Below are 72,089 nucleotides of genomic sequence, written 5' to 3'. Positions count from 1 at the left end.
CATGATCTGATTATCCAATGTAGAAATTCATTTTTAAATGTGGTAGACTTACCCATCCTTTATTTTCTATAATACATTTCGAAGGCAGTTGTTATATTTTTCATGTATATGTATTACGGTGAAAGGTTAAAAAATTATCTTTGTAAGAGAACAACCAACAATGACTTGTATGAGCAGGAATGGCAACTAATAAAACTGACAGCTACAGAACAAGCGAAAGAACTACCACATATAAATGACATCAATGCCCAGTATGGCAATGTCTGTATGAGATGAATGTCTTCTGAAAGTCTTTAAAGCAATAATGTATAAACATGTTACTGTTCCATTTCAGTTAAGGCAAGCACAGTTTTGAATTCACTAAATCATTTTATAATCCCTGACTCCAAACATTTCCCAAGACCCCCTTGGGGTCTGATGGTGTTAGAGAGTGATGCTATGAGAGATTTACAAGTCTGTGATGCTGGCCTGTCAATGGGGAAGGCATCTCTAAGGAGTTTCCTAATGGTGGGAGAGTCTGGTTTGCAGTGTGAAATGCTGCAGTAATGCAGCGTCACCAGCCTCTCCCACAGGACAGTAAATTAATTATCTGGTTCTGCTGTTCTTGTATGTGATACAGATGGTTACTTTGAACATGTTATTGGGAGGTATTACATCTGCACAAGCAATGACTTTTCCTTTCTCAGAAATCTGGGAAATGTATTGATTGTTTTGTTGGGTGATTGTTTGCAAACTATGGCATTAGCCTTTACAAAGCATTTCCAAATGGTGTGGAAAATCCTGCTGCTTGCTTAATACATTGCAATGCTTACCCTTTGACCTTAAAAGAACAACTATGTGATATATTGTTCAAACTGTATAATTCTAGTTTTATATCATCTTGTTAGTGAGACTAGGTTTTTAATTTGGGGACTGAATAGAAGAAGTTCCCCTTGAACTTGGCAGGGTCATCTAAAATATAATCATTCAGAAGTACCTTTATTGTTAATGACTATATTCCTTGAATGGCGCAGTACACTGCAAAATTACATTTTTTGAACTACTCATAATGGGTAAACTTTTATAACTGCAACATTTGCACTTTTTTATTGTAGCAGCAATAGTTAAATGAAACAGCTTCATGATCCTTTTGTACAATATTTGTTGAAATGCAACCAGTTTGCAGAAAATGTTTCAGACCATTTCTAAATATATGCAGACTTTATTCAACTAAAGCTAAGGCTGATTATTTTTTTCTATGTCAAACGTCACTTAGAAAATGTATTCTGATTTAAAAAATTAATTACTTTCATACCATTTCTGTACTTCTGTTACTCAGATGGTATAGCATTGCTTTTTGTCATATCATGCACAATGGAAAAAATAAATAGCATGCAGGCCATGATTACTTTATTTCATTTTATGTTCAAAAATTTTAAAACTATGTTTATAGTGCTCTGATATAATATGCAAAATTAACAGAGTGAGAGTACTGCATATGTTTCTGGTTTCCACAGAGTGCTACTCACCTGTACATTAACAGTTTCCTTACTATTAAACTTCTTCATTTTGTACAAACTTCTACCTTTACTTCATAGATTTGTATATATTTTGTGTTGTTACATTTGTTTTATTTTTATGGCTTTCAATAGACAATCCCTTCCTGGAGTTAAACAACCATAAACATGTTTAACAATCATATGGATTCTTCTTATAAATAATAAGCAAACTGGTCCAATTGAACAATGTTTTCCTGTGACCCAGGCCATGTAGTCTGACAGTTAGTACACACCTCTAACGCTATGCGCTGTTAGCATGCTGCTTCCTGCGTTCTAGAGTTTGACTCCCTCAGTCTCCCTTTGCTTACTATGTGTGACACAGAGTAAGTCACTTAACCAGCCATTGCTTCTGGTACAGAGTGTCATAACATGGAAAATGAGCATAGGATCCAAACCTATAGATTTAGATCCTATGAATAGGGTGGCCCAGCAGGTTGTAACTTCCAGTTCACTCAGATTTCATACTTTAAAATCCCCAGCACCAATAAATACAATGTCACAACAGTCAGTGATGTTCTCTACTACAGATTCCCTCTCCACCTGCCTCTCCCCCTCTCTCTGTCCGTCCATTGTTGTGAAGCTTGGGCAGAATCATTCCTCCCTCCCAGGATCCCTAGGTGTTTAACCCTCTGATTTATCAGTCATTCATCATCTTTGGACAGGCTGAGAGGAAAAGACAGCAGGGACACCTTTCTCCTCTACTGAGTGCTGTTAATAGTAGCCTTGGTGTTAACATGGAAGGTGGGTCTGTCCCCACCAACAACAAAGTTATCTTTTAGAAGACCTTAGTATTGCCCTACAGTTCACAGTTTGAAGGTATTCAGAGCATTGTTAGTAAAAATTGAAGTATTTTTGGAGTTGATCAGGACCATCTGAGTAAGGTGTTGTCTACAAGAAAGACACTTGTTTCAAAACTCTTTTGGAGAAACCCTGGTTACTGATTCCAAAGGTGTGTTGGTTAAATGTGGCCAGTGCATCCAATGTAGTCATATAATGGAGGCATCCAAGGTTTTTATTCAAAGCATTAGGGGCAATTAAGCTCACACATAGGTATTATTATAACAGTAGGGGGGGATTATATATGTTGCAAAGTGCCAGGGATGTGAAAGTTTCTACATTATCAAAATGAAAAGGTTATTTAAAAACAGGATATATCAACACCTATTATCTTAAATGACATTCAATGGGGTGATGATAGGAATGCATTGGCCAAGCATAATAATAATTACCCCTCTTACAATTTTACATTTATTGCCATCAATCAGGTTAATATAGGACCTAGAAGTGGGCCATCAGACCTTTACCCTGAATACAAAGAAATGAGGTGGCAGTTGAAATGCAATGCTACCGTTTTTCCAGGGCTCAATGAAATGGTCTCTATAAGCAGTGTTATGAAATTAAAGGCTGAGTTTGCTTTATAGAGACTGTCCTTATAGTACTTTATGATGTGATATGAACTTGAGCTGTTCACCCAAATGTGTGATTTTATACTGTTGAAATATCGCTTAAATATTTATTGTATTTTTATGGTTGGTTGTGTTATATTAGCTGACTAAGAAGCCTATTTGAAAGTGATTGACACCACAACATTTTTATCGGTAGTGTTTTCTAAATTTAATTTCATTCTATTTAATTGGTAATTAATCGCGCTGGTCATGTGGTTTACTTATAAGGGTTTGATTTGAATTGCATGTTTATTCTGACATTGTCCTTGTTTAGTACAGTCGAAAGCGCTCAATTTTGTCATTAAAAAGGTGCTACAATCTCTGGTTCCTTCTATTTTATTTTTTCTTTGTTTTTTTTTTCTGGCTTGGAATAATAAGGTGATAAATGCAGCAGATTTCGTCACAGGACAGACACGTCATTAGAAGGTAAGTGTAAAACACAGTACAAGAACCTTGAACTTTGCAATTCATTTCTACCAGGAAACTTGAGATTAGTATTTTTAGATAGAAATTTTGTATTTTAGAACTTATAGCCCTTTTTTGGACCATTACCTTGTCATAATGAAAGGGCTTGCATATCTCACTAAAGCCATAAGCCATATGGAGTGGTCACCCAAAACAGGCAGGTCCTGGCAGCTAGATTAAACAAAGGATGGTACACTGGAGAAGGTAATGGACAGCCACTCCAGTAGTTTTGTTAAAAACAACAATGAAAAAAGCAATCAGAAACACGCTGAAATGACACCAGAAGACCCTCAAGTCTGAAGGAGTCCAGCATACTACTGTGGATGTGCAGAGAACATGTATAAGAAGTGCTAGAATTTATGGTTTGGATGAACTAAAGTTGGAAGTATGACCATCTGCTGATGTGCTCAGAGATGCATCACTGGAACTTAGAATGTTAGGATAATGAATCAGTGTAAACCTGATATAGTTAAGATGAAATAAGAATAAAAACTGACATCTTGAGAATTAGTGAACTAGGATAGACAGAAATGGGTCATTTTACATCAGATAATTATCATGTCTACTATGGTTAACAATCATGCAGAAGAAATGAAGTAACTTTCATACTTCATAGGTCCATAGGTCTGTACTAAGCTAATGACCACTAGAGCCTTTTTAAAAATGACCATGCATGCTGAATCTCTAACAAGTTCTAGTACCCGTGATAAGTATAAGCAGGGGCTATTACAAGCGGGGGACAGGGAGATGAACCATTTACCAGCTGCCTGTGTCCATTAAAGACATGGGTGCCAAACCAGATATGAATTTCCTGTTCCCCACCCAACTGTCCAAGTTACATTTGAAAGGGTTAGTGAGGTATTCTGTGTCACATGAATGGGGACCTGGTTCCAAAGAAGGGGTAGTTTCTGGTTTATATACCTGTCTCTTCAACAGGTCCTGTTTATATCTTAGACAAGGATTAAGTCTTTAGAATGGGAACTCCTGGTGCTGTTTGTTTTGCAGATATCAGGGTGGGGTCTGACAATGCCTTGTATGCCAGGCATAGATCTCCCCATAACAATCTGTAGGAGACAGAATGCAGGGATAGGGCTTTGAGGTGATCTGAATAGGTCATGTTAGTTACCCCCTGTATTCTTTTAATGAGTAACCTCTGTGGACAACAGTAATAAGGTTCATAAACTTTGACATAAACTTGGACGTCTCCTACCTCCAAACGTGATCTCCATAGTAATATTTTACTGAAAGTGATACATTATTTAATTCACTGTATTTAATATATTCTTACAGAAGTGCAATATCTTTCTTCTAAAAGTTCAATTGCAATAATTGCTTGTGTGCAATATTAACGAACTGCCTTTTCTTTTTCTGTATACAGTATTATTTGTTCATATGTTTAGGTTTATATGTATGGGTAGTTTTACCTGACTAGAAAAAGGTTATAAGGAGTATTTTATGTGTATTAGTCATTAGAATAGTTATGTATATGTCATGTCTTATTCTTTTTTTATACTTAAATTGCCTCTGTACTTTGTTGATGAGCTGATACCTCAAATTTTATTTAGGTTGTAGTTGTGTTTCCTTAATGACAATAAAGTTTTCTTTGAATTGCTGGATGTGCCTGATTAGGTACATACCAAAGGGGACAGGGTACTCAATGACAGGCATAATGAATGCTGAATACTGTGGAACAATGACCTGCTTAGACCTAAATACCATACTTTTGTTTATAAGTTGTGCAGCATAAAATTATTTCCTCACTACTGTAGACAAGTAATTGTGAAAGTCGAGATTTCTGGCTATGTGTGTCCTGAAGTCCCTGACTACTAGGTTGACTCTTAGAGTTGTCTTGTCAATATGATAGCTACTAAGGGTGGATGACTTCTTGAAGGATACAAGTTAATAAAAGGGTGTCAAAAATTAGTGTTTGTTTACAACCCAAAAATGATAGAATGGTTTCATTCAGACTCAAGGTAAACCATTCATCATTACAGTGATACAATTATAGGCTCCAACTACAGTTACTGAGGAAGAGGAAGTTTACTAGTTTTATGAAAATCAACAGAAACATTTGGAGATAACACACACATAAAGATATTACATTCATCATAGGTGACTGGAATGTTAAAGTTGTTAGTCAAAGTACAATTGGAATAACAGGCAGTGTCATCCTTGGAGTGTGAAATTAAGCACATCATAGACTTGTAAAATTCTGCCAAGATAATTAATAGGTCATAGCAAACACTCTTTTTCATCTGCTTAGCAGTGGCTTTATATGCTGATATACCAGATGGTCAATACCAACACCAGATTGACTATACACTTTGCAAGTTCGAGATGGAAGAGTTCTATTTAGTCTGCCAAAACAAGACCTGCAATTCACTGTGGCTCATACCATCAGCTCCTTATTGCAAAGTTTAAAATTAAATTATAGAAAGCAAGAAAAGCATCTAGGCCAATGAGATAAAAGCTCAATAATATTCCAAGTGAATAGGTGTAGTGGAGGTGAAAAGTAAATTTAAGCGACTAGACCTGGTAAACAAATAACCTGAAGCACTATGGACAGAGGTTTGTGATATTGTCTAAGAGGTGATATTAAAAAATGTCCAGACAGAAAAAGTATGCACTCTAATATTGATGCTTTTCAACTCTAATATTAGAGAAAACTTTTGGGAATTACATAGACCGCAAGGAGATTGAACCAGTCAATATTTAAGGAAATAAACCCAAACTGTTCACAGGAAGGCCTGATAGTAAAACTAAAACTCAGATATTTTGGCCATATTATATGAAGACAGAATTCAGTGGAGAAAACCATTAATGTTTGGAAAAGACCAAGTACAAAAGTAAAAAGGGGCAGCAGAAGTTAAGTTGGATAGACAGTATTTCTGAAGCAACACATATGAATTTGCAAGAACTCAAAGAAGCTTTTCTTAGTAGACAGTCCAGGAGTGCTAAAGTTCTTGAGGTAATGATAAGTCAGATTTGACTAAATAACTAAACAACAACAACAGTATTGTAAGTGGAATCAATGCCATTTAGAACTGAATATCATCAAAATGTGATAAATATATCTAATTTTAGTGAACAGTTCAACTTACAGTTTCAAGGCTACAGACGGTTAAAAGCTTCATCCTGTAGTCCATAGTTTGAGTTCCTCAATTTCCACTTGCAGACTTGCAAACTATATGACTCTGAGCAAGGCACTTAATCAAAATAAGGCCCATGTGCCACCTTGAATAGAAATGTATACATCTGTGTGTGTGTGTGTGTGTGTGTGTGTGTGTGTGTGTGTGTGTGTGTGTGTGTGTGTGTGTGTGTGTGTGTGTATATTATATAAATATTCTGCTCTCAGCAAGCTGCTGTTGAGTCAAAAGCTCAGACAGGGACTTCTTTAAAACTTGGGTTTGTCCAAGAAAATGATGTCATCACTTCTGTCTTCTAGTATTTTCTGTCAGTGGAGCATGTTGCAGTTTTTTGATTAAATACATTTTAGTTCTATATGGAAATGGTTTGCTGAATGGCAAATGCTAGTGGAAGTATAATAAATATAAAATGTGGAAGCCGCAAGAAACTTTAAACTTCAGGTTTGCTTGGTATCAGTTACCTTAAGCAATTTGCTATTAGCAAAATGCAAACATTCTTAAGAGTGAAAAAGGCAACTTGTTCAGCTAGCGTTATTCTGACTATAACAATATTTGGCCTTTGTACCCTTATATTATATTACAATGCATTACTATTAATAAAAACAACTTAATGCATAAATATTTTTTTTTAAGTTCCAGCGCACCTGTTAATAAATGCTTGTATTGTTTGCAGTAGCATTTGAAAAATAGATATACAGTTAGCCAAGCAGTCAGTGCATTCATTAGCTGATTAATAAATCAGGTTGCATTTTTTTTGCATTTTGCATAACTACACCCTTGTACTGCTATGCAGACCTAGTACTGAAAATGTAATCTTTCTTTTACCATGAGCAGTGATCTTAAAATAGATTACCCGCTGATCCCATGACAGAAAGCTGTAAACCTTGTTCTTGTAAGGCAACAATAAGTTGTTTATTTATTAATGCCCAGCTGCGTTATACTCTTGGGTTATTTGTCCTCAGCTCTTTAAGTAATTAATCTCACTTTGATAATGGGTAACATGACTGAGGTGTGATTATGTTGCTGCTTGGAAGCCTCTATGTCAATGTCGAGCATCAGATGGAATGAACGGACGGTTAGTTATCTTAACCTTCCCATTGGGGTTTAATGAGAAGAGACTGGACAGAAAGATTTGAGCTGTCTAATGGTGGGAGAATTCTGATTACAATGTGGGTCAAATCATTTGGCTTCAGCTTTAGTTCCCTGAAGGACTTGAATTAATTGCATCACATTTCCCCCCTTCATTACTTATTACTGGTTTCATCTGTCAGTATTATACCTCATTGCCACATGATTAAGTCACAACTTGAGATTAAAACATTTTTAGGAAATGATGTTACTTTTTCCACCTTATACAATTGTGAGACAATTTTAATGACTACTGTTGGTGCTAAAAGCTCATTAGTTTAATACCAGAGATTGTCAAATAATTAAGCATCACAATAAGGGAACATTTAAAAGTAGTTAACGTTAGAAATACTCCAGATATGGTTTGCTGCCACTCACTTTATTTGTTATGATCTTATAATCATCCCATTTCAAGTACTGTGGAAATCTCACATTTAAGCTAAGTTATTCTGATAATTCTGTATGTGAAAACAATATGCAATGTTGTACTGAATCTTACCTTTTCTGCTTTTTTATAAAGTTATATATTCACAGTTTTGCAGCATTTACATTTAAACACTTGCAGAAAAATGGTAAAGGCACAATAGCTGCTATTGTGACTCAATGACTGTGTCCTTCTTTGAGCCAGGAGGTCACGGGTTCTAGCAGTTTCAGGATTAATTCATGCTAGGTCTGTGGCCCATTGCAGCATGAACATTGCCTTTCTGTCCTTTGTATGCAAAGATAAAGTATTTTATGTACCTACTGTTATATACTTAAGTAAAACTGAAAATAGTAAATCACTTTTTATAACTGTGAGCCATTTGCCACAGCCTTCAAGTACAAGTGCACTTGAAAATAAGGGTCACTATAGAATGCACATTGTTTGCTACTCTCAGATAAGTAGCATTACACTTTAACTATATCCACTTTGTGGAATGTTCTGAGGCTATTTATAGTTGCTGATGTGCAAAAGGCACTCACCCTGTGTTATAGTACTGCCAATGTGCTGCTTGTGTTACTATAGTATTTATTTATTGTTTTTTAAGTTTGTTTGATATTCATACCCCATTGTGCCTGAAGGGGAGGATGAAGAACAAGCATAATAAATACAATACCTAAGTTAGTATTTGGGCTAGTTTTGTAATAAAGCTGTCCATATAGGCAGCAAGTACCATGGATCTGGATGTATAGAAATGGCAAAGGTTATACACTGAAGACTGGAGCAAACCATACCAAAATATTCTTGCATGTTATCCAATGCATGAAATTAACAAACTAGAATAAGGTAAGGAAACATGAGAGCCTCAAGTGTATATTAGAAATAAATAACTGGTTTACTTTGACTGTTTACAGGAAAGTCATGAAGAATACATGTAACTTCAGTAGCATTGTGGAATTAGTTATACTAAGAAACTACACAGCTGTATGAAACTGATAAACACATAGCAGCAAATAATCATTTATTCAGATTACGGTAGAATAACAATGTATACTGCAGAATATGCAGATATGAGGTCAAAAGATCGACAGTCTACAATGTTCATGCAATTATTGCAATTACTTCCTGTGAAATGTCCTGTTTCCTATACTTGCCTCATCTTTTCCTTGTCTTGAGTTGCTTTGAGCTTTTTGAAACAGTACCTCTGATAACATATTGCAGTCTGATACTACCCTCTCCGTAAAGCAGTGCTTCCTCCATTCTACCTTAAATCATTTCCCTTTGAGCTGACTCTCAGGACTAGTTCTCCTGCTGTATCTTTCATCAGCATCTCTATTACTCCTATTTGCCTACACAGAATTTGATATACTAAATCACCCTCCTTGCCTTCTCTTGTACATGGCACCTATACATGTATTTCTAATTCTCTCCTGAAACTGCAACCTCTCTTTTCTGCTTACTGTCTTGGTGACTCTAAACTGCATGCTTTTAATGACCATAATTTCTCTTCTTCTTCCGAAAGGCCTACAGAACAATAAACATTAGTCCCCATGTGGCCTTACTACTGGACAATCTGCAAGCATTTGTAGGATCCACTGTCAATTCTACATAAACCAGCTAACTGTGAGTTTTCATCAGTGCTTTATACAAAGCATGGTATGGTTTCAATTACAGAGTTACTACCCCAAAAACCTTTTCCTTGTCTTTCTTGAAAAGAGCTCCAAATCATGACTATGTTTTCTAAAGGTTTTCAGTTCAAAGTGAGTACCTTTACATATCTTTATCAATAAATCCTTGGTCCTTCATGAGTGACCACAATGCAAGCAGTTTCAGATCTTTCAGGACACCAACACCTCCCAATGCTACTACTGTATAAATCTTGATATCATCAGCATGCAAACCGATCTTGCTCTCCAAAATCCCACTGCACTAGCTGATACAATGCACACAGGTCTGACCCCAGCACACTAATTGATAAAATCTGAACATGTCTGTCCCTGGTACACTAACTGATCCAATTTGCATGGGTCTGACTCTGATACACTAAAAGATAAGACCTGCACAGGTCTGAACCCTAGATACAAGTTGACACAACTTGCAAATGTGTAACTCCACTACACTAGTTGATACAATTTGCACAGGTCTGGCCCTGATACAATAGCTGATACAATCTGCAAAGGTCTGATCCCAGTATATCTTCTGATACAATCTGCACAGTCCAACAGTTCACAGTACACTAATAGATGCAATCTGCAGAGGTCAGACCATGCTACATTAGCTGATACACTCTGCACAGATTTGACACAAGTACATTACCCAATATAATCTGCATAAGTATGAACCCATTATACGGAATGATACAATAAGCGCAGGTCTAGCCCCAGTACAGTAGCTGATAACATATACACAGACCTAACATCAGTTTACTGATTCAATGAGCAAAGATCTGATGATAATACACAAGTTGATACAATCTGTACAAGTCTGACCTGAGTACACTAACTACCGCAATCTGCAAGGGTCTGACAGCAGTACATCAACTGATATAGTTTGCACAGGTCTGACACCAGTGCAATAACTGATACAACCTGCACAGGTCTGATCCTAACACACTAGCTGATAAAAACTGCACAGGTTTGACCCAGCACTCTAACTAATGCAGTCTGAGCAGGTCTGACACCATTACAATACGTGATACAATCTGCAAAGGTCTGACTCCAATACATTAACAGATGTAAACTCAGTACACTAGATGATGCAATCTGCACTAGTTTGACAATGATACACAAACTAATACAGTCTAAATTGACCTGACTCCAGTACACTTGTGAATACAATGTGTGCAAGTCTGACCCTGCATACTAGCAGATACAGGGTACAGAGGTCTGACTCCAGTACACTGATTGATAGAATCTGCATGTCTGACCCCAATACTTCTGCCTAGTCTAACTCAATATTGATTTAATCTTCTTGATGTCATACTTGAATAAGTTAGATTGTTTTTTTTCTTTACTTTTATCATCTATTATTCACTAGATCTTTACTGTACTACGTAATTATGTAAATGTTCTTAGTAATCTTTTTGTATTGTAACATACAAATCTGACTATAAATATTGTAATCTTTACTTTAGGAGCTTTCCTCCCCGGGTCTCCACTGAAAACAGGCTTTGTTTTTTTGCCCAGTTGGACACTACCCAGTTACGAAATGCAAAATAAAATAAATAAATAAATAAATACTAAATACACAGCTGATACAGTCTGCACAGGTCCAACCCTAGCACACTGGTGATATAGTGTGCACAGGTCTGACTCCAGTACACTAACTGATACAATCTGCACAACTCTGACCCTAGTACACAGCTGATACAATCTATATAGATTTGACCCCAGCACACTAATTCATGCAGTCTGAACAGGTCTGACACCACTGCACTTAACTGACACAATTTGCACAGATGTGAATCCAGTATACCAGCTGATACAATCCTCACAGCTATGACCCCAGTACACTACTATTTTTATTTATTTTTTATTTTACATTTGTTGACCGGGCTAGTCTAACTGGATATATGTCCATTTTCAGTAGAGGCCCGGGGAGAAAAGCTCCAAACTAACCACAGTAATAACAAAGGTTAAAGATTACAATAAAAATAAACAAACAAAACGGTAAGTAACTAGGTAGTAGTTTACAATAAAATAGTAAATAGCAGTTATTTCAAATACATTGTATTGTACATAAAATGACAAAGAATAGAATTTAGGAGATGATCTTCAGAGGAATAAAATACTTAAATGTTACAGTAGTTGTACAGTTCACTCCTTCATTCATGCTAAACAATATTGTCTAGTTTTAAAGTAGAAACTGGGAAGTAGTAGAACAGGGTGAAATTCTAGTCAGGATTACTGCAAGGGCATAACCAGTGTGTTCTAAGGAATAATTTGAGTTTTTGTTTGAAGAGGGGTAGGGAATGAAGTAATGCAAGTTCACTAGGTAGAAGGTTCTAGTTTTTGCCAGCTGTGTTTGAAAAGAGAAAGTCACCTGCCATGTTGTTGGACTTGCTTATGCTAACTAATAGTTTATCTGACAAGTGTAAGGTATCGAGATTTTTATAGGGGATTATGAGGTTAGAGAGTATTGGAGTTTTGTTTTGTTCATTAAGGACCTTATGGGCAATGGTAAATTGGTTAAATTGAAGCTGATTCTAGTTCAAGCCATCCAAGTTGTTTTAGATTGTGACAGTGATAGGTTCTGAAGGGGTTTCCAGTGCCAAATCGGGCAATGTTATTATAGGAGCTAGCTAGTTTGAGCAGGTTGTTTTTAGTTAGGTTTGTGTAAATTGGTAAGCATAGAACAGTATAGAGTTTAGAAGTGAGTGGGCGATAGTTGTTCTAGTTGTAGAGGTAAGGAAGGGTCTAATCCTATATAGGGAGCCCATTCTTCTGTTAACTTTTTTTATAGTGTTGTTAATGTGCGAGTCGAAATTAAGGTTGTTATCTATTGTAATTCCAAGGAGTTTGGTGTTGGAGTCGGGAGAAATGAGGGTACCATTATTAGAGATGACTGAGAAGTCTAATGGTGTGGACTTACGGGTAGGAGTAAAGAGTAGGAGTTTTGTTTTTTTGGGATTCAAGAGGAGGCAACGCTTTAAAAACCAAGACTCAACTGTGTTAAACACCTTCTGAGTTATGGATTGTAGTTCAGAAGAAGAGTTGGCTGTGCAAATAAGTGTAGAATCGTCAGCATATTGTATGCAGGTAGCTTGTGGAATAGCTAAATGTAGATCATTTATAAATATTGAGAAAAGTAGAGGACTTAGAATTCAGCCCTGGGGGACACCCAAGGTGACTGGCAGGAGGGATGATAGATTATTCTCCCAGAGCACTGCTTGCTGCCTATTGCTGAGGTAGGAAGTGAACCATTGAACTGATAGTGAGTCAAAAGAAAGTGATTTTAGAATGTTAATAAGCAAAGGGTGGTTAACCATGTCGAAAGCTTTTGAAAGATCAATAAAGAGAGCTGAAGAGAGAATATTATTATTACGGTTTCTGTTGATAGAATCAGTGAAGGAAAGAAGGGCAGTAGTGGTGCTATGGAATGGCCTAAAACAATGCTGGGTATTGGCTAGTAAGTTATGCTGACTTAAATGGTTAAGTAGCTGGAGATGAATGCATCTTTCCATGGTTTTAGCTAAAGGAGATAGTAGAGCTATAGGTCGGTAGTTGGAGTATTCATTTGAGTTACCTCCTTTATGTAGGGGAATAATGTGAGAAATTTTCCATATGGCTGGGATGGTTCCTTCCTTTATGGTTCTGTTTATAAGAATAGATATGGGATAGGCTACGGATGTAGCTGCTTTTTGCAAATATTCAGCTGGGATCTGGTCAGCAGAAGGAGTACAAGGCTTCAGTTTTTGGATGAGTTTGTAAATAAAATTAGTAGAGATGGGTTGTAATTTGAAGTTGGGAATAGGGCTGTTATTGGGGACAGGAAATCTAGAGTTATCAAGGGATAGTTGGCTGGCCAGGGATTGTATGGTCTCAGTAAAGAAGGTATTAAAGGTGTTAGCGGTTTCGATTGGGGTCTTGAGATTAGTGTCTGTTGGGCTTGGTGTACTGGAGTGACCAGGGTTTAGAAGTCTATTGATACTTGCCCAGAATTTCTGTGGATTATTTTGTTGTATTTGCTGCATTTTACAGTAGAAGTTTTTTTTATCTCAGAGTATTGCTTTTTTTGTCAAATTTCTCAGTTGTTTAAATACTTGTTGATCTGCTGTAAGTTTAGTACTTCACCACCTATCCCAGGCTTTATTTCTGAGTAGGATTTTTTGCCTGGTTTCTTTAGAGAGCCAAGGAGCTGGTTTTGATCTAATTCTGATGGTACGCTTAGGTGCATGGTGGTCTAGGATAGTTAAGAATTTAGAGTTGAAGTATTTGACAGCCTCTTCAAGTGATAGGGCTTTTAGGGGAGACAAATTACAAGCAGTAATTTCACTTTGGAATAGCTGTATATTAAAATGCTTGTTCCTCCTAATTGTCCGAAATATTGTGGGTTGGGCAATATCAATCTTTTCCCTGATTATGTAGGTCAAGGAGTGGTCATTTACATCATCAGGGAAGGTCTCTATCTTATAAGTTTGTTGAAAGTTGTTTATAAGAATCCAGTCTAAGGTAGTCTCTTTTTTATTTGGTTTGTTAATTCTAGTGAGGGAGGTAATGGTTTGAGAGAAGCCATGAAGGTTAATATGGGAAGTAGGATGGTCAGTATTGATCCTATTCCAATCAATATTTAAGTCACCTAGGATTATAGTTCTTGAGGGAAGGATGATGCGACCCAGAAAAGTATATTCTCTAGTGCAGTGATGTTGTTCCCAGGAGGTAAATAGATACAGATAATATTTATGGATTTATTGGAGCTGATCTGTATTTTGCAGATGAGTATTTCAGCATAATTTTCCATAGGACGGTTGTAGGGTGAAGAGGTGACTATTAGGCCTTCTTTGAATAGAATTGCTACTCCCCAACCCTTTCTTTTATCATGATCATGTCTCAATATATTATAACCTGGAGGTGTGATTTCATTATCATGGGTTCCAGGTTTTAACCATGTTTCTGTCAAACAAAGGATGTCAAAGGAATATACATCTAGGAGAGCATGGAGGTGGGCCACTTTATTATTTAAGCTGTGGATATTGAGATGAGCTATTAGGAGTGAGTTGGGAAGTTTGGTAGGAGAGAGTAGGGTAGTAGGATTAGGAGTATGAAAATTAGTGATAAGGACATTGCTTGGGCCTGGGTTAGGATGGATATCTCCATCCTCTAAGGATAGTCTTTTCAGTCTAAGTAAAGGATTGTGTGTGTTACTGATTAGATATTGAACTTTCCTGGTTATTATGTTATTATATTTAATGTGGGACAGCCTGTGGTACTTTGATAGAAGATAGCTTGGTGTGGAAGTTATATGTATATGCTGGTGAGAGGTAGTGAGAGATTGTATGGTTGTTTGTTTATAAGGATAGTGAAGTTGAGAAAAATTTAGATGTGTAAATGAGGTTAAGAGATAAGATGAGGTGAGAACAATTATAAGTGTGGCAATGAGAAGTATTTTGGTAGGAGTATATTTAGCTAATGTGGGCATGATGCTTAGTCTGATTATGGGAGCTAACAAATAGGTAGGACTGATGTAAGTCAGGTAAAGATATAAGAGTAGGTTATGTTACTTTAAGTAGAGGGAGCTTATGATTGGATATGTGGAGGAAGGGTGTGGTGTAAAAGGTTAGGTTAGTAGATCAATTTGATTTGTTGGTTTGGAAAGATGGTGTGGCTAAGAGGTATAGGTCTAGGGCCTTTGGGGTGGGTGGAATTGGGTATAGGGTAGCGGGTAGAGACAAGAGAAGGAAGAAGCATAAGAAGAAGAATCAATCAGTGAAAGAAGCTTTTAAGAAAGGTCAGTAATGTTGTAGGTAAGAGGAGAGATTGGGCACAGTGGGAGGATGGATAGTATGAGGATAGGTGGGTTCTGAGTGTAGAGGATTAGAGGATAAAATTGGGATAATAAGTAACACTATTAGGACAGGAAGATCTTAGAATATACTATGGGTGGAGAAGGAGGATAAATGCTGACTCAAGGCTGAAGATGGAAGTAAGAAAATATGAATGAGCTTTATAGCTGGCTAAAAAGCTGAAGGTAGTAAGAAGATAAAAGTGAGTTAAGATAGTAGCAAGACTAGGGAAAAATCAAGGAAATGTTGTCATGTTATGGTATGGGACAGTGGGATAGATAGAGGGAGGTAGAACCGGGTAAGGGTGCCACCTAGTGGACAAAACCAATGTTGCAGTAGAAGATAGTAAGAGGAAGAGGTCTGTTCCAGGGTTAAAAAGGTAAGACTAGAATTAGAATGAGCTTTAAAAAGGTTCGAGAAGGGTGTACAGGCTATTGAGTAAGCTGCTGACTGTCCTGTCTTAGAAGCGACCTTTCAACTACCTACCAAATATAACACCTCTTTAGTTAACTGTTAGGTTTAAGAAAACCACATACGTTCTTGCTTCTTTAAACTTTTGGGAACAAGGATGGGAGACCCTGAGATGTAACAGCAGGTTGGAATGGGTGCCTTGTCATCAGATGTGAGGAGTCAGTTTCCTGAACAGGATATGGGCAAAGAGATAAAATCCACACAAGGTCTGACCCCAGTAAACTAACTGATACAATCTATTCAAGTCTGACCAAGTAAACTAGCTGATACAACCTGCACAGGTCCAACTCCAGCACAATAACTGATACAATCTGCACAGGAACAACCCCAGAACACAGCTGATACAAGCTGCACAGGTCTAACCTCAGTAGACTAGCTGACACAATCTGCACAGATACAATCCCAGTACACAGCTGATACAAGTTGCACAGGTCTGACCCCAGTATACAGCTGATACAAACGCACAGGTCTGACCCCAGTACACTAGCTGATCTGCACAGGTACAACTCTAGTACAGAGCTGATACAAGCTGCACAGGTCTGACCCCAGTACACACCTGATACAAGCTGCACAGGTCTGACCTCATTACACAGCTGATACCAGCTACACAGGTCTGACCCCAGTACACAGCTGATACCAGCTGCACAGGTCTGACCCCAGTGCACAGCTGATACAAGCAGCACAGGTACAATCCCAATACAAAGCTGATACAAGCTACATAGGAACAAACCCAGTACACAGCTGGTACAGGCTGCACAGGTCTGACCCCAGTACACATCTGATAAAAGCTGCACAGGTCTGACCCTAGTACACAGCTGACACAATCTTCACAGGTCCAACCCCCAATACACATCTGATACAAGCTGCACAGGTCTGACCTCAGTACACAGTTGACACAATCTTCACAGGTCCAACCCCAATACACAGCTGATACAATCTGCACAGGTCTGACCCCAATACACAGCTGATGCAATCCACATATAAAATAAACATCACACTACTTTTACATAGGTGGAATAACCTTATGCAACCTCTGCAAAAGGTAGAACCATAGACCAGTGCATGTCATAAAAGTGAGATAATTAATATGTTTAGCTGCATAAATGTGGAAAGAATACAACAGTTTGAAATTATAACTATTATGGGCTAAGTGGTACTTGATTAGACAATATTAATTCTGCAGATGTAGGTTTTTAGAAATGAATAATGTGGGTGAGAATATAGTTTGGCTGCCAGAGGCGTGGCAAAGCAATTTGGTGCCAGATGCAACACACCTATTATGCTCCCAATGCAGGTATCCCCCCCATAGATGACCATGTCTACAGTCCCATACCAGCCAGGTAAAGATAGCAGAGTGAAAAAATGAAAGCTTTCAGTCTTTAATGTCCTATCGCACACATTTAATCTTCTGCTTAACACTAGCAAAAATAAGGCTACAGTCCTAAGGAAAAATGCTTCTGCAAATTAGGAATAGCCTTTATTCATTGGATTTGAAAAGTATGTGCTCCAAATTATTCTGCCCCTAATATATCAGTTTTGATCATGATGTGACTTTTGATGCCTGTGTCACAAAAGTTGTCACTGAAGCTGTCCAAATTATGGGGTGAGCACTACTATATTAACATTGTACCCCCTGAAACCAGAACTTGCTATTGCTTAAATGGTGCAGACCCCAAAATGCTGATTGGCTCCACTTTAATCTTGAAACTCATTGCTTGGTACAATATAATATAAACAGGCTAAATGCATCTGTAAGAACACAGCAAGATTTGTAACTGACTGTAATCCTTTGCCCTTAATCTGAATAAAATTGTTTATCCATTGAAAGCAGAAATCAGAAAGTAGAAGCCAGAATCAAGAATCAGCTTCCAACGGAAAATAAAAATCATGGAAGCACTTCAAACCTTAACAAAAAAATAAAACAAAAACTTCATTTGCAAAATTAATCAAAGTGCAACTGCTTTCATGGGACTACATAATTTTTGTCAGCTTTATTGCACATACGCAAATGGCTTGAGAATATCAGTACATAATGAACTTATTGTAGTGCATCTCGTTAGAGTGTATATAATCAGTATTGCATTATTTAAACTGATACTTTGTATACAAAAAATTATTAATGTAATCTCATCATCACTGTAAACCTGTACATGGATTATGGATCTGAAACAGGCTTGTACCTCAAGTGTCTTCCTCTCACTCATCCTGAAGAACAAGAGTCAGCTCCAGATGAAAGTCACTAAGAATTAATCTGAATTATAAAACTGTTGTCCAACTAAACCTAGTAGTGCAATGATGTGCTCATGTCACTTGCAAGTCAATACACCATCTCACACTTGCATCAGACTTGACAGGTGTGAATAGACACTCCCCCCCCAACACTGCTGCACCCAATGCGCCAGCATAAGGCAGCCTACTGTTTATGGTGCTGCCTCAAGTGCTTTCCTTATACTAGGTGTAAGAATGTGCAGACTTTATTTTTGTCTACAGAAATTGAATGGCTGCGCAGCCAGGACCCAGTGATGGAAATGTTGGTAAAGTACAGGTGCATTTATATTTTAATATTTACTTTGACTAATTTGTATTTTATTTAAAAAAATAAATAAATTAGCAGTTTTGGACCTTCTACAAGGTAATGTCTGGGATGTTGCCCCATTCACTCCACCTTTCCTGTGCAATCAACAATATTTTATTTTTATGTAACAAAGTTGGATTTGAGGTGATAATGAAGGAACCCTATTATCTGATAAGAAAATTTCTATTACTACAGTAAATTAAAATAAAGCCATAACCGTATCTATTTTAATTCGGTATTACTTTATATTATAAATACTTGTTTACTTACAGCATGACATATTGGTTAAGACAATTGCTTGTGAATAACTTATAACCTTTTCATTCATGTATGGACTCCATGCTGTCACTTGTTTATTGAAATGCTGAGTAAGTTGGTTACTCTCATCTTTTGAGTTACTTTTGAAAAAAGGAGTTATGCCTATTGCATTTATTCTGTGTAACAAAGAACAAAGAAATAAAATGATAACTGGCTTGTGAAGTGTAAGTAAAACAAAATACTAAATCATCACCAAGCCAATGCTCAAAATGACTGGACCGCAATCCTAGAATTACATATTACCAACTGTAGCATTTTTTTCTCATTGCAGAAAGAAAGCCTTCCTTTAGGTAAATTCAAGAAGTGTATGACTGAAGATGTTTCTGCCCTGTAGACTCAAATCACACATGCAGTGATCCAACAGAGTTAATCTTTTTGAGGTATATGGCAGAAATCATTTTGGCTTTTCATTCCAGATTTAATTGTAGGCTGGATCATTATAGACTTTATTCTAACAAGTTAGAAATCATTTATCCATTTATTCTGAAAGGTCAGATGGGTCTTTCGATTCATTTCAGTTACATAACAGTTACAGTACCCTTAGCAACTATGTACCCTGAGGTTGTAACTCCGTCATTAATAGGCATGGGATGTACTTTCACATCTAGTCATTAAATTCTCTGAAAATCAACAGTCATCCCATAACCTGCTTCTGCCCTGTAAATTTTGTTGGAATGTAAATTAAGTAGCTGTGTAACTCAAGGCACAGTACACATATGTCTGTCATGAAAAAAAGTCAAAGTCATAAACTGAGTTTTCATTGCTGTCCCAGAAGCAATCAACCACACCTGCTCTGCTTTCATATAAATAAAGAGTTAATGAAAGAACTGTACCCAAGATGGACACTAACATGAACATTTTGTTTATCTATTTATTTATTTATTGGGTGGAGAGGTAAAATGGAACATTATGGACCCATTTTTATTCATAACTAGCTAGTAACAATGGACAAACTGCAAATCAAATACACTAGCATAAGAAATAGTCTTAACTAGATGGATGGCATAAATATGTACAGTTAAGGCAAAAAAAGACACACGACTATTGCCAGGATAGTTTGTTTGTTTTTGTCTTTTGGCTTTTCCTGGTTAGGGGTCGCCACAGCGGAACTCCGGTCCACTAATGATTGGCAGTAGAGTTTTACGTGCTGGCTTGCCGGGCCTAATGCACAACCTTCAACGAAGGAACGCCATTGCCAGGATAGTAAATTAGCTAAATGTTCAGATTTACAGATATAGAAGCAGTTTTAGTTAAAAAAAACAACTTACGCACATCAAATGAAGATTAAAATTCCTTTGTGATGACTGAAACACTACCTAAAGTCTGCTCTTAATAGTGCTATGTCTGTCAGCTGTAGAGAATAACACTAATAAAATAATTTACTACAATATGGCCCGCAAAGACCAGAATGAATCAGGTGTTGCCATTAATAAATGCTTTTAGTTTACTTGTTATGTCATTAGTACATATTACCTCAGAAAGCAGGTGTTGCTTCCAGCTTATGGATTAAATCACCAAATGGATTTGAGGAGACAAATCAATAAAACTGCTATGTGCAGACCATGTGGCATTGCAGCCTTTCAATAGCAACTTCAAAGAATAATAGGCAACAGTAATGCAGAAAATGAAAGCTCATGGGATGAAACTGAGTATAGAAAACACCATTGTCATGTCAAGAAATGAGGGCGGTCAGAAGAAGCTGAAAATTGTGATGAAAAAAAAAATAATGAAACAAGTTAAGATCTTTAGGTATCTGGGAGGTACAGGTGATGAGAAAGAAAGGAGATCAAAGCTAGAATCAAATGTGCTGCAGTCACCTGGCAAAAATGTGTCAGGGTTAATGTAAAATAGAAGAAAGCCAAAGAAACTGAAAAGCAAGGTAGACAAAACAGTAGAGTGATCACTGCTTCTGTATGGCAGAAAAACGTGGGCAGTGAAGGAAGAGGAGCTGAGGAAGCATGAGGTGATGAAGATGAAGAGCTTGAGACTAGTGGAAGGGTGCAAACTGTGGAATTGATGAAAAAAAGACAGAAAACATAAATGAAGCCAATTGCAGTAGTTTGACTTCTTGTGATGGAAAAGCAAATGATGGTATGATAAAGCAGATTTGAGTAAAACAGGAAGAAGGCATGAGAAGATGAGAACATCCAGCCAAGGGATGGATATATTGTGTTACAGAAGAACTGTAACAGCTGGGTATGACTGTTGAAGAAAACATAATACTGGCACTGAACTGAGATAAGTGGCAACAGTTGAGGTGACATCATCACCCCCCTGTAAAATGGGAAAAGGGATATTATGATGATGATGATGATATTTCAGAGTGAAGCTGAATTTAGTGAATGATTATTGTGATATGTCATCATTACAGACTGAAGGGAGCATCTATTTATCTGCTGATTGAACTAAGTATTGTTGTTGTCGTGCAAAGTCAAGGGTGTAGCTATATAGATTCATAGGTTCATAGATTAGTACTAGGCTAAGTGCCCTTGTGGGCCATTTTAAGCCTAGCCAAGCATCCCATGTGAGAATCAAACCCTGCACCTTGTGTCTGTAAGGTAAACACCTTAACCATTATGCCAACCAACTCAAGTTCTCAACTGAACCAGATTACAATATTCTAAATTACATTTATTTACTCTTCACAATGGTGGTAAGAATTCTCATTAGCCAGATCATTCAGGTTCTCTGCACACATTAAATAAAACCATGCAGAAAAAAATAAATCTTACTTCGAAGAGTAGCTTCTGCCAGAGCCATAATCATCCAGAAGGCTAGCTCTAGATTCAATCTATTCCAGGGTAGGATAAAAAAAATTAATTGAACAGCAAATTAAGAAGATCTGTACTTTATCCACTAGGTGGGCAATAGTACTCAATTACAGCTCTACTGCACACCAGTACCATCCTGATTTGAAACCACACACACACACACACACACACACACACACACACACACACACACACACACACACACACACACACATAAAACTGTTAAAATTTGAGAGACAAACTCAAGTTAAAGTTGCAGAATTTGTAAATACATTACAGACAGCTTATTTTCTATTGATCTTATGACTGGAAAAGGTTATAGACATTAAGCCAGATTACACCATGACCCCCCATTAATATTCCAAAACGTGCACACTGATTGGTCAGCGTGCACGTTGTAAATCGACTTATACTAATGGAAAAAGGTCTGGTCGCCCAGACTTTTTCCATTAGTATAAGTCTTTTTTAAAACACTGTTTCGCTATGTTAAACTCCTTTAACATAGTGAGACAGTGTGTAAAACGCAACTGAGATCTTGCTTTCTCCGTTGCTTTTTTTAAACCTGTCTCGCTATGTTAAATGGGTTTAACATAGCGAGACAGATTTAAAATAAGCAACGGAGATTTTCTGTTGCTTTTTTTAAAGCTGTCTCGCTATGTTAAACCCATTTAACATAGCGAAACAGTAAAAAGCAACGGAGATCATGCTTCCTCCGTTGCTTTTGCCCACAGCTCTGATGTACTGTGTATGCATATGCATGCGCAGTACATCAGAACTGCCGCAGAATACCAGACAGTCTGCTGCGGAAGGGCAGCAAGGAGGCATTATACAATGCCATTATTTAAGAAAAGTAATTTTTTTTTTTCTTAAATAATGTCATTGTATAATAGCAATAACCCACTTCTGGGTGTGGGTAATGCTGGATTTACCCACGGTTGGCTTTGTTTGGTCCCTCGTGACCAAACCACGCCAACTGTGGGTAAACCCAGCATTACCCACACCCAGGCATGGGTTATTGCTATAATATAACTGCCTTAGTGAAAATGCTACATGTATAGTCACATGTTTTAACATTTCTGCATTCTATGTCTTAGAAAAAAGTAGGCCTTCTTTAAAACGTGGAGACAAAATTCTGTTATTGATAGGAAGAAACTTTACTGGCAACTAATACTGGCTGCAAATACCCCACCACAACTAAATGAAATAATCTCAATTACACAAGAGTTAAAAGCAAGGAGAATGAAATAAGAACTTTAACCTCATTGGCTGTTTTTGGTAATGTGGTTAACAGTTTTGTTTTTCACTTAAAGTGTAATGAAAAGAGTCTGACTGATTGTAAAAGGACAAAAGCACTTAACTGAGAAAATATTAAAAAAAATAATTCATGTTTGATGTCCTAATGGTTAATTTTTTGCGCTTTGTAGTGAAACCCACTGCATACCCTGCTACTTTATATACCAACTTCGAGATTGCATTACAGTAGAGAAAGAGCAAATTCCAAATCCCCACTATATTCTGATCTCACAGATGAAATGTCCAGCAACTTGTGATCTTTTCAAATTCAGTCACTTGCGAATATTCTCACTGATCAAACAAGTGCACATTTGAGCAAATGAATTTCACCCATCTATCTATACACACACACACACACACACACACACACACACACACACACACACATGTGTGTGTGTGTGTGTGTGTGTGTGTGTGTGTGTGTGTGTGTGTAAAAAGAGACAGAGATATCTCTCTCTCTTTCTCTCGCTCTCTCTGTGTATATATATATATATATATATATATATATATATATATATATATATATATATATATATATATATATATATAAACATATATATATAAACATATATATGTAGATATAGATAGATATCCATCTACAGTATCTATATCAGTATAGATATAGATATAGATATAGATATAGATATAGATATAGATATAGATATATGTGACGTGAATTTGGTCAAAATTATTTTTGGCCAACATCTATTTAGCTGAGCTGAAGGTTGACACGTAAATTTGCCACTCATCCCATTACAAGTGGGACATTCGTGGGTAGAATTGAACAGTCCCATTGCCTGCTGCATAAAGCAGAAATACTACAAAAATCCCTCTTTGCGGAAGTGCTGAATCACCACAGAAGAGCCACACTTACATCCGGCTTTTCCTCAGCCAATCAGTTATGTCACTAATTTGGACCTGCAGGCAGAATGATACCCTGTTAAGCAAGGATGCTTTAATGCATGCAGCCACTGGCTGCAATTCGTGAAGGGGGTGGGGATTGGGCAGGAATAGACCTACAAAGCCTGCGGCTGTAGACATTTTTTTATTAGCACTTCTACAGCTACTAATCAAAAGGATTGAAAGATTTGCCTTTCTTTTCAATTAAGGATCCCTGCCAACCAGCCATCCACTTCAGGAAGCAGGTTGACCAGCCACTCCAGCAAGACAGACTGCCAGCCACTGCAGAAAGCCAGCAACCCAGCCAGCCAGTGCAGAAGGGAATCCAGCCAGTCAGCCAGAAGAGAAGCCAGACAGCCAGCTCAGTCATCTCAGCAAAGACTATGATCGCAGAGGTAACTATAAGTAGGTTTCACGGCTATAACTTTTTTTTAAAAAGTGCGAATTTTGTGTTTTATTTCAGTTTTTACTTTTTAATGTTCAGAGATAAATGTAGTGTACTATACAGTATTTGAATCTGTAGTGGTTGATTTGGGATTTGCAAGTAGTAGCTTTACAAGTGTGAAAAAGTGTGTATATAAATATAGCTTTAATTATTTATTAATATATCTCTATATATTAATATATATATATATATATATATATATATATATATATATATATATATAGGTCCCTATTGGATTAACAAAGTTTCAAAACTTCAAACATCATACGGCTAAAATGATATGCTCAAAGTTTTGAAACTTTGAATGCTTTGAACAGAGATGGTCATACAGTGTGGAATGGGGAATTTACCATTTTCCTCACAGTAGTGCCATCTCAGAGTTAGTATATTTAATTTGTATGGGGTGTGGGGGGAGCAGGGGGTGTTGCCCCCCTACAAAAATTAAAAAAAACATTTTATTTATTTATTTTTTTGTTTATTTTAGTTTTGAAGTTTCAAACCTTTGATCATATGTTCTTGGCTGTATGATGTTCAAGGTTTTGAAACTTCGGTAATCCAATAGAGACCCGTATATATAGATAAATATATATATGTGTGTGTGTGTGTGTGTGTGTGTGTGTGTGTGTGTGTGTGTGTGTGTGTGTGTGTGTGTGTGTGTGTGTGTGTATATATATATATGTGTGTGTGTGTGTGTGTGTGTGTGTGTGTGTGTGTGTGTGTGTGTGTGTGTGTGTGTACATATATATATATATATATATATATATATATATATGTGTGTGTGTGTGTGTATATATATATATATATATATATATATATATATATATATATATATATATATATATATATATATATATATATAATTGTTTTTAATTGTTTTTAATTGTTTGAGTGCATGCTGTACCTTATTATTTGACTCTATAATGTTTTCTTGGAATGACTTGCATTGAATAGTTTTCAATTATGTCTCCTAAATCTCATATGCTTAGTTTTTGATGTACTTATCAGCATATTATTATGGTTGTGCCAGCTTGGTCTGTGGAAATGTGGACTTTTTATTTTTATTTTTTTAGTGTATTCAAGAAGCTTTAAATATACTGCTTTGTGTATAGTGTGAATATGGCTGTGCTGCTGTTAGCCTTTTTATTTATTTCTTCATTGTACTGGGTAAATTAGTGCTATAAGTGTTTTTTGTTTGTTTGGTTTGTTTTTTATTAAAGCTGTGTTTGAAGGGAAAGTGGGTCTGTGTGGCCTATTGTGCATTGTAATTTATTTTATAGTGTCTGTTTAATGATGACTTGCAAGAAGTACTTTCAAAAGTGAAAATGTGTGTAACTTTATTTTGTTTTATTTTATTTTTTTGACTGGTGGCATGTTCAGAGGTAAATGCAGTGCATCTGGCATTCTACAAATAGATGTTATTGTGTTTATTTCAGGATAATTTACTTTTATAGGTGGAAATGTGTCTATTTATTAACATAGTCTTCAATAAGTTTAAAATACATACATATCTACAAATATTTCAGCACATGCATTAATGCCCTTCCAGCCCGCTAATATTCTAAAACAGTTTAATAAGTGTTCAAGCTCTTCTTAAAAATATATAGAAACAATAATAATTTGGTAGCTGGTTCCATGCATGAGCTGCTCTCATAGAACCATTTAGTAGAGTTCTCATTGTTACAGAATCTTCTACATAGGTTGTCTGATGATTCTGTACTGCGTTATGATAACCCCAAACATTTCTAGCGATATTTGTTTCTAAATGTCCTATATACCCGAATAAGATCTCATCTTAAATATCTATATGAGGTACTGTATGAGCTTAGATATTTTAGTCTTTCATAATAACTTAAATTTCACATCCATGGATGTCCCTGGTATATTTCTCCTGTACTCTTTTCAGTTTACTCACGTTTGTTTTCTTATAAGGTTTCCATATCATTATTCTATACCACGTCTGGGTATAATGTAGTTAACAAACAGTGACTTCATCATTCCTGATTTCCTAGACTTTATAAGTCATTTTATACAACCGTATAATTCTATAACTATCATTAACCAATTGGTTGATATGTTTAGAAAAATTCAAAATTGGATTTACCCATATACCCAGGTCCTTAAATGAGTCTAAAGTTTCAGTCACTGTGTGCTGTATTAAATATTCACCTTTCAATTTATGTCTCCTAAATCTCCTCTGCCTAGTTTTTGATGTACTTATCAGCATATTATTTCCCTGTGACAAAATGGTCAATTTAGTCAAGTTCTTTTGCAGACATGCCCTATCTGTACCACATGTAATCAGTTTACTCAATTTCAAGTCATCTTCATACAGACTGTAGAACACCTCAGATGAAAAAGTTAGATCTGAAATATACAATCTAAACAAGTATGGGCCTTGGACAGAGCCCTGTAATACACCCTGACTGTAACCAAGATTTTCACCTGTCCAATTGCTGTATGATACTTGCACGTCCTATTTTAAACCATGCAGTTATCCATCTTATCAAGAGTAAATCAATACCTAGCAGTGCTAATTTATTGATTAGTGTTTTGTGTATGATTCTGTCAAGTGCTGTAGTTAAATCTATATAGATTACATCACAGCAGAATTTTTCATTCATAGCTGTTATTTTATTGTTTTAGAACATCGTGTTACAGCTGGTAATAGAACTATTTTCAAAAAATGCATGCTGATATATGGTTTCAAGTCCCAACCTTTCCACTTCTGACAATAGCTTACCCAGTATTACCTGTATGTCACTGGGTATGTCCTATTCCCCTTTCCCTTAAAGATATGTTTAATAAGTACGTCTCCAGTCTTGAGGAATCTCCCCATATTTGTATGACCTAGTAAACGATACATATAATGGTACTATTAGTTCTTGCTGAAGAGTTCTCAGGTCATTATTTCTAACTCTGTCTCCTCCCTGTGCTTTGCTTGGATTCAGTTTGCATAGTTTACTTTTTCATTCTAATCTAATCTAACTAGATTTCAATATCTGAGGTTACCTAGATGTCACTAGGACAACTTGTCACCTCCTTTGTGGAGCCAAACTATTTTGCATAAGATTTTGTTAATATATATTTATAATCTGTGTCTGAGATTAAAATTTTAAATCTCCAAACAGTTTATCAATTTGTATGTATTTATTCCTTCCACATCTTATGTATCTATAAAATGGTTTCCTATCATGCTTAATATCTTTATATAAACTCTCTTCAAAATTTTCTTGATCTTGTCTCACACTATGCTTAATTTGTTTGGCCAGCTTGTTTATTTCAGTTTTCAAATTTGTAGTTTAACTTTTTTTTCATTTCTTATATTTTTCTCTCTCACCTTAATCACGTATCTTGTTCTTATGGAAATATATCCCACTGATGTATGTCTAGATCCTGATGTTAAACATTTTTTTTATTTTTTGCACTCAAACAATTTCTCTTTCAAAATATTCCACATTCCTTCTGCAGTTTATTCAGTGAAAGCATCACTTTGATTAGTTTAAAAAGTGACTGTTTTGCTTCCATATAATTTGCAATTAATTGTTCTGCTTTGGGCAAAATGTGAATTAAGCTGTACTGCTGTTGGGCCTTTTTTTAATTTCTTTGTTGTGCTGGGTAAATTAGTGCTATAGGTTTATTATTTCTTTTTTCTTATTAATGCTTTATTCAGAGGTAGATGGAGTCAGTAGGGTCTGTTGTGCATTGTAATCAATTTTATTGTGGCTGTTTAGTGATGACTTGCAAGCTGTACTTTAAAAAGTGGAAACATGTGCATAACTTCATTATTTTGGGGGGTGGTGCACGTTTAGAGGTAAACATGGTGAATTTGGTATTCTACTAATAGATGATATTGTGGGTGTTTCAGGGTAGCTTGTTTTTACAGGTATAATTGTTTCAGGATAGTTTGCTTTTACAGGTGGATTTATTTTGTAATACATTTGGAGGTGGAAGTGTTTTAGGATACTTTGCTTTTACAGGTGGAATTGTTTCAGGATAATCGCAGGCACTAAATAGTTTATAATTGCAAAGTACCTTGCTAAGGTAAAGGAAAACAGCTGTTGTATTTTACAAAAAAAAAAAGCACCAAACCAGGCATGTCCAAGGGACAGCTTCCAGTGATTTCTCCTGTCCACCTGGTGAATCTGGGCATACTGGGGCAATGCAGCAATTGCCTCATGTACACAGACAACCCTTTCCTCCTACCACCCAACACTACAACCTGTGAGAGATGCACTTACATAGCCAAACTGGAAGAAAATCTCTCTCCACCCAAGATTGTGCTAGACAGTCAAGAGGAGAAGGTTAACACCTGCATTACACCTCAAGCAACACTTAGCCCTTCTAAACCCACACCACCAATACCCACACATAGCAACACTAAACCCACATATGTGGAGGCCCTTAACAGTAACCTGGCCAAGCAACAAGGACCTCCAAAGCTGAAACACAAATACCAGTCACACCCAAAGTGTCACATAGCTCACAACACCAGTGTGCCACCCAACAATAACCCCTAAGGCAAGACAACATACCCAACACTTTAGTCATAGGTGACTCTCTAGTCAGGCACACTGATGTCCCACTCACCAGGCTGAACAAGGAGAAAATTACAGTCAGCTACTCAAGTCACTCCATAAGTGCAAATATGACTCTGTTATTGTCCATGTTGGAGTGAATGACTTGAGACATACCTCCATGGATTACATGAAAGGAGACATGGAAGAGTTCTTGGATCATGTGGCTCAGGCAGGTATGAACCTAGCCCTGAGTAGCGTCCTGCCTTCACCCAGAATGATAGCACAGTATAAGGACAAAATGATTGACTTCAACAATTGGCTGAGCTTCTGGTGTCATTAAAAGGGGATCTAGTATCTATCTGCCTGGGACGACATGATCGCAGACCACGATGCTTTGCCAGAGATGGTCTGCACCTGTCACCCCTGGGATTCAGGTTACTGGCTAAGGCTCTTGCCACCTCTATAGTGCCTTTTTTAGGCAAAGTTCTAAGGAAAAAACCACCACCGTAACAGGTACAAGCATGTAAAATCTGAAGCTAATGCTATTCAATGCTAGAAGTTTTAACCTCAAAATGCACTCCCTCGAGGCACTCCTAAAAATGAAGAACATTGATATCTGTGCAGTAACTGAGACCTGGTTCAAGGCTCCAGAGAGCACCCCTGCAATACCAGGCTACAACTCTTACCACACTTTTCGGCCACCAAACCAGGACCAAACCACTAAAGGTGGAGGAGTGTCCATATTCACCAAGGATATTCACAACATCAGGCTAGTTGCCCAACGCAATGCATTTGAAATTCTCCAGATGTAACTAACACTAGGTAAGACTGCAATCCAAATTGTAGCTTGCTACAGATCCCCCACCATGCCCAAAGATTCTCATTAAACCTTTCTAAACATACTGGAAAATATTAAGATACAACCGAACACCCTAATAGTGGGGGATTTCAACTACCCTGCCATTAACTGAGAAAACTACTCATGTACCAATACCTTTGCCCAATGGTTGTTGGAATTCATAAATTCCAATGCCCTGGATCAACTAATCCTTAGTCCCACCAGGGGCTCCAATATCCTAGACCTGGTCATTACCAACATGGGAAATCAATGCTCCACACCTATGTTCACCCCCTTGTAGGTCAGGTCTGACCATAAGCTAATCACCCTTGACATCCACATCCCACCCCCACCCTGCAGTAAGGAAACCTCCATAAAAAAAACAACTTCATGCTATTCAAGTCAGAAGTGACAAACTTCATGACACCCATGCAGACGGGAACTGAAAGTTTGACTGCTGAATCCTACACTAAGGCACTGTACAAGCACATCCACTCATGCATGAATCATGTCATCCCCAATAGAATCAAGATGCTCTCCTCCAAAAAAAGGAAGCCAATCTTGTGGTCCCTTCCCATAAACAAACTTTACAACAAAAGGAAGAAACTGTTGCAGAAAAGAAGAAAATCCCAGGATGCAAAAAACTCCCTTATCAGCCTCAGTAAGAAGCTGAGATCCCAATTAAGTCCTCCAAAGCTAGTTACGAAAATAAAATTGCCAAAAATTCCAAAGACAGCCGCAAGGCATTCTATAGCTATGTCAAGAATCTAAATGGCAATGCTCAGATCTGCTCTGAGCTACAACAGAATGGCATTAAATATACTGATCCCAAGGATATTGCCAATATCCTGGCAAATTGATTCCATGCAAACTTCACCCCCCTCTCACCCTCTAAAGGGCCCATCTCAATACCAAAAGATTGCCAAATTCCAGTAATAACGGCCACACAGGTAAAAAGCGCACTCTCCAAAGCTAAGAATACAGCGTCCATGGGACCAGACAACATCCCAGGCTGTGTACTACATGAACTACAAAATGAACTGGCACCTCACCTAAATGTCATGTTTAATCATAGCCTCACCTCAGGCTTTGTACCCACTGAGTAGCGCAAAGCTACAGTTATCCCACTCCACAAGGGGGGATCCACTTTGGATCCCGGGAACTACTGCCCCATCAGTCTGACTAGCTTGATCTGCAAAGCCATGGAATGTATTATCATGAAACTTATATACAAAGACATTGGCAATCTTCAAACACTGGACCCCACACAGTTTGGGTTCCTGAAGGGCAGATCTTGTCTCCTGAACCTGATTGACTTCTTCAAATCAGTCTCCAGAGCCGTGGACAAGGGTAAGGTGGTCCACACAGTCTATCTGGACCTTGCCAAGGCCTTCAACACCATCCCCCACTTTGGAATCATAGATAAACCTACTAAGCTGGGCATTAATCCCTACATCACTCGATGAGTTGCCAACCGGCTTACTGACAAAACCCACACTGTAAAAGTAGCCGACTCCAAATCCAGCTCCAGACAAGTGACAAGTGGAGTACCTCAGGGTTCAGTCCTGGGACCACTCTTGTTTGGCATTTACTTCTCTGAAGTACAGGCCAACACTAAGGGACTCTGGCTAACAAAGTTCACAGATGACTGCAAACTGGGAGCCATTATTGAATCCCCAAATTATGTGGATATTCTACAATAGGGCCTTACAGAAACAGATGCTTGGTGCCAGAGCCATGGGCTCAAGCTCAATGCCAAGAAATGTATAGTTATCCCCTTTGGGAAAAAACATGTACCCGTGAATTACCACATAGGTGGCAGTAAACAAAACACCGAAAGTGTGATAAGAGACTTAGAGACACAGGTGGACAGTGGTCTCACCTTCGATAACCACATCGACACAACAGTCAGGAAATCCTTCTATGTAGCACACCTCATCACTAAGGGCTTTTCATTCAGAAAAAAGGAGGTCATTGTCCCACTGTACTCATCCCTCATTAGAACAATTATAGAATACAATGCCCCATTTAGTATGTACCTCTCAAGACATCTGCAACAACTGAAAAGGCCACAGAAATACCACACTAAAAGAATCACAGACCTAAACCAGTTGCTCTATGCTGACCGTCTAAAAAAACTCCACCTTTACTCTGTCGCATATTGTCTACTCAGAGGCGATCTCTGCTTAACATACAAGGCCATGTCAAACCCAGAGCTGTTGGACATGCTACACTTAAAGAAATCCCAATCCTTCAGAGACACATGCACCAGGGATCTAAACCTTGTCATCACAATGAACAAAACATGCTGGAGGGATAGGTTCCTGACCCAGAGATTCCCCAGACTCTGGAACAGACTGCCCATACATGTCAAGCAGAGCGCCTCTTTGGCCGTCTTCAAAAGGAACCTTGATGATTGGATGGGAGATAGGAAATTCACCCCGGGGATCATGTCAGTCATCCTGCTAGACAGGGGTCCAGGGAAGTAAATACTGTGGGAAGAAATAGCCAGGGAATTGTTATGGCTAGGCTTGTATAGGCCGTAGGGCCGATAGCCTAGTACCAACTTATGAACCTATGAACCTATTTGCTTTTACAGGTGGAAATGTATGTATACTTTATTTATTCATTCGTTTTCAATGTCGTCTTCAGAAGTGAACTGTAGGGAAAGGGTGTATTAGTAATAGAATACATTATGGCTGTCCTGTGTCTACTGTTTTTTCTTTGGTGTGCAGGGTAAATTATTATAATTTTACTGATTTAAAAAGTCTTTTCCTCACCCTGCTTAGATGTGGAATATACTGTGGGAACCAAGCTAAATCTATAGCTGTTTTGTTGTAATATTTTTAATGGTCAAAAAGTTGTATCTGTTAATAGTTTGTAAGGGTGCTTTTTATTTTCTCTTGTTAGATGTCTTTACTGCTGCAGGTACATGCAAGGGCTAGCAACACACCTCTCAACTGTTTCTGTTTTGCAGAATGTCCAGTATTTTTTGCCTCATATTTTTGATTTGTTCTCAATGAAATGTCGGGTTTTTTTGGGAAGTCGTTTGGGTTTGAAGTCACTAATGGCAGATGTTTGAGAATGAGTTTCAGAATTTTTATCTGTCAGAAAATGTATGCTAATGCAAAATCTGTTCTAGTAACTTTCTAAGTTTATAACTGCATAATTAAAATCTGTCACTAATTTTGGGCCTTTAGTCCTCATTATATTTGTTTTGTACAGATTTCTTGCTTTTAGAAGTTGAGAGGTATGGTTACCAGCTGTGTGTTAATGCTAAGATTTTAATGGCTGAAATGTTTTCCCCTATGCCTAGCTGTGAGATCTACTGTGCCATTACACCATTAATAATTTTACCTTTTTAAATGGTCTGTAATGTTAAAAATTCCTTTCTCTTTACATTCCTCAAGTCTTCAGTAAGTCTATATCATAGATCAGGTAGAACTACGTTAAAGATTATTTCATGTTTCAGACGCCAACAGTTTTATGCCAGTTATCAGATATTGTGCTTTTCAAACCAGTTCATTCAAATGCTAGTATTTCATGCCAGTTCTTTTAGATGGTGTTTCATGCCAGTTCTTTCAAATGCCACTGTTTCACGCAAGTTCTTTAGGATTCCAGTGGATTTTTCATGACAGGTCTTTCAGATGATATGTTTTTCATGCTAGCTCTTTCAAATTCCAATTTTGCTATCTTACTACATCCTACTAGCATAGTTCTGCTAAATGTGCTGTATATCAGGTAAGTACATATTCATGAATGACAAGAGCTCAGCTTCATCACAGCCTAATGCCAATAAGAGAATGTGCAAGTGGCAGGATGTTTGGAAATAGGAATTTGAATGGATCATGAAATGTAATAACCTAAAAGCATTCTGCAGGTACTGCAAAAAGAAATTCCTAGTCACCCATGGTGGAGGAAACTATGTCATACAACATGAGGCAACTGACCAACACAAAGATTGCTATTCTACAAGCAAAGCCAATTCATTTGGTGACAAAGTGAGCAAAAAACACAAACCTTGAAGGACCAGAACTTGAGATAATTGCAGCAGAAGCCTCTGAGGTGTTCCATGCAGTTAAGCATAATATCTCTCATAATAGTTTAGACTGTGCAGCAAAATTGACAAGCCAGTTGTACAGTGATTTTAGCACTGCAAATAAACTATCTTGCAGAAGCAGGGGTATAGGTAGGATTTTTAAGTTTGTACTCACAGTTCTCACACTGCTGCCCCCCCCCCCCTCCAAGCTATGGCTTCATATAAATTATTTTCTCTTTTTTTTCAGTTGGCACCCACTCACTGTCAAGCACCCTCTTGTGGATATGTTGACTCATTTCTTCCTTCATATCCAGGGTCTCAGCTTATGGGGGGGGGGGGTTTCCTGGATTTTACACTCTGCTGAGAAGTGACGTGGGATCTGAGAGCAGTGCCATCATCCTAGATGCCATTTTTCCCCCTTCGTCCTTAGCCTATCTCTTAAATGCTAACATCAGTATTATGTTGGGCAGGCAATGGTAAGTAGCCTGAGTGTGTGATATGCTAAGATCCATAAGATAGCCTTGTCTACTGATGTCCTCCTGCCCATCCCAACTTGGAATCTTTTCAACAAGCTCTATATCCTGCACTGTAGATACACTTAGCCATCTTGCCAACCCCATCAAGCACATAAGCTGTTTAAACTTAGGTCACCTGGGCTGCAGTCCTGACTTTTGTGAGTTAAACAGAACATGCTTGAGACAGATATGTGTCCCACAGACTGCCCCTCCTATGGAACAGACTTCCCATCTATGTGAAGCTGAGTTTGTCTGTTACCCAGGTTGGGTCTACTTTAGAACGACGAATGTTTGAAATATTGAACACTCACATGAGCGAATATTTCAAACCTCGATATTGCTATTTTTTTTTGCACTACAGTCTGGATCAGAATATTTGCCCTTTCCTCACTGTTGGAATACATATTTAGCAGGGGGGGGGGCACAGCCTCCCTCAATAGCAATTTCTAATTTTGGAATATTCGCTCATATGAGCATTCAAGATATTGATCTTTCATTTTTCTGACGCAGACCCCCCAGGTTAAGCACAACCTAGACCAGTAAATGGGGACTAAGAAATGTATACCGGGTCTGGCACCCATGTCCTTTATATATAAAGTAAGCAATTTACTGATGACCAAAAAAGTTTTATACAGAATTGGCATACAAGGTAAAAGGAAATGAAAGACCTCAAAAAATGTAGAAATAGCTACATTTTGGAGAAGTATTTATGAAGATCCCATGTAACATAACCAAGATGCTAAATGGATAGAAGGCGTAAAAGAAAGAATAAGAAGCTCAAAGGTACAGGATATAAAATGGTATGAAGTAACAGCCAGAGAGATTGAAATAAAGTTAAGAAAAGCATCTAATTGGAAAGCTTCAGTCCCAGATGCAGTACTTAACTTCTGGTTAAAAGTATTAACATCTTTGCATGAAGATTTAGCCATGAGTAAAAACTATTTATATTTGCACCCTGAAGAGACACCAACCTCTCTAATAACAGGAAAAAGAATGCTCCTACTTAAGAGCAAACCTGCAAGCTACCCTAAAAATTACAGATCGATAACTTTCCTGACAATGCCATATAAACTATACAGTGGAACTGATGCCAAAAGAGTTTATAGTCATTTAGAAGAAAACTCATCTATGGCAATAGAACAAAAGGGCAATAAAAGAAAGTCATATGGAACAAAGGATCATCTGTTGTTAAAGTCATAATGGAGAACTGTAAAAAAGTGGAATAATCTAAGTATGGCATGGACTGACTACAAAAAAGTATTTGACAGTATCCCACATTCATGGATAAAAGAGTGCTTAAAAATATATAAGAAACATCCTACACTGAAAAATTTCATCACAGCAACCACGAAACAATGGCAAACCACCTTGCAGCTAAGCTATGATAAATGACAAATTATTATTCCAGGAATAAAAGTCCAAAGGGGGATATTCCAGGGTGACTCTCTGCCACTGCTGCTCTTTTGTCTTGGCATTAACCCTTACAGATTAGCTCACATCTATAATTTGGCTCCCAGAAAGCAACAAAGTATAAAGACTTCTCATCTTCTCTTAGTCGATGATTTAAAAATGTATAGCTCATCAGATGAGGAACTGAAAGGACAACTGCAAGTGGTCAAACTTTTTTAAGATGATATAAAAATGTCATTTGGTCTTGATAAATATGCAAAAGCAACCTTTAAAGCAGGAAAGCTGCAGCACCAAGAAAACATCAGCCTAGGACAAGAATGTGATATAAAAGAATTTGAGCAAGAGGGAGTGTATAAATATCTGAGAACTGATGAAGGATCAGCAATAGAACATGAACAAATGTGAATAAAACTTAATAAGGAATATTTTAGAAGACTAAATTTAATACTGAAAACAGCACTGACATCTAGGAACAAAGTCCAAGCTATAAACCAATTTGCTCTTCCTGTCCTAACTTACAGTTTTGGAGTGATTAACTGGTCCCAGAAGGTGTTGGATTGGATGGACAGGAAAACAAGAAGGATGCCTTATGCTCATCAAATGATTTATAAAAATCAGTGTATACCAAGATTATATGCAGTAAACTCTCAGTTAACTGGAACTCAAGCAACCGGCACTCTCAAGCAACCGGCAAAACATATCGAAGAAATACAGTGCAAATTTCATGTGTTGCACTTTCTGTCTTCCCCCACCCCATAGAAATACCTTACATTTTTAGAGTTTTAGAGTTTAAAAAGGAAGATAGGAATAAATTAGCTCTTTCCTCCACCTGAGAACAAGTTAAACCAAACAAATAGTATAGGGTATAGTATTAGTCAGGCCTACTTCTAATAAAAACTCTCAAGCAATCAGAAACTACTGTTATCTGGCATCTACCAGTTTCCACGGGTGCCAGTTTACTGAGAGTTTACTCAATTCCCTGTTCTGAAGGATGAGTGGTTCTCCTCAAATTTGATTACATGTATAAATCTGCAGTCATAGGACTGCATACATATCTGCTGACCTCATAAGACCCAAACATAGTGAAAGTTTTAAAGCATGAGGAGTATAAGTCTACGATGACTTCCCTGCTTAGTTTAGTAGAAGCATATCAGCATCAAGCAGGAATGGAAATCAAGCCAGAAGTAGACAAAAATCAGAAAGCAACTCTCTCTCTTTCGGCTTTTCCCAATTAGGGATCGCCACAGTGGATCACCTTTTCCGCTCATGATTGGCAGTGGAGTTTTTACGGTGTCGAGTTGCCAGCCCGGCGCCCAACCTTCCACAGAAGGCACACACATGCACGAACACACACCTAGGGCCAATTTTAGCGTGTCCAATCCACTTGCAGCATGTCTTTGGGGATGTGGGAGGAAACCGGAGCACCCGGAGGAAACCCACATGACCACAGGGAGGACATTCCAACTCCGCACAGAAGACACCCCAGCCGAAGATCGAACCGGAGACCCTCTTGATGTGAGGCAACAATGCTAACTGCTGCACCACCACAGTCATCCTAAAAATCAGAAAGCAACTGAATGTGCCAAAAAAAAAAAAAAGAAGCACCACGGCCATCCTAAAAAATCAGAAAGGAATTGAATGTACCAAAAAAACAAAAAACAAAAGAAAGAATATAAGGTAAAGGATTAGATATGAAAGCAAGAAATGTGGAAAATGCATGAATATAGTTGCAAGCATAAAAGACTCTTGGAACAACCTCATGTTGATCAGGATCGAACACAGGAATGGTTAAGGAGAGGTGAATTCAAACCAAGAGATGACAGGTTAATATTAGCAGCCCAAGATAGTGGCCTACGTACATGTTGGTTTACAAAGTCCATTGAACATGTAAGAGAAACAGACAAATGTAGGTTTTGTAAAACAAAATTGGAAACAGTTACCCATCTTGTTGTTGGTTGTGAAATACTTATGACAGAAGGACTGTGTACTGAAAGGCATAATAATATGCAAGATTGTTGCACTGGGGATTGTGCAAACTTATAATAGTGAAGTAGATGAAAAACATTGGAAACACGACCACAAAGCATTATAGAAAATGATGAAGTTTATATCACATGGGATCACCCATTACTAACAGTCCAAAACAGATGTGAGGAAACCAGATATAGTAGTCCATGAAAAGAAGACAAAGCTAGCATTGATCACTGAAATTGCTACACCCAGTGACTACAGTGTCTTATATTCAGAGAGACACAAAGTCATAAAACACCAGGATTTGCATGCAAAAATGAGGGCAATGTGGAAGAAGGACACCCAGATAGTTCCAATAGTAGTAAGAACAATGGGTATTATAAAAAATAATTTACAGTCATATTTAGATATGTTACTAGTAACTCCATATGAATTGCAAAAGAAGCCAACATTGGATGCTGCAGAGTACTTCTCGCTAACATCAAAAATTGAAACTGTACTAATTTCATGAACTTTAATTGCGCACAATTCAAAGCAGAAATATTAACCCACATATATCGAGGCACTTACGTGTAACCTTCCTAAACCACAAATACTTCCTAGATGAAGTACACATAACAAATACCCTCAGCAGCCCCAAATGCACTCTTTCAAAACAACAACCACATCAACACATAGAGCTACATCTCATGGAGCCTGTGTCTCTAAGCCCATAAGGCAAGCCACCACACAATCCAAAGTTCTATCCATTGAAGACTCCATTGTGAGACATATTGATGTCTCTCTCACCAGGATGAGTAAGGAGAAAGTTACAGTTAGTTGCTTATCAGGGGCTAGGATCCAACATATTATGCATGCACTAGGGTCATTGGACCACAATTACCAATATGATTCAGTCATAGTCCATGTGGTAGTAAATGACCTGAGATGTACCTCCCTAGACTATATGAAGAGTGACATCATGGAGCTCTCAGAATATGTGTCTCAGGCTGGTATGAGCCTAGCATTGAGCAGCATTTTACCTTCTCCAAGGATGATGCCACAATATGAACAAAAGATGATTAACATTAATAATTGGCTTAGTTTCTGGTGTCATTCTAAGGAGGTGCAATATTTGTCAGCATGGAAGGAGATGGTCAACAGACCATGCTACTTTGCTAGGGATGGTCTACACCTCTCTTCTCTAGGCTTTCGAATATTAGCATTGTCTTCCCCCATAGTGCCTTTTTTTAGGCAATGCCAAACTGAAGGTACTTCTGACATAGCAAATCAAAACCAAGAAAATCTAAAGGTGTTATTGCTCAATGCTAGGAGTCTAAACAAAAAACTCCACTCCCTAGAAGCTCTCTTTACCCTAGAGAATGCTGACGTCTGTGAGGTCACTGCGACATGCTTTAAAGCCACAGACAGCACACCGACATTGAAAGGTTATAATGCCTTCCACATATTAAGGCCAGCTACTTCACAGGTAGGGACTAAAGGTGGAGGTGTCTATATTTACATCAACAATAAATATATGTCAAGGCTGGTCAAACAGGACAATGGGCTTGAGTTGCTCCATGTTCAAATCACCATAGGTAAAATCCAATACCATTTCCTTGCAAGCTATAGATCCTCTCTATGACCCAGGAATCCCATACCATGTATTTAAATGTATTAGAAACACTAGCTATCCAACCCAATACCATATTAATGGGTGACTTTAATTACCCCACTATTAATTTTGTAAACACAAACTCTCAAGATCATATAGTCAATACACCAACCAGGGGTACAACCATACTGGATCTGGTCCTCACTAATATGAGAGACTGCTGCACACCCCCTACTGTAATGCCTTCCCCGGTAAGGTCAAACTACAATATGGACCCCCAGCTAAACCTGGAATATTCAGGAACTATTCTAAGACTAACCTTCTGCTATTAGGTGAGAATCTATCAAAATTTCAATAAACCCTGAGAACACTGTTGCCTATGCAGAACTGTTCACAGAAACCCTGTACAAGCATGTGAATAGCTGCATAGAGGCAGCTGTACACACCAGGGAGATTTACAGAACTAATTCTAAAAACAAGCCACCCTGGTGGAATCACAAAATTAATAGGCTATATAACAGGAGGAAGAAAATCATGACAAAAATTAGGAGGTACAGCATCCAGCAGGATAAAAGCACTCTCATCAAACTAAACAAACAACTTGGAGGACAAATAAAGTCTACCAAACCCAAATTTGAGGTAAGTTTGGCATCCCAGGCCAAGGACAACCACAAAGCATTCTTTAGCTATGTCTGCAACCTCAAAGGTAGTACACAATTGTGTGTAGAGCTCATTGTAAATGGAGCCACCTGTACTTAACCAGAAGATATAGTAAATCTCCTGGCTGATAAATTCAGCTCCAACTTTACCCCTCTCACCCTCTCAACCTTCCCTCAGGAAATATTATCAAATATAACTCCTCCTACTATTACTAGGGAACTGGTCTTTAATGCTCTCTCTAATACCAAGAACACTGAATCAATGGGCCCAGACAATATCCCAGGATGCCTTTTAAATAGCATGAAACATGACCTATCAGGGCCTCTGGAATTACTATTTAACTGTAGCCTCCAAACAGGGTTTGTGCCTCATGAATGGACAAAGGCAACCATCATCCCTCTGCACAAAGGTGGGCCACTTACAGACCATGGAAACTACAGGCAGATAAGTCTCACTAGTTTTATATGTAAAGCCATGGAAAGAATTATCATGGAGATGATCAACAGCGATATAGTAAATCTTCAAACACAGGACCCACCCCAGTTTGGTTTCGTCAAGGCCAGATCATGCCTACTCAACCTGGTGGACTTTTTTGAGAAGGTCAACAAAGCAATGGATGAGGGCAAAATCATTCACACTGCCTACCTTGACCAGGCAAAGGTATTTGACACAATACCCAACTCTGACATTGTTGACAAACTCAAGAAGTTAGGTACAAACATGTTTGTCACCCAGTGGATAGCCAACTGGCTCACAAAGAGGCTAGTCACAAGTGGAGTCCCTCAGGGATCAGTCCTTGGATCGCTCCTTTTTGCATTTACTTTTCAGAAGTCAAGGCTAATGTCAGTGGTATGTGGCTGTCTAACTTTGCAGATGATTGCAAATTAGGAGCCATCATTGAATATCACACTGACACAAATGTTCTCCAGGAGGGGCTGACACAGACAAACAACTGGTGTCAGAACTATGGACTAAAACTAAATGCCAAGAAATGCATAATAGTATCCTTTGGGAAGTCATCCATCCATGGTAACTATCATATTGACAACACCTCCCCCCCTAGAGTTGACCCAGTAGTCAGGGACATAGGTACACATATAGATAGTAATCTAGCCTTTAACCGTCATGTGTCAACAGTGGTGAGAAAATCATTCTATGTTGCTCAACTTATAAACAAATATGGCATTTAAGTCCAAGGAAGTCATTGTTCCACTGCATTCGGCATTCATCAGACCTATCATTGAGTACAAAGCCCCCTTTTTAACAGTCAAGCCTTTTCTTCAAGAATTATGTACTACAGGCTTATTACCAGGGCAAAAGTGGCTGAAGCCTTTCAGAGAAGGGCCCCAGCTGACTGCACTATACCCAGTAGTTACTAGGGTATTATCTATACCGCCATCCAATGCATTTGTGGACATTTTTCTTCCTTTGGTAGAAAATAAGTGGCTAGATGTGTGAAATCATTGTAGTGTGGACTTGTCAAAAGCTGAGCTAATGACTGCAAACTGCAGGATGAAATGCTATGATATTTTTTTCAAATATTATATATCAAACTGAACACTTCTTCATGGCATCAAATCAAATGCAAAGTACACATTTAAAAAGAAATAAGTGACTTATTTTAGTTTGCTTGCAGTGTGCAGTATGCAAATGTTTTGATTTTCTTGTTTAGAATAGTTATGGCTAGTGTAATAAGTAGAATGCAGTGATTTTGCTTTAATTTATAATGCACATACCCAGTTATACACATTTAGACAATTCTATTGTGCTTGTGTGCAGTACGTAAATTTTTTAGTTTTGTTGTTCAAAATAGATATTGTTAGTGTAATATGTAGAATTTAGAGTTTTTTGCTATTTCAAATAAACATATTTTGTTTAATATGCATAGTGTGTTTTTCAGTAAAGTTTACTTACTGTTATATCTGATTAATTGTGTTTATGCAGTAATGATTCACTTCTACTGTTAAAGCAACATAATTTAAATGATTTGTGAGGGATTTCAGCATGCTGTAATAACTTCAAACTGTGGTACCCATAATTGCATCTCTTTTACAACTCCTGTGGTGATACTATGGATAGAGGGTGTGGCTAGTGTCATAACGGTCACACCACATGTCCCACTTTGGCCATCTTAAAAGGTGGCAACTCTATTAACAGGTGTGTGAGAGCACATAATTATTGGGGCTGAGAAATATGCCCTTTTCCTAATATTGTGTGATCTCAGAGATAGTAATTATAATTAGTAGGAGTTACGAGGGATACAGAAAGGCTTGCCCCTCTGCAAAACAGTGCTTTTTTTTTACTTTTAATTTTGCATGCACAGTAGTGAGTCAGTGTTCGTGTTGTCAAACATCTACATTTGGGTTTTTTGATTCTAGAAAAAGATCTGAATCTAAAAAAGTCAACCTTAAACAGTCAACACAATAGTGTTGACAACATTATTTGCATGCTCTGAGACAAACATCTTAGAGCATGCAAATAATTTTTTTTTTCATTTGGAGTGTTTGGAGGTTTGATGTATTTGTGTAAGATTAGTATAATGCTGGGGTTGGGCAATATGCCCTCTCCTCTGTATTATATGAAAGCTGAGATGGTATATTTAATTTGTGGAGATGTGGGGATGCAGCACCCCCACATGGGATGTACAGGGGGCTTGTCCCCCCTCCTCCACAGATCTTCCTTCCTGTTTGTATATAACACAGGATTCCAGCTTATCACATGATTTGCACACACACACGCAGACGTGCGCATATGCAAACATACACACAGACACACTGCATACCTTATTGCAATTTGGAGGATTACAAGTTCAACTGTGCCATGCTTTTAGGATATGAGAGGCATCCAGGGCATGTGGTGGAAAACCATAGCAAGGAGGACATACAGACTTCTCAAGAAATTACAGCAGCAATAAACCAAACAGAAAAATTCAAAAAGAAATACATTTCACCATTTTTCTCACACATACAAGCCAGTAAACTTCAAAAATAAACACAAAACAGAAATAGCAAAATCTGAATACACCCAAACAAAACAGAAAGTCTGTCTTTCAGTAGGACAGTATACAGAATCACTTCTTTTATATAAAAAGATCTGATATTACCAGACCAATCAAACATCATACTCCTGTTCTTCCTCATCAGTGTTTTGGAGTAACAGCACACACTACTTTGGTTTGCTATCAAATAACTGAAAATCAAAAGACTGAAACCCAAAAAGACTGAAAATTCAAAATATTGAATACTTTTTAATGCAAGGGGCAAACCCCCCTGCTCCCCTCATGTGGGGGGCTGAGCCCCCACACCCCCTGCTAAATATATATACCAACTCCAAGATCGCAGAACAGTGGAGAAGGGGCAAATTCCATCATTCAATATTTTGAAGTTTCAGTCTTTTTGGGATCCAGTCTTTTGATTTCCAGTCATTTGATAGTAAACCATCAGGCTCAGTCTTTAGTAAAGGTACTAGTTATTAATGAAGTTTATACTTCTGTTCAGAATGAAGCTGTGATCATCCCTACCCACCACAGCACAACTGTAAAAATCCTGAGATCAGCATTTTTTCAATGATATTCTTCACTGAGCAAGGTCTCCAGCAAGCCTAATGCAGTATTTAGGAAATTCACACAAACCATTCAATAAATGCTACCTATGGCCATACACATTTGTTGGTTTTGTGGCTGCATCTACCACTATACTGCTCATGTTTTGCTGATTTTGGCTGGTCAACCATATCTTGGCTGTCCATTTACACAGAGGATTACAGTATTCAGCTGTTAATGAGATGCTGTCTGTAGTCAAGGGCTTAGGGTTTGATTTCCTTCCATCTCCATTTAACTAATATATAACTTGGACCAGAGAAAGGTCCTAGATCACTCCTGAAAAGCGGTACTTGTGTCCGGTTGGCTTGCCTGGATAACAAATGCATAATAGCTATCTATCTATATCTGTATATGTGTATACCTATATATCTATATCTATCTATCTATATATATATATATATATATATATATATATATATATATATATACCTATCTCTCTCTGTATATATATATATATATATATATATATATATATATATATATATATATATACACACACACACACACACACATATATATATATATATATATATATATATATATATATAGAGCATCATCAGCCCCCTTTTTTCCCATTTTTTCTACATGGGGTCGGGGTATCTTGTTAACTGTCGCTAACTCTCTCGATTCAGTGCCGCACTCCTGCCTTCTTCAACACTCATGCCTGCCTGTCACAGATCTTCTTTCACACAATCAATCCACTTTTTTGCTGGACATCCTTGCTTCCTCTTACTTGCTTCCTGTCTGTCCCAAATCTTCCTCACCAGACTGTCTTCTGCTTTTCTGCATGTGTCCAAACCACCATAATCTGTTTTCTTTGATCTTTTCTGCAATTCGAGCTACTTTGGCTTCTGCTCTTACAGTATGTCCTCATTTTGTCCTCTGTCCCACAGTGTGCATCCTACCACCCTTCTCAGGCACTTCATTTTCATAACCTCTACCTTCTTCAACTGTTCTGCCTTTACTGCCCAGGTTTCTGTACCATATAGTAGTACTGGTCGTACCACTGTCCTGTACACCTTAATTTTCAGCTTTTTGGCATTTTTCTGTCATAGACTGCACCTGACACTCTATGCCAGTTGTCTGCAGCTCCTTTGATTCTAGCTTTGCCCTCTTCATTCAGACTTACCTTCTCCTCAGCCATCCCTCCCAGATACTTGAAGCTGTTTACCTGTTCCACTATCTTCCCCAATTTGCTGCCATTACCAATATCTTATCTGTGCTTTGTTTTATCCCATGTGCTTTTAGTTTTGCATTCCATTCTGCTATCCTTTGCTAATGCTCTAGCTCAGAGTCAGCCTGTAATGCCACATCGTCTGCATGTAGCAACTTTGGTGATCTTCCCCTCTGACCTGTTTGCTAATGTAATCCATCCCCAGTATGAACAGCAGTGAGCTCACAGAGGAACCTGGTGTACACCCACTCCCACTGGGAACCCCTCTGTGAGGAACCTGGTGTACACCCACTCCCACTGGGAACCCCTCTGTGAGGCCAAACACTGTTCATACTTGAGTCATTGGGTCCTTGTACATAGCTTGCAGTAATTCTACCAATGTTTCTGGGACTTCAAACCACTGCAGTACTGCCCAGATCAGCTTTTTTGGGACCTTGTTATATGCTTTTTCCAAGTCTAGGAATGCCCAGTTGGACTCTCTCCTCATCTCTCGCTTCTTCTCAAGTCTCTGTCTCACTGCAAACATCGGGTTGGTTGTGCTGCATCTCGATCTGAATCCAGACTGCTCATCTCCCATCTTACATTTTACTACTCTGCATATCCCTTTATCAATCACCCTCTCCAGAACTTTCATGCATTATGACAGGAGTTTGATACCTCTGTACTGCCCACAGTTGTGTATGTCCCCTTTGTTCTTGTACACTAGCAAGAGTATGCTTATTCTCCAGTCATCTGGGATATGCCTTTCTCTCCACACTTCTATGAGTACCATCAGGAGCCATTTCTCCCCTATCTCACCCAGCATCTTTATCATATAGGTTCATAAGTTCATAGATTAGTACTAGGCTAACTGCCCTTGTGGGCCATTTTAAGCCTAGCCAATTACTAGATGTGAGAATCAAACCCTACACCTTGTGTTTGTAAGGTAAACACCTTACCTATTACACCACCCTCCTACCCTATACCCTATACCCTATATCTGTTGTGATAGACATACATTTACTCTATTTGGACTTTTTGTTCACTTTGACTTGAAAGTTTTAGTAATGGTGCAAAGAGCATGATAAACTATGAAGTGTATCCTTCCATATATTTTTCTACACAAATTGTCAGTACCCATGAAAATTATTGGCAGATCATCTTTGTTCAAAGCTGACATGTGGCTCTTGCGTAATATATTTCTTCATGATTCTTTGCGACTACACATTTTTTCCACCTGTTCTGTATGGCTTACTGAGGTTCATTTACTTATTCATTTTCTGATACCTACTTATTTTATTCAGGATAGAAAGGCAACCATAGCATATCCTAGTAAGCAATGGCCATACAAAAGGTAAACAATTCTGAGAAAGATTCAGGACTATGCAAATATTCAAATGCTTTCAACATACACACAAATACAAAGTCCTGATAGCAATTTAGAGAATTGCAGCTTCACTTGTTGTCATGTCTCTTAGATATGCAAGCAAATCCAACCCCTGGCAACAATGCAAGTGGGCACAAGAAGAGCGTGTCGACTCTTCAAACAAGGAACCTCTGCAAAAATTGAACCAGATATCTAAGAGTTGTGCTTCAGCAATGTTTTGCTTCAAACAATTATTATTAGTAGTAGTATTAAATTAATTTGTGTGCAAACAGCTAAGTCAAATATCTATTTTTGCAGTTACAATTGCACAACTAAAAACATTAGCTGTGATTCGTAAGAGATGAACATCACTTCACTGAAAGGTATGCTCCTGATAATGACAATACACTGCAGCATAAAGTGCATGCAAATATCCTAAGTTACAATAAACAGCATGCTTGAGCACCTAACTGTGTTATGATGTGGAAAGTTGAGCAAGTCTAAAAAGCTGTAAATTAACCACAGTACATTAGGGCAAGAAGTAGCTTACAGATGGCTGGAGTACCAATGCACCATCTTGTAATAACCTCATGAGATTAGTTGGCAGCAAACAGCATGAGTTAGGGCATGTTTGAAGCAGACTGTCAGCAAGTGCCACATAGTAATAACCTACAATATCATGCAGCCATCTGCTGTCTGGTGTCCAGTTACCTGGACACTTACCTCCCATGAAAGGGGATGAACATGAAATGGGTAACGTAAGTACATGTGCACACACAGAAGAGAAGCATAAAGGAAAAGAAGATGGGGATGACAGGGCACATTTTTTGTTGAAATAGATACCCCATTTTATGTATACAGAGAGGGAAGAAATCATGGGAAAGGTGGTAGAGAATAAGGATGAGGAATGATAGAGAGGGGTAGGCAGTGGGCGCATGAACAAACTCAGAACAGTACAGACAGATATGGCTATGCACATGGTAGGAGGGGAGATGCGGTCTGAAGAAGAGAATCAACACATGGTGATGGAGTGAAGTGTGCAATGCACACGGGAGGGGCTGTTACACAAATGGATGTTGGCATACTTGGCTGGGGTTAGGTTGGGATAAAGACAGTGTACCGGCTGTTGACCAGCACAGAAAGATGCCAGTATGAGACATCAGATGCCTCAGAAAGGTTATGGTGGGCAATGGCAGGGGGCATACCCTCCTCTGCTGGCCTGATGACAGGGGATCCCAGATGGGCATAGTAATGGCTACCCAATGAGCTGCTGCAATGTTAACCACTTTCCACACCTTTTGCTGCATTGATGGCTGGACAGCAGCAGGTAAGTGAGATGGGCTACTTGACTGGAAGAGGTTGAAACCCTTTTGGTGAGGGAAGGCCAGCCCACTCAATCACCACATTCACAACCAGAGTCATGGTCATACCCATAAGTCAGTAATGGTTGACATGCCTGAAGTTTACTGGTATCATCATGATGTGTAAAAGCAAGGCACAGTGACAATGGTGGCATAAGTGAAAATGTTCTACAAATAATACAGCTAACATAGTACAAGTCAATGGATTATAGGCAAACTAACAAAGTCTCAGATGCCACATGTGGCATTCAACATAACTGGCATCTCATTGTGCCACACTGATAGAAGGGGCAAAACAGCCTTCAGACAGGATGCAGCTGAGATACAGTCAGCAGTGGAAAACTACACTGCCAGGTCTATGTAAGGGATAGCAGAAGCTTGAAAATATGCTGAGAGCCCCACAACTGAGGCTTAGTCTTACATGTAAAAGCATGATGGCAGAAGCTTGACATGTTGCCCAGAGCATCACAACTGAACAGCCATGCATTGTCCCCATACTATGCAGCAATGCTATGACATTTATTTTTCCTATTTATTTATATATTTGCATTTGTTTATTGGGAAAGTCTGGCTGGGCAACAGATGTCCCCATTGCAGTGAAAGCCTGGAGAAAAAATACCAGTAGAGTAAACAATGATAATAAACAATAACAAATAATGCACAATAATTCAGTCAGAAGTATATGATCAGCAGACATGAAATTCCTTTCACAGTATCACTAATCATCAATAGGTATTTGTGTGGCTGTAGCTTATGGACAGATAAGTATGGGGGTCATGCCTAGAATCAGTTTCAAGCAGTTAGAATTACAACTAGTATGTGATGAGATTTTAGAACAGCAATCAGAATGGAACAGTGTTGGTGAATAGTACAAAAAATGATACAGAATAAGTCACATAGAGATTAGGTATTGTCATCAATATATTTTAGGGAGAGGTTTTGAAATTCACTCAGCCAATAACACCAATTCACCCTATGTAAATCTAGCCTTAAGCCACCTTCTGCATGGTTCTGTCTTGTTAAAGAAGCCTCCAAACTATAAGTAAGCAAACAATGACTCGAGAGTCAGGCTAGAGTTTACCCAGAAAAAATAATAAAGCTTCAGTCCTTTAATACTTTGCATTTTAAATACGTGTCCCAAGTGGGATCAATGGCTTCCAACTCCTATCATTTTTTGCTGTTTTATTTAATTACAAATATTGTCAGATAAGTGTTGTATCAGACATCATTTAAAAATACATTGGCTTACATGGCTGTATTTATACCATCCTGGTTAAGACATTGGAAACCAATACAGTGCAGTGATTGGCTGTTAGTTGAGCTTTTTTGGGATAGGTTTTATAGGATCTCACCAATCTTCAGTCATCCTACTACTTTGCCTAGCTGAGACTGGATGGAACTCACAGAGGGGTAGCCTGTGAGAATTATTGTGGGAAGTTTTAATTGATTGGTGGTGGTTATGTAAAATTTTTTAGTGAGTAGACCCATGGCGACTGGAGTAGATACATATTGTAGTACACTGAGTAAGGCCTCAAAAGTTATCATTGATAGGTTGTGGTGTCTTTAGTCTGTGAGTTAAAAGGTCAAGATGGGCTTCCAATGGGTGAAGCAGGGGGGGGTAGGGAACCGGCTCCTGTTCATTATTCCTAATGCTCCATGAAAATTGATAATCAAGTAATTCTGCAAGCTGTAAACAAAATGTTTCATCCTTGCCTCTAGTTTGTCCCTGTGAATGTCCTCCACAATTTTTTTGTATGTTTTTACCAAGTTTTACAATATGAAATGAACAAACCTTCACTTTAGTGATTTCATTAATATGTAATTTAATTACTAGGTTGTAATAATAAAAAAAAAAAAAAAAAAAACAAGTAATCCGGTGATAAATCCAGCAAAAATAAATGAACACAACAAAGGAAACAAATTCACTGGAACCACACTAGATAAAACAAAGTTCATTAATCTAAAGATAAATTCCAAAGTTTATTATGCAACCTTAGCAGTTTCACTTAAAAAGCTTCTTCAGGCAATAACAGAAACAGAACTAAATCAGTTTAAATAATCCAAAATCAAAGTCACATGATAAAATAATTCACATGATAAGATCACGTGATAAAATCACATGATAAAATCAAACTTAATGCTGTAACTGTTTTAACCAAGGTTTTAAAGAAATAGCTTCATTTAGGCCTGGTGAAATATGTGCTCTGAGCCTCAAAATCCATTTAAATTCTTCCATCTCAGTATCTTGTACTAAGTCCCCCCTGCATATAGATTAATTTCATTTTGATAAAATCAAAAAGTTAAAACAGTGTGTTGAATCTTGATCATGAATATGTTTATAAAGTGCATTAGTACATAATTTGCTATTGATGTCTAAGAGATGGCTACTTATACAATACTTAAGTCTCCCATTAGTTTTCCAGACAAAATATGCATTGCAAGATTGATGTGGCTAAATATATAACATTCCTTGTATCAGAATTCCCCAATGTACATTCATGGAAAGTCTTGCCAGTCACAGGATGAATGAAAGTCTTTTCAGTATTAATATCAATACAGTGGGCACATTTATTACATTTAGAGGTCCCTGTTTTGTTAGTCTTAAATGAGAAATTATTTCTGGGCTGTTCCTTATAACATAATTGATTTTTGAGATCATTGCAACTTTTATAGCCAAAAACTGGTCTGTCACCTATAAACTTCCTTATCTCAGGGTCAGAAGACATAACTGGTCAGTACTTAGTAATAATGCTGTAGACTGCATTAGTATTTTGGTTAACCTATGCAGGAGAAGTGACATCACATAGACCATCATAGACTTGAAACTGTTTATCCAGAAAATCAACCTAAGGATATTCTTCCATGAAAAAGGGGAACCCAATAACAGAAGTGGAGATAAGCGGAAAAAAACTAGTAACTTCTGTGTGCCCCCACACCTCACAGTAACAGCATTTGAAGTAAAGTGTGAAAGAGACATAAGGAAACACCTTAAAACTTCCAAGACCCGCTTTTTCAACCTAAAACCCTATAAATGGAAGGCCCTGAAGGAGCTCAGCTCAGACCACACTAGGAGGATCATGAAAGCTGATAAGGACTGTGGCATCTTAATAACAGACACAACCTCATACAATCATATAATCGAATCCATGCTCAAAAAACAGTCCTTTTATGAGAAATATGACCTAGAACAAGTAAAAGTGGCTTACAAGAACATTATGCTAGAGTTTTTCAACATGGCTGAAGGAGGCCAAATTAGTAACCGAGTTTTGGATTTTATTACAATCACAGATCCCAGAGTACCAAAGTTTTTTGGGATCCAGAAGTCCCACAAATGCATCAATGACCCCCTGAACAGACCTGTCATAGTAAGCAGAGGCAGCATAACATAATCATTATCCATATACCTCAAGGTGCAGATTAAGCCTCTGGTAGAAAATAACCCCTCCTTCATTCTTGAAACGGGTGACTTTTGGAAGAAGGTTTGCAATGTCCCCGTCATGCAAGATTCAATCCTAGTTACAATGGATGTGGAAGCACTTTACACAGTGCTTCCAGTTGACTATTGCATTCAAACACTGCTGGAATTCCTCATCAACCATGGCATAGCCTCCACAACCACTACTGAAGCCATCAGAAAAGTTCTATAGATCCTACTGAACAACCACTTCTGTTTCAACAAGTACTTCAGACAAAAAAGGGGCAATGCTATGGGGGCAGCTATGGCTCCCAGCCTAGCTAACACTGCTCTAGGCAAATGGGAGAAGGAGCACATGTACAACTCCCCTTTTTTTCCACTCATGGGATGCTACTGCAGATTTATTGATGACATATTTATCATTTGGAATGGAACTGAAAGCCATCTCCTAGATTTCTATAAACACATTGGAAAATCAACAAACTTTATTAAATTTACAGACTCCCACAACAAAACCAAAGCAGTGTTCCTAGATCGTCAAATTTCAAAACCAGAAAAGTCATAGTTTCCAACAACCTGTATCAGAAGTCCACCAAGGTGAACCTATTACTACATAGAGATAGTATGCACCCTTTTAAGACTAAGAAAAATGTTATAAAATCACAGGCTCTGAGAATAGCAAGGGTGTCTAAGGAACTCCAAAAATTTACAACCAGCATTGCCAACCTGGAAAAGGATTTCCTCATCTGGGGCTACAGTAAAAGATTTGTAAGGGACTTACTTGACCTCATCACAGAACAAAAATGCAAACACCTGGATTTCCCATCCTATGGAGATAACAGAAGAAGAAAAAGAAATAGACACACCAATGGAGTAAATGATCTAGCCATAATCATCACATATTGCACTGACAGTAAAGTCATTATGGACATAATTAAGGACAACTGGGTGATCCTATGAAAGAACCCATCCCTAAACAAAGCAGTCCCAGAAAAACCCAGATTCAACCTCAGGAGAAACCTTAACATCAGAGACTATGCTGAAAAAATGAGTAAAACCAAAAACCAACCACAGAACTTACCATATGAGTATTACCCCTGTGGACCTCCCAACTGTACATACTGTAGCTTTATGAGTAACAGTCCACACTGCTACTGTCCCAATACCGACCACTACTATAAAAGTAAGGAACACAGCAACTGTAATACTGAAGGTATCCTATACCATGCCCAATGCTCAGTGTGCCCAGCTTTCTACACAGGCAAAACCTTCAACAGACTCAAGTCAAGAATAGCCCACCACTTCACGAATATTAAAAACAAGAACCCGAATAATGCCCTGGCTGAACACTACACTCAAAGAGCAGGACATGACAACTTTATTTTTCACATGGTGTACAAAATACAAAAATAAGAGCTAGCAGGACCATTCAATGACTGTTTAGAAAAGAGGAAGCTGGAATGGCAAATCTGACTAAATGCAAACAAACCACCAGGACTTCATGCCAAAACCTCAATCACAAATGTCCTTAACCTCAGAAAACTCCACCACCATAGTTATTACTGAGGCAACTGTGTTCCAGTCCATTCGCTCAAAGACAGTTTTTTATCTGATTGCTGGACAGCCAAGAACAGGGTCCTTCTGCTGCACCTTTACCCATTTGAGGTTTTAGTAGTAATATTTTATAATTGACAAATGTTTTTGGAATCATATCATGGACTCTTTAAGGTATAGATCTTTAATCACAGTCTGGATTACTTTATTTTATGTAATTATATGGATACAGTAATGTATATAGTCAACTATTGTTAGTTGGACACACACACACACACACACATACACACACACACACACACACACACACACACACACACACACACACACACACACACACACACACACACACACACACACACACACACACACACACACACACAATCCCGTACACCAAAAATGAATACTTGTTTATCACTTAACTATGTATATTACATGTTTTTTATAAGTTTATTGCAGGTAGACTGAAGATCCCCCCTTGTGCTTGGATATACCTTCCATATAACCCACCAAAAGGAGACAGACCCCACATAGAGGGAGATCTGAAGAAGCAACAGTGAAAGCGTTGGATAAAATTGGATAAAATCAGTAGATAACTTTTTATTTGATGGAAATTTTATTTACTTGAAGCTTTTATTCTTTTATATAAAAATATTTAGGAAAGAATTTTATTAGCATAAAATCTCATTGTTTAGAATGTTGAATCATGAAAGCTCAATTTTTTTAGGAATATTTAGAAACACTTTGTAGATAAACTCATCTATAAAAGATTGACAGTATCTAGATTTATTTCCACTGGTTTATTGCCTTGCTGGGTGAGCACATGTAGTTGCTTCCCTGGCCAGGTCATTTTCATATGTTCTAGAAAAGGAATAAGTTAGTGAGCCAGCCCGTATTCCCAGGGACAGCAAGTCATCTCACAAATCCGCCACTCAGGTTTAGGACTTGTTGACAAAATACCTCCATCCTTGTTGAATACTGTCCAGGCACTCCCCCAGTTTGGTTTCTGTTGTTTTATGGCTGGATATAGCCATACCCAGACAACCCAACCACAGATATAGATATACAGCTCTAATAAATTGATTCCAGCAAGGCCCCTTTTGAAAACTTCAGCACTAGAAATGGAATCAACAGTTTTCACTTTATACTTTTTTCTATCTTTCCACTTGTTTTTCCCACAACAGATTACACCACTGTGGCATTTAAAACGCACAGCAGCATCCACAATCCGTGTCCTGCTCATCACACGCATTACAAAAAGAACCCTTCTAAAGCTATTTCTTACAGACCAGATACTAAAACTCATCTCCCAGGATTTACTACAATATTAGACAATCACTACTTCCTAGTTGTACTCCAGAATTGCGGTTATATTTAATACATAGGTAATAACAGTTTCATTACATTTTTAATACAGTTTAATGATGATTGTTTAAAGGAACCTAGGAGACAGCCTGGATGAGGGAATGGGCACAGTGACAAGTAGCAAAGAAGTTCATTCACTGTTTTACTTAACCTGTGAACTTCTAAACATTTATTGTTTTAATTAGTACCAAATCCCACACCCCTGGGCTGTACCCATCAAACCCAGCTCTACCACTCAATTTTAGGTTGATGGGGCATAAGGAACACTCCATTTGTTTCTAATGATGAACTAGCAGTGAAATAACCCACTTCCCAGAGAGCACAGCCCCAATTATATGGCTCCTAGCTGGCCGATTTAATTACTAAGAAGACCAATTAAACTAAAACATCCAACTAAAACAGGTCAAATAGCACAACATTGGTCAGAAGGGTCAGAAATACTCTAATCCCTATACCCTAACACATTTAGCATAGCATGGTTGAAACGGGAGCCTAACTCCCAAGTAAACCCTAAGTCCCAGAACAATCAGACCACAGTTATTGAAGATTTTAAGATGTGTGAGACCAGTGACGTGTGTTCCACCACATTGACTCTGATGTTCCCATTCTTAACAAGATAGTTTTACACAAGGGACCTTCCTCTTCATAAATTTCCCAGCCAGCTATTTCCACAACCATAGTCTTTTCAAAACACATGATGGTGGCCCACCGTCCTGACCTTTCTGAAACCCTGTATCACAGAAAAAATAATAAGATAAGCAAAAAGTATCTGTAACCCTTTAAGTATTGAGATTGATTTGTTTCTTTAACATGACAAAAGTCCTGGCACCACAATCTAGTAATTACATATTAATAGGATGACTAAAGTGAAGGCTTGTTCATTTTAAAACATATTATAAAACTTGGCTAAACATACAAAAAAATAATCTTGGAGGACATCCACAGGGTCAAACTAGAGGCAAGGATGAAACATTTAATTTACAGCTTGCAGAATTATTTGAGTATCGGTTTTCATAGAACTTTAGGAATCACAAAAAGGAGCCGAATCCCTACCCCCTGCTTGACCCATTGGAAGCCCATCTTAACCTATTAACTTACAGACTAAGGACATTACAACCTATCAATAATAACGTTTGAGGCCTTAGTCAGTGTACTACAATGCATATCTACTCTACTCACCATTGGTCCACTCACTAAAAACTTTTAGATAACCACCACCAATCAGTTAAAATTTCCCATAATAATTCTCACAGGCTACCCCTCTGTGAGTTCCACCCAATCTCAGCTAGGCAAAGTAGTATAATGACTGAAGATTGCCTAGATTGTAAAAACCTACCCCAGAAAAGAAGCTCAGCTAACAGCCAGTCACTACACTGTATTGGTTTCCAATGTCTTAACCAAGATGCTATAAATAGATACATGTAAGCCAGTGTATGTTTAAATGATGCCTGATACAACACTTATCTGCTAACATTTGTAATAAAATAAAACAGTAAAAACTGATGCAAGTTTGAAGCCATTTTTTGCCCACTTGGGACAGATATTTAAAACACAAAGTATTAAAGGACTGAAGCTTCATTATTTTTTCTGGGTAAACTCTAGCTTGACTCTTGAGTCATTGTTTGCTTACTTAAGAGTTTTTGAAATGGGAATAAATTAGTATGAGATATACAGAGGGATAAAAGGTTAATAGAAGTGGAGAAAACTAAGAAAAAAACATCATATCAATAGATTTGAACAGGGAAGCAGATGAAGAGAAAAGCTATAAAATTAAATGGAAATATAGAAGTAGAGGGATATTGAAGTGATTGAGAAGAATGGATAGAGAAGGAAGAAGCTAATAAGGTTAGCTGTGAAAGCCCAAATCTTGGGATAGGAAGGAGAGTGGAGTGCAGTAAGGTGGAATCAGTTTTTAGTAATACTGAGGCTATCTCAGCAGTTGTAATTGGTCGGATGAATCTAATAGTAATGAAGGAGTGATATGAGAGGACGTGCAAATATGTTGTGTATTCACTTACAGGGCTATCCAAGGCCAGAAGAGCAGGAGCAAAGCCATGTGTCTTTAATGTATAACTTTAATTATAGAATTTTGAGAATTTTCTGAGATTGATTGGTGTGAAGTTCCAAATTTTAGGTAGAAAGTTAGAATATGATGTGTGTCAGACTTGGTGACTGAGGAAAGACTTTGTCTTTGGAGCAAAACTATTTGTTTGGACAGTACCACTGGAGAATATTTGTAGTGTGGGACACTTTTCATCATGATCTGTGAAGTTGTTGGCTATTTTTAATTGGAAGTAGGTAAAGATGACGGTCAGTTCCTTTCAGTTAAGAAGTTTCTAGGCTGTGCAGTAATGTGTTTTATTTGATGAACTGGCTACAAATTTTGGTGTTTGATATATAGACAAGCAATGGGCACAGCACAGACACAGCCCCCTAAAGTAGTCCACCAAGCATAGCCTAGTATCTGACAGAGAAGGTTGTCTTCATTAAGAACACTGCTCCAAATAGGTTATGACTTCTGCTTCCTGCTGCTAAGGATATTCAGGGTGCAGGCAACATAAGTCAGAGTACCAGTGTCTGCATTGTTCACTGATCTTGGAGATGCTAGTAGCCTCAGTCAAAAGGTTGGCCATGTCAAACCAGGAATCTGCCTTCAGAAATAGACCAACATTGGGTCACAACAGTCATTCCTTGAACTGGTTCTGCAGAGCAAAGAGCATGATCTTCCTGTTCACAGACCAGGCAGGTGCTTTCTGTGGACATTAGCAGTGGCAGCCATCATCACTAGGAATATCAGTGGAGTGCAGTGGAATAAGGAACATGTTTCCTAGGCTTAATCATTTAAAATCTGACTTAATCACATATAACTATATTAAAATGGCATTTATCAATTCAAGTGTGTGTGTGTGTGTGTGTGTGTGTGTGTGTGTGTGTGTGTGTGTGTGTGTGTGTGTGTGTGTGTGCTCGCGCGCGCAATACAATCTTGTTATTATTGATTTATTTTTAAGACTCTAACCAATATCCCATATTAATCTAATTGTAAAACAATTGTGACTTTCAATGCTTGTCACTGTAATTTAGGCTGGGACATATAACTCTATGACAATAGTTGGTTTCTAGAGTCCATTACTTAGAAAGGAACAGTTTTCAGTTTTGGTACCCTAGAATAGAACTTTTTATTCCACCATTATAAAATGTTAGGGATTATTTAGTTTAAATAGAGACCTTAAATTTGGTGTGAATAGGAACTTAAAAACCTCAGGTTTACCCTCAGGAATATTAGGATTTTAAATTACAAAACAGCAGTTTTTGACAGTTAATAATGAAGAGCTGAATATTGTATTACTCACTGAAACTTGGCAAGTCTTTTTAATTCTCTGCTGATAATCCTAAATTTCTGGGATTTCTACCATACTGGTACCCAAACATCAGTAGGGATGTGCACACTTATTTCCAAAATTATATAAACAGTCCTATTGCAGATATTATAGGGGTAAATGTACAATGCAGCAAAATCCCTCTGTGTATTGTGTTTTACTCAAGTCCATCACTGAGTTTTGTAGAATCTCAAGATTTCCTGTACTCAAGGTACAAACTGAATTTTAGAAGAGCACTAAAGTGCATCAAACATCACATGGAATCATTTTCATCACAGATACTAGCTTAAGATCAAGATCAAATTATTTTAGAAAACTTGAATGACCAAGTTAATTTTCAGAATGCAAGTTTTCTGACAAGAAAAGATATTTTAGATATATTACTGTCTCATCATGCATAACAATTTCTAAAGTCTCAGCCACTCTCTCTGGGCAGTTCAGACCCTATATATAAACTGGACAATACTAGTACCACATAAAGGAATAACAACTTTACAGGTTCTGTGACACTATTTTATCAAGGAAATTATGTATGCACAGTAAAGGATCTTGTGAGTAGCAAAGAACATCAAACAATAACTACTAAATGAAGTTGAAAACACACTTAAAAAAACGAGGCCTTATTGTAGGATATCTCTCAATAAAATATGCAATTAATATGCAGGTATCAAATGTCCCCTGGTGGAACAGGTTTATTATATAAACTGTGTATTAGAAAGAAAAACTACTGAAATATTTAACATATGTTTCCATACAGCTTCATAAATGCAAGTATATTTTAGCTGCTAAAGTTCTAAGGGAAAAATAAATTAGTCAAAAGCCTGGTATGAGAGAACCCTTGCCAGCTAAACATGTGACAGTAATAAGACTTTTTATAAACATGTAAGAAGTTTCTAAAAAAAAACAAAGCAGTAGTGTTATTCTTAAGGAAGGTAGTAGACATGTTACACAGAATAAAAAACTAATTGCTTGCTAACTCCTGCACAGCATGACTTTGAGAGATTTTTCATAAACAATAATCATTCATGACAAATAATCCTTCCCGTTTTGACACAGGATGCATTGAATAAAATCATAAAGGACACTGCAGCAGATCCAAATGTACAAAATTAGTGATGTCCAGTGCAGTCAGAAAGTGGACATGAAGTTGTGTTTTGGAAAAAATGCAGTAGTCATCCCAATGAAAGAAGACAGGGAATACTAACTCTACAAAATTATCAATCAAACTAATATCAACTACTGGGAAATATTTTGAGTTGATATTATTGCTTTTTTTAGAGTTCCTTTTTTGGGGCTCCATGTAACTGTCCATCAGCTGCTACCAGTTCCCATCATCCTCCATGGGGTCTATGGACTCCCACCTTAACCTCCCCTGGGCTACTTTAACCCATATCTGGGATCAGTGAGGAGATTCAACACCCTGGTACAATATCATACTGCCGGTGAGATGTATTTTTGCTAGATTTCCCATCCCATGCAGATGCCCAATAATATTCCCAATAGTGGTACATGATATGGGCATCTGCATAAAACCTACCCCTCACTTCTGCAAGGGGTGATGTCAGCAGGACACTCCATCCACCCTTTTTAGCTCCTTTACAGATGATTACCCAATCCTTACCAAGAAAATCTTGCATGTGAATGTGCCCCTTGTATGCGACCCTACCTCCTCCCCCACAGGATGGATATGCCTATCCTCCCCTGCCAGCACCTCAAACACCCAAGCAAGTAATCAAACCCAAGTCACCTGTGGTATATTCATGACTTTATCAGTCTAGACCATGGTGCTTGCTAGCTTTGACATGATATTATTAAGATTTATTTCCCTGCATAACAACCAGGGTGCTGATATCTCCCAATAAGGATTTAATGAGGGTAGGTTCTGTTTTTTTTTCAAAGTTGGTCAACTTTAATGGACATTTTGCAGATATCATTGACAATAAATAGCATTTTAGTAGACGTTGATTTAGATTTGTTCAAAACATTTGGCACTATTCCACATCTACTTAATCTGATAAGACTGATCTTACTTGATAGCAAATTCTGTCAGGTCATTGATCAAAAACTGGTTGTCATAGATATTTCCAGGCTAAAGTCAAGCATTTTTATGTAGCCCTTACTAAATTCAGAGAGGTATACTGCAGGACTGATGCTTAACCCATTCTTAATTTAATGCCTTCATGTAAACAATGCCTGGATAGGTAAGTTCTTAGGTTTATATTTTCAGTGGTCCTTTCTAAGGTAGCTGCCAAAGACAATATTAAAAATCTCAGCCATGTTACCCAATACTAGTGAAGATTAACACTGTCAGTCATTAATTGCATTATCCTCACATATCCCAAGTGATAGTTTGCTGAAAATTCAAAACCCAAATTTGCTGAATAAATGTAAATGATCACGAAGACTTACAAAGTGTGCTGAATACACTGAGTAAATGGGCCAGCCACCAGTGGCAATCATATGCAGACTAATAACAGAAAGGTGGACAATAATGCCGTTTTGTGCATAGTCCTTATTTTCCATTTGAAGTGAAGGATGTTGTTCAAACCAGTGCAGCACAATCTAGGCATATAGGGATGGTAATTGATAGAACATTAAAGTTTGTCTCTAATGTTGGAATAATTATTAAGAATATTTTTTGTTGTATCAGAACATTACTACAGATTATATCATCTAGATATCAATCAGCCCAATTACCTCTATATGGAACAATAATTTAGTCACAGAGTATCGTGTGACATTTTGTATGTATATTCTTAAAGGTATCTGCAGGTTTAAAAAATACAAAAGGTTGTACAGCTCAAACATCTTCTTTACACCTTAAGATTAAGTAAACAGAACTTGTACTCAATTTATTACAAATTATAGAGGGTCGATCCAGTTTTGGCATACAAGTATAAAACGGATAACCCATCATTTGTCTGTCGGTCTCTCCTTGGGGATTAGATTTATGTCTGACAGAGAGACAGACAGGTGCACACAAGCATACACACACACACACACACACACACACACACACACACACACACACACACACACACACACACACACACACACACACACACACACACACACACACACACACACACACACACACACACACACACACCACTAGAAGCAACATTCTAAAGTGAGAATTACAATACTCATATAAAAAGAACATACTTTACAATCTGAGCTGTAAGGTCTGCTGAACATATTCAGTCCTTTAAACAAATTGTTGTACACTTTTTGGGGGTGTTAAAATACAACTTCCCCACCATGTAGTTGGATACAAACTCTCAAGCAGCTTCTACTGAGACTTTATGTCTGCTACCTAACAAACGATGAAATGTTGAACCTAAGAGCACTTTGCATTACCCATGCATGTTATCAAAATACAGTGACTCATAAACATAAGTGGATCATAGCCTCATCTGAATACACACTGCACAAACTTCTATGTAATTGCAGCTTGAGTGGATGCACCACTATTTGTATTGTTTTATTTGTTTTATTTATTTACATTTTGTTTAAATGCCAAACCATACACTAGAAAAAGGAGCACCACTACCAATAACGCAGTTCCATGCTAGTTTCGAACAACAGAGTAACAAAGTTTAAAGAAGACACAGCCCAGAGGAGGCATATAGTATTCTCCAGCAGTGTGGCAAGATGTGTTTCTCAGGTGTGTTGTGCAGTACCTTGGAACAGGATACAGGCACATAGAAGTATCTTTGCTATACTTACCTGCAACTTTTACCTGCTTGTAACCAACAGATAATGTATGTAGCTGCATATCTATATTGTAGCTTTTGGAAGACAAACCACTATCAGGGCTGCCTATCCCTGTGCTACCTTATCTGTCCTGAAAAGCTATACTGTATGTGTGTGTGTGTGTGTGTGTGTGTGTGTGTGTGTGTGTGTGTGTGTGTGTGTGTGTGTGTGTGTGTGTGTGTGTGTGTGTGTGCGTGTGTGTGTGTGTGTGTGTGCATTTTATTGGGACACCTGTAATGAGCCTCCCTATGGGTAACCCTCACATCATATTCCATTATGCCTACTGTTACTTGTGACCTAGTAGGTGCCCGCTATCCATATTGTCTGTGTACCCTACCTTTTCTCTGTATATCTCTGAGGACCTCTGTTTAGCAGCCTCCTGAACATTTCTATAAATAACACTGGTCTGTGGCATCATTCCACAATTTGCAAATTCATCAAGTACTTCTCTCCGTAGACCTTAATTTACTAAGAATACTACTGAAAGATCACTTGCTAAAACAGCACCAGTGACTTGGAATAATCTCCCTAAAAAAATTAGAAATACCACCCTATTAAAAACTTTTAAGAAGCTATTAAAACAACACCTAAGAGAGACAGATATGTACAAGTGCTTTGACAAACCTGACTAATATAAAGTGCATGATATGTATTTATTTATTTATTTATTTATTTGCAGTTTGTTTGCCAAGATGGTCCATTGGGCCAAGAAGAGCCCATTTTCAATGGAGTCTTGAGGAGAAAAGCTCCACAGAGACAATGGGCAGGATTCACAAAGCCTCCATGTAAGAGTTATAACTCATACACGGAGGCTGCAGTTAAACGGAGTGATGTCTGCATGCTCTGCATATTCATGAGAGCATGCTGAATCACACCTAAGGCTAACACGGTCCATGTAAGACAGTAGGGGGCGTGTCCGTAGGCCGAGCCCTGTAAGCGGACACGCCCCCAGAAGAGTAAAAGTGCTCAAAGTAAACACCCACGCCAGAGTCCATGGAAATGTGAATAAACACAACACATGTCCCCACAGACTACGAACATAAAATGTACAAATGAACATCACATAATTTTTTTTTTAATTGTAAAGATGTTTAACCGTGAGTGCGCTCGTTTGTGCGAGCGTGCCCGTAGCGCAGCTACAGTTAGCAGTCAGTGGGAAAGCATATAAGAATTAAATATGCAAAGCAAGCAAAGAAGCAGTAGCGTAGCGGTAGAGATGTTGGCTGAAGAGCAGGCATTCATGGTTCGAGCCCCCACAACACCAATTTTTATTTTTAGCCAAATAAGCACAAAACAAGTCCCTGACAAATATGTACACATAAAATCACATTTTATGTAAAATGTAATGAAATAGCCCATTTATATTGAAGAAATGTGAGGTAACAAAACAATAAAAAATGCCAGATGTGCCCATAGCTGAGCTACAGTTTAACATGGTGAGTGCATCTGCCCGTAGGTGAGCAGTGGTTTAACTGGTGCAAAATGAGTGCCCGTAGCTGAGTAGTGGTTTAACATGCTAAATCTATGTGCTCTTAACTGAGCTGAGCGTAATATGCGTGCTGATAGCCAAATGAGGCTTAAACCAGAGTACCCCGTTTGTGCGGAGCTGTGCACCATGCAAACAAGCTAACCGACGAGCAACTTTGAGCAAGCCGTATCAAAACTGCCTTTACACAGACACACCCCTCAGCTCGTCTAGACAGTCATAAAAAATTAAAAAGTAGTGGCCAGGTTCGAACCCAGGATACTATACACCATAGTCAAGGTACTGAACCACTAAGCCATGACAGCAGTACCTATAAATGCAATAATAGCTAATATATAGGAATGAATACAAACTGGAGCATGACAATGCTGGTTTACTGAAGTTGATACAATTCCAAAATGGCCAATCACAGATATGTGCGGGAAAAACGGACTATATAAGCCTCATAGGCGGGAATACACAGCATAAACGATTGTAGAACTGAACTGCAGCCAGAATGACAGGAGTAGGAGAGGGTAGTTGCTTTTGAGCACAGAGGTGGGGTGTTGAGGAGTCCAGGTACATGGTCTGGCTCCTAGTCCACAATCATGAGGCCCAACTCATGCAGGGCCAGGTCCTGTGGGGAGCATACAGGGCTGAGGCATGGGACCGGATGGCTCATGATCTCACCAGTGCCACAGGGATTCCAAGGACTGGTGAGCAGGTCCGTCACCACCATGCGGACCTGAAGAGACGCAAGCAGGACCAATTGAACCTTTGGATCCAGGAGGTCTGGCAAATGCCCAACGCCCCACTACTGAGTAAGTTACATTTAATTATGTATGTAAGAAATTAAACTAGCTGATATTATGGAGATGTGTATTCCAATATTACTTCATTTATATTACAGCTGCAGGTGTCCGTTCTGCGAACCGCAGAGCCTATGGTGATAGGCTGGTGCGGTTGCGCAACCAGGCAGGTCAGTAATCCACTACCAGTAACTGTAAAGAAATATAAAAGTATGACAGTCAGCAAAAGAGTGCAGTGTAGTCACTAAGGAATAAAATGTGCAAGTAACAGTGTAAAAGTGTTTGCAAGTATTGCTTGATTACAAAAGTGTGTTGCAGCCTGTAAGCCAAACAGAAAAATGAAAATGTCTGACATAAATTCTGAAATAAAAATACCCCACCTGTAAGAAAATAGTACACAACCTGCAGCAGGCTGAAAAGTATAGCTGCAGAAGATGATGAAATCACATGTGTGAAATATATCCCTGTTGAAATACTGAAACATGATAGAAGTGAGACTGCTGGAAAGGATTGTAATAACTACAGGTAAAACATGTCAATAAAGCCTAGAAGTAAGTACCATCCTGAAAAGTAAAATGAAAACAAGTGAGAGAGTGTGATAAAGTGTCATGAATCCAGCAATACAGTAGTAATAACCCCTGAATAAAGTATACTGCAGTCAGTACAGAATGAAATGCATGTGAGAATCCAAACCAAACAGCAAAATCTGTTCAAAGTGTTGCTGCATCTGGAATGCGTATCCCAAAATCTGGATATGTTGCTCTCAGTCTGCAATATGCAGATAGTATGATTGTCTGATATACCAAACATCCACACTTGTCTATAGCTATATAAAGCAAATGTAGCAGGATGATGTAGCTGAACAAAGCTAGATATGAATGTGTATGAAGAACAATAAAATGTATATTGATGTTGCAGTAACAGTCCTATCACCAAGTTGAAGTAGTTATCATATTGGAAACTGTAGTTAGAACAGTAGTGTGTATATATGTGCAGCTATTAGAAATGTACAGCATATGTATTGGTATTCAAAGGTGTTAATATTATTTGCTTCACCCCACCCTATAACCACATATAACCCAATCCAGCAATACAGTAGTAATAACCCCTGAATAAAGTATACTGCAGTCAAGACAGAATGAAATGCATGTGAGAATCAAAACCAAACAGCGAAATCTGTTCAAAGTGTTACTGCATCTGGAATGTGTATCCCAAAATCTGGATATGTTGCTCTCAGTCTGCAATATGCAGATAATATGATTGTCAGATATACCAAACATCCACACTTGTCTACAGCTATATAAAGCAAATGTAGCAGGATGACGTAGCTGAACAAAGCTAGATATGAATGTGTATGAAGAACAATAAAATGTATATTGATGTTGCAGTAACAGTCCTATCACCAAGTTGAAATAGTTATCATATAGGAAACTGTAGTTAGAACAGTAGTGTGTATATATGTGCAGCTATTAGAAATGTACAGCATATGTATTGGTATTTGAAGGTGTTGATATTATTTTCTTCACCCTACCCTATAACCACATATAACCCATTCCACGTGAAAATGGTATGTGCAATCACAATTAACACCCCTGGACGTTTGTCCTGTTGGTACATATATATTTGCATGTCCATTGATGCATCTTCCCTGTTCATACATCCAAATCTGATGGCCTGTTGCCATCAATCAACCCTGCATGTTGTTGGACTGTGTATTGCTGTTCAGATTATGCATGTGTTATGCTCGCTGTTCAATGGTGTAAATATCTGGGTGTTTGGTTAATGGGAATACTAATGCATGCTGTTACAACTAATTGTGAATGGTATTATATGTCACTAACCCAAACTGTCATGACATAATGCAAAACATAGGACGACAGGGAAGGCGGGTTCCAGCGGACCCACCTCTCCCACCTCAGCTGGCGAGTGCACCTGGCAGTAGTGCCCAGTCTGGACCCTCCTCTGGTGGCCCTGTGCCACCTGCAGGTGGAAGCGCTGCAGGGGATGGGGCTCACCCCCCTCTGCAAGTGTGGCCGGAGGAGAACCACCACTCACCCTCCGTAGCGTCCGGACTGTGTTGCGTAGGGAGATTCGGGACTCTGTTCTTGAGCCCCTACACCAGCTTGAGGCATGGGTGGCGCAACTTACGGGCATGCCTGTTGCCCAGCCTACACAGCCCCCAGCACAACCCCATCGTGGGCAGTGAAGGAACAGTGGCAACTGCCTATGGGTGGGGATATCAGTTCCACTGTTGTCATCTGTGGGCTCATGGGCTCTGGATATCCAAACCTCCATCCCTGTGAATTGTGTAACCCCCCCACACGTGTCATACACCGCCCCTGTATGCATCTTGTTTGTCTTGTCTGTTTACCTACCCAACCTACCTCCCCAGCTGTACCGACTTCCTTCACCTGACATACCACTCTCACCTGAAAAAAAAATAAAATATAAGGGCACTCTGTTCCCAGAAAAAAAAATACACCCCATACATAGCTGCCCATTCTGCACACATGTCTGCTGGACATGGAAACTATCAATTACAATTGGCTGTACAACAAGTATTATTGTTGTCCTGACACCTCTCTCAGGGGTGGAAGGTTTCAAATGTCACACCAAATTACATACATATGCACAGCTGTTGCTGATGAAGAAATGTGCATCTATGGGCCTTACCTACATCCCTCCCACAAATCCAAAGCTTGTTTCCCTACTGTCTTACCCTCTTTGTGACCCCTTTTTCACCACTTTCCTGTCTCCCCATTTTCATTTCTTTCAAAGAAAATAGCACGGGTGTGTGCCAGAGTAAGCACTGTTAAGCGGTTGTAAGCGGGTGTGCGCGTGTGTGCGCAGAGTTAACCGCCAGTGCATGTGAGCTCCGCAAACCAGCGCTAACCCGGTTACAACTGCTTAAAAGTGCCTTAGTCACTTTGATTGACAGGTCCTGTACTCAGTTCAAAAGCAAAATAAAATCCCACTATCAGTCCCAAACTCAGGACCTTGGAAACAGTAGTCTGTATGACCTACCACTAAGCCATGACTCTTATACAAGAACATTGTGCTAAAATAAATATAACATGTAATAGTAGGGAAGAATGTAAAGGGAATATAGGATGTGTAGTACCCAAAGCATGTCATGTAGAATTACTGTCAAAACTACTGGATTCCCATAATAGTAGTGTGTGAACAGAAACAGCCATGCTAGTTGGTAGCTTGTAGTTAATAATGTCAGTTAATGTACATATATAAATGTATGTATATGTACATATATATATATATATATATATATATATAAATATATATCTATATATAGTTGTAGGTGTCATTGTGCATACACACTTACTACAGGGAACAGGAGAGAGGAATGGAGAAATGTGAATCTACAACACAGCCTGAATCATGAGAGATATACTAACCTTTACACTCACAGAACAGTGTCCACAGCATACCAGCATGGTCCCCGCCCTTACAATCTAAAAGGGCAACGCCTATCTTACATACCCTTTTATAGCACTGTCCTGAAATCACAGTGAGAACTGCAATCAGTACACAACTGGCTGTATGCAATTAGCAAATGCTGGCTTACAATTGGTGCAGAGGCCATCACATGGACCTATGCAGATACCTACAAAAGCATCCTGTACTAACACTCTACACATGCAATACATTCATTGCACTGTCTGGAAGCAGACAGAGGGAGAGAGACAAACTGAGACAGAGAGAAAAAAAAAAAACACGCTACACACTGTGACTCTAAGCTGTCAGCAGTGACAGTAGCAGCAGGAATCAGAAGCAGTGGTAACGCAACCAGCTGCGACAAACACAGGTAATGCAAAGTAGCAGGTTAATAGTTTGCATACTGTGAACCCTCCAAATGTGTTATAGGTCTGTATCTATAGGTATGTCCATGTGATATGTTGTGTGTACGTAGTTCCACCAAAAGGGGATGACTATACATTACATGTCAATCAGTGTTAGGCCATGATCCTGGCAGAAGTTGTCTGTGCGTTGCCATCAGCAATGGCTGTAGTGACTGCTTTGAAAGGTCAGCCAGGTTCAAAAGGCAGGATCAGCCCATCACAAAGGCACACTGCCTGGGAACAAGTGTCTGCAGGTACCCGATATCATTGCATATGCATCCCATACTGCATAATTCCATAGCTTAGCAGACCAGGCCAGTTATGCATATGATGTGGTAGTTCCTAGGGTCAGGCAAGGTGCCTACTTAGTGGTGTGGGACCACTGTTGCTGTATGCCACTGTCCAGGTACATATCCTGTAGTACAGCCAAGATAAATTATCAGTGTTATATGCAGTTGTATGTTCTCTTGGAGTGCAGGTAGCACACATCCAGGGATACCATGAGGTCACAGTGATGCTGTGTGTTCTGCTTTGCTGAGGGCGGCCCTCACCTGGGCATGTGAGATGATAGGGAGGTTACATACAGCTGTCATAACTATTTCAACTGGTGGGGGAGAAGGAGGGGGGATACGTGCATCGAACCTGTCTGCAAGAATGTTGCCAATATCTGTGTGTTTGGTGAATGTTAAGTAGGTGTGTATTAACACAGAGCATATCTGAGGCATTTGGTCCATATGTGTAACATAACTGAAGAAGGCCTTGTGGTTATCCATAGTGTTTGTGGCCATTTCCCTCCCAGAGTAGGCCGTGGCTGTTGTTATGAGGGACCGTAGCGTAGTACCAGTGCTGACCAGAGATGCCTTCCCTTAATGTGAATCTGCTCTGTCTTGCAGTAGTTGTTATACAATCTGCCTCTGTCTGGGGTCCACCGGACAGGATGCCTAACCTTTGTGCATAGGGTCTGGGTTAGAAATGTGTGTGCAAGTTCCATGAAATCTGTGGCATGTCCATGGTAAGCATTTGCAAAGGGGTCAGCAGTGTGGGTTGTGGCTTCCACTGGCCCAGTGTGCTGCATGGATACCATCTCAGTCCTAACTAGTGAATAACTGTCTAATCACATACATATCAAAGTAGTCTACTGTGCTGGTGGTGGTGGTGGGATATGTATATCCAGGCCGGGTAACTTGTGTCCACATCACACTAGTGGATGGCGTCCCACATACAGTACCTTGGGATGAATCCCCAGAGGTAGGTTGTGCATTGGACCTGTCAGTGTGTGCTGACCGATGGGACATGCTACTATGTTGTGTGGAATGTGGCAGGTATTGTTGCATAGGTGTTGGCTGAGCACTGATATCTGGCCATGTACCTGTGTATCCACCACGACACACACACATGCAACATATGGGAGTAGTAGTATATCACTACACATGAGTATCATGTATAGTATGTGTGCCATATATTGCTGACATAGTCTGCTGATATCCTGTTTGTGTTCTCTTCCAGGGAGATGGCGCGTCAGCGTAATCCCGCCTACTCTGCAGCGGAAGATGAGGAGATACACCAGAGCCTGGTGCGGGAGTATGACATCCTGTTTTCCCGCATCAGTCAGAATCAGCAGGAGAGGGCTGCACTGTGGCAAGACCTTGTCCGTAGGGTAAATGATATTGGCACGCGCCAATAGGACATATGAGCAGGTACGACATCACTGCAGTGATTTAATCAGAAGTGTCTGTCAGCATGCATCAGATATCCACAGGCAACAGGTTGCCACAGGAGGTGGGGTGGCCACACATCCCCCCCTCACCAGACTGGAGGGGCTACTCCTAAGTGTTGTGGCTCCAGCCCTGGAACAGCAACAGCAGTACACCTGCATCATGATGGAGGCTGGATCCACACAGCAGCACGACATGGAGCGTGCAGGTAATATGCCATATGTACACTTGACTGTTCTGTACACTGTTAGTTTATGCATGTGTAAGGTGTGTCCGTGGTATGTATCTGTCATCATAGTATGTAATTGTGCATGTGTGATACTGGCAATATCAGCAGCTGACATGTGAAAGGCAACTGGTGTACTACTGCACTGTATCATATGCAATATCAATGGCACAGTTGTGCCCACTGACATTAATCTCATCATTTCTGCAGGTCCCTCCGGGGTTACAGCAAGGCAGACCATCCATCCTGGTGAGTGTGTTTAACAATACTTATAATAGTCCTGATAGTGCTAGTAACACTAGTGTAACTCAGTAGTGCTCTGTGTGTATACTGCAGGGTGTGCATGTGTGCATGTGTGCAGGTGTGCCTGTGCCCATGTGTGCATGTGTGCATGTGTGCAGGGGTGCCTGTGTCCACGTGTGCATGTGTGCATGTGTGCCTGTGTCCACGTGTGCATGTGTGCATGTGTGCCTGTGTCCACGTGTGCACGTGTGCATGTGTACACGTGACCACGTGTGCATGTGTGCATGTGTGCATGTGTCCATGTGTGCATGTGACCACGTGTGCATGTGTGCATGTGTGCATGTGTCCATGTGTGCATGTGTGCATGTGTGCGTGTGTCCACATGTGCATGTGTCCACGTGTGCATGTCTGCATGTGTGCATGTGTGCCTGTGTGCCTGTGTGCATGTGTGCATGTGTGCATGTGTGCCTGTGTGCATGTGTCCACGCGTGCATGTCTGCATGTGTGCCTGTGCCCATGTGTGCATGTGTGCCTGTGTCCATGTGTGCATGTGTGCATGTGTCCATGTGTGCATGTGTGCATGTGTGCATAAGTGCATCACTGGTAACAATGTCTGGAGACTGTAAAATGTGTTTCCTGTCTTCCTCCCACAGGTTCTGGTGCTGCTCTGGTGTCCTGCAGCAGGGAACCTGAATCTGGTGCCACAGGTACTGGTAATGATGATATTTGTGTAATGGTACAGGAAGGTGTGTCAGGGTCCGCCATTGGTCAGCCAATTGACAGTACACAGCTGTCAACCCCATCATTGCGCACAGTCATCCTGCCAGTACATCCTTTGTCACCATTGTCCCTAGGTGATGGACAGGATACAGTGGGCATTGACCAGGGTAATGTGGTACCTGTGGCACATGTGTCCCCACACAGCAGCTGTGGGCAGGGTCCTGTGATGGTACTACACAGACAGTTGCCCATGGGTTCTCGTGGAAGCATCCGTGGGCGTACTGCCTCTGGCCGACGTGCCCAAAGAGGTCTGTCAACCTCAGCTATGTTTCGGACTGTCATGCAGGCACAGTCGCGTATGGAAAGGTACACCAGACAGGGTCTGAGGGACCTGAGAGCATGTCGCACAGCCATGACTGACAGTATGCGTGACATCGTGGATGCTATCCGTAATTTCACCGATGTCATAGACAGACATTGTGGGGACATATTACAGCAGTTCCACAACCAAATGTCCATGAGCCAGGGCAATGGTGGGTGTTTGCGGCGTTGACGTGGCCGTATGCCAGCAACAGCAGTAGCTGGCAGTTGGCATGGACGACAACATGCCCGCGCACGCCCCATAGTGCCAGCAGCAGCCCCAGCAATGCTGGGTCTGTGCTGTCATCAGAATGCCCCAGGAGACCACGTGCACGTGGCTCTGGACAGTCCCAACAGGGACCTGTGTCCAGTCAACACACTCCCGCTTCTGATGACAGTACCCAGTCTGGCTTAGTACTGGATATGGTCCGTAGCACCCCTGCCAGGCACAGGTACCGTGTCCGTGCCCACAGACACTGAGCTGTATGACCTGCCAGGTGCAGTCTGTGGCTGTCCACAAACCCATGTATATGGCAGCCATGAGATGGAACTGTGTGCGTGCATACACACATGCGAAATGTTAACACCTAGGGTGACCACATACACGCACACACTGCACCAACACTGCCCCACCCTGTACTGCTGCCCCTCACCAACACACATACACACACATGTCAATTGGTGGTATCAGTGGCTGACTCAGGCATACCTAATTCACACCCTGTGCATATGATGACACTGTGCCACCTCCTGCAATCTCCAACATCATTGCGGGAACAGGTAAACACGTTGCTGATGCACAGGGTGACTACATAGAAGTGTATTAGCAGTATCATGTTGGTAACAGTACAGTGTGCTGCTATGACTGTGTGTATATTCCAGCATGCCTGATGCAGTAACTGTATGAATGTCCTGAATTGTTATCTGCACCCATAGTACATACCAAAGTGTAACAGCTGCACATAATTGCATGTCGGTGGTAAGGAAGTCAACAGATACGCATACATGGGTAGCACAGGGGGAAAGCTAACACAAGTAGTGATATGCAATGGTGGACATGTACAGTAATGGTGTCAAGTTGCCCACAACGACTATGCAATGTGGATGTTTGCACATGTAGATATGTGTGCAGTACCAATGTAATCCAAATCACAATTAACTATGACATAATATCAGTTCTACCATGGGCATCTGCGCTGTATATTCCTGGGTACATGTTGATAGTGCCTACATATTTGCATTGTTACTTACTGTTATTGTTACCCCTTCTTTGTTGTACAATGCACTACTTCCAGCCCTGCTTACTGTAGCTTTGTTTGCATGCATGTTCGCTTGGGGTTCCCTGGAACACTGCTTACACCTGCAATGCAGAGTTACAGTGCTTCTGTAGACTCCTACTGACATCTGCATAGCGTACGATACGTATGTTAACTTTACACATGACAGAATGTCACTGTCTGTCCTGTATGCATGTACGTTGCCTGTGACACATTGCACATGTCTTACCTGGCATTTACCCATGTGTGCAGTCATATATGCCAGTGCTATGAAACAGTAGCAGTACACCCACACATACACACCTTCAGTATGTTGTTCTCCATTGGCCCTATGTGTTGGTACTCACCATGGCAATCACACTACTAGGGTAGCATGTGCAAAGGTAACCTGTGAATCACCTCTATGGTCCAGTTGTGGTTTATGTGAGTCATGTGGCAATGTCACAGCTGCCACATGTATGCAGTCAGCCTTCACACTTGGCCAGGAACGTACAACACATGTATGGGA

This window comes from Protopterus annectens, chromosome 7.part1 (genome assembly GCF_019279795.1).
Source record: "Protopterus annectens isolate FY-2018-M chromosome 7.part1, PAN1.0, whole genome shotgun sequence".
Classification (NCBI taxonomy): Eukaryota; Metazoa; Chordata; order Ceratodontiformes; family Protopteridae; genus Protopterus; species Protopterus annectens.
The sequence above is the reverse complement of the archived record's forward strand: the minus strand, read 5'-3'. Positions refer to the sequence as shown.